At 34.2% G+C, this 72,089-nt stretch overlaps 1 protein-coding gene across 1 annotated transcript; it reads right to left on the bottom strand.

The window, feature by feature from the left end:
* Positions 1-26,647: 26,647 nt before the first annotated feature.
* LOC145293441 (MTOR-associated protein MEAK7-like) lies at positions 26,648-57,939 on the bottom strand. Its single transcript, XM_080140020.1, has 8 exons — positions 57,486-57,939; positions 42,140-42,418; positions 39,162-39,300; positions 35,060-35,196; positions 32,469-32,787; positions 32,229-32,347; positions 29,099-29,281; positions 26,648-27,824 (listed from the first exon to the last, which is right to left on the bottom strand). The coding sequence occupies exons 1-8, from the start codon at positions 57,618-57,620 to the stop codon at positions 27,714-27,716; spliced, it is 1,422 nt and encodes a 473-aa protein (XP_079996146.1). The 5' UTR covers positions 57,621-57,939; the 3' UTR covers positions 26,648-27,713.
* Between the last annotated feature and the right edge of the window lie 14,150 nt (positions 57,940-72,089).

A 72,089-nucleotide genomic window follows, 5' to 3' on the forward strand; every position in this document is an offset into this window, starting at 1 on the left:
GTCTCATTTGTTCGATGGTATGTGACCATTATTCACAGAAAGAAAGAAAGAGAGACAGAAAGAAAGAATAACTTATATTCTTAAGATGAGTCCGTACAGTCTGGAAATACTATTTCAAAATTAAGTGTGACAGACCAACAAAAATGCTATTTTAAACATAAACATGGATCGATGGACAAACCTTTTTAAATAGATGTGAAGACTGTCCTATGCAGAAAAAAAAAAATGCAGAATAAAAAACATTTTGGTACTTATGCAGAATAATGCATCAAAGAATTTCAGTACCTACAGAGATTCCCAAGTCTTGACGAATTACATACATAAATGACAGGACGCTAGTCTGTCGCTGGTATACTTTACAACAAAGCTTGTACCCATTTATACACCTAGATGGAAGGCTTGCTTACACCACCCGCTATTCACAAATGGTCACCCGTCTAAGTACTGATATATATACACACTTTCTATTTGTTTTTACATAATCAATAATGTGTTGCTACATAGTTATGAGCATGTTTCGACCAGCTAGTTTATAGTAACTAGAGACCTCTTCAGGTGATACAACTTATACGAAAGAAAAGTTTGCAATGAAAATATATCTTCCACGTCATAGGGAATTAATATCAGGAGGTTCTGTCAAATGTCAAAACTTGAAATGAGAAATAAGATTTGCTTGTATGTAAAGATTAGGGTCTGTGTTGAGATAATAGAAAGAAAAAGTAAAGGATAGGGCGTTAAAAAAAAAAAAAAAAACAAGATAGAGATAATGAAAGGCTGGAAAGAAAGGTATATGTATGCATGTGTGATAACCGCCATAAATCTTAAATATGCTAGTGTGTATAGGGTCAATTAGCAGGGGAATATGAATTTGACAACTTTTTGGAATATCTATGCGAAAAAAAGGGTTCAGATTTAATCAGAATTATTCCGTTATAAAATGCTTTTAATTTAACTTGAATTTGTCGTGGTCAGAAAGTGTACAACTTACGTTACATTCTTGCCCATCCCCGCTCCACCACTACCATCCCTACATACAGGGGCAAATGGATTAAAAGATAGGGAAGAAAAAGAAAAGACGCAAAGAGGAAAAGAAGCAAAGAAAGGGGGGAAAAAGGGGGAAGAAAGAAAAAAAGGGACGAAAGCAAGATTAACTAATTTACATATTATTTTGGACAAAAGTCATTTTATTAATTAATCATTATTTGTTATTGCTTTTTAATTCAACGATCGTTTTGATTTTATCATGAAAAAATATTTCCGTTTAGTCATATTATTTTATGTCGTGAACTAAAGTTTAGTACTCGTGTTCAGCTACTTGTTTCCCTTCTTTTACTTAAGGGAAAGGTTTTTAGTCCCCTCTCTTCACTCCAAGAACTTAGACACCAGGGTCTGAAAGTGGGATTGAGAAGGCGGCACCCTTTTAGGAGAGGCACTTTGACCTGCAAAAAGTGCCTTGGAAGCCCCATTGGATCCCCGATAAGGGCGCCTCAGGCGATTAGCAATAATAAACTAACCTCTTCTCAAGGAGAGAAGGCAAAGCCTAGGAGGGTGAACCTCCTAGAACTGCACAGAACTAACATCCTGCCGCAATCAACAGGGACCAGATCATTACAGGAATACTCTAATCTCTTGATTTGGGGGCCCAAGGATACTTTTAAAGGGGGAGAAAAAACGTGATTTTCAACAAGTTACGATATATTTCTAAATTCAAAATAAATCGGCCCTACACAATTGCCTAGGCAAATTGAGTTTTCTTCCTTCTTTCCCTTTGTATTTTTTGTGTTTGTGCATGAAAGAAAGGCTAATATTCTCATAACTAATTAGTTAGGTATCTTATTAAAAATAAATGGACGGAGACAATTAAGAGATCTTAGAGTGGCATTTCGCACTTGGCGATTATCAAAGTTTTCTTTTCTGTTATTGCAGCATTATAGGCGATCCGTCCCACGCCTGTTCCATAAACAAATTTTGTTTTTCTGTCAACCTCGATATCCATGATGTCATGCATCATGTTGACAGACGTCACTTTAAATCGCTATATATGATATTGGGGCATCAATTCTGTAGCAATTGTTAGCACCATTGGTGTGCTGAAAACACTTGATTTGTATTTTCTCCTACTCTTATTTCTCTTCCTCCTTCTACTGAAACCACCGTCAATAATCTTCCCCACTCTTTATCTGTGCCTAAATCAAAACGTAGATTCCATGAACAAAGCTTCTTTCTTAGAACTGCACGCCTGTGGAACTCTCTTCCGTTTGCCTGCTTCCCAGCTGACTACAACTTGGTTGTCTTCAAGTCCAACATAAACAAATTCTTGATGAACCGCCCCCTTTAAGTAATCCAATTTATCAAATTTCCATTAATAACGATTACTATGATATTATCACATTGATTTTTGTACACTCAATAACCCTTATCCTAGAGTGGCCTCCAGGCCTTGATAAGTAGTGAATCTTATGTAAAAAAAAAAACCCCCTGCTAAATCAACGTTCTGCCTATTTCTAATTTCTTTCTCTCTTCCTCTCTCTATCTATCTCTCCCCCACTCACTTTTAATCGCTTTACTTCATTTTTCCTTTCTCTCATCTCTCTCTCACTGTCTATCATCCTCTTTATCTTTCGATATGTATTCCCCTCTCCCTATTCATTTACGAGGTGCCTTAGATAAGTTTCCCAACTTTTTTCGTATGTGCACTTTCACTGATACACGAAACTAATCACCTTTGAAGTAATCTCCTCCGACTGCGATGCATTTGTTGTACTGTTCAAACAACTTCTGGAAGGTCTCATGGAAGTTGTCTTGTGTGAACGTGTCAATGACTCATCACAGCTTCTTTCATTTCAATTGTCTCAGCTTCTGAGGTTTTCCTTGAGTTTAGAGAATAACCAAAAGTCACAGGCAGCAAGGTTTTCACTATAGGGAGGGTGAGGAACTGTCTTGATGCCCATCTTGGTCAAATAGTGTGATCCACTCTGAGCACTCTTGGGACAAACTTTATGCAAATCTTCCGCATCTTCACAAATAATTGTGTGTACAGTTCACACACTGACATTAAACTGTGCACTTATTGTCTCTATAGGCACAATGGTCCTTATCCTTAAAATTCTTTATTTGGCCAATCAACTCTGGTGTTCTGACTTCCCTATTCCTCCCACATCTTTCATCATCCCTCTCGGGTTCTCTGCCTTTGTTGAATCTCTTATGCCACTCAAAAACTGATGCTCAATTCATGCAAGATAGTCCAAAAGCAGTCTGAAGAAATCCATACATTTCTGCGGCATTTTTCCAAGTTTAAAACAGAATTTTATTGCATATCATTCTTCTAAAATGTCCTCACGTCCAGATTGCATTTTTAAAATTCACCAGCTGTGACAATCATGCTTTAGTAGGGTGTATTCCGATTTCTGCTGTAGCTGTTCATTTGAGCCTGAAATCATAAAAATTGGTCAGTTATCTCATAAGATGTACAGCAATAACATATTGAATTTTCAAGAGTCTGTGAATATTTTTAAATGCCTGTGCACAAAAACGTCTGGAAACTTATTGAAGGTACCTCGTACATTTTATACCCGTTTTTCATCATCAATTTAACACCTGTCTTGGCATATGGTCGATGGCTTTTAGAAATTTATTTCTAAACTAGCCTATGCCTGACAAAGACTATTTCTTTTTATCTCAAATCTATCAATACCATTCCTTGCAAAATCACCATGCTATCTCAACTGTTCTACTAACCCAAACACTAATTCATTCTTTCAATGTGACCACACTAGCAAAGTCTCCTGTTCTACAGTCATACCCCTACGCTGTGCAGATTGAATCTTCCCCCTGAAGTCAACAGATCTAAGCCTTAATTGAAGACACACATTATACGTCCATTGTATCATTCTCATAACATTTCTTTCCATACAAGCCATATCCTCAACCTCCACGAGTCAGCTTTCTCTTCCATACATCACACTGCATTGCACTGTCCGTCAAGTTTGAGCCCCTGTCGCATCACTATGGTATTATATCCTTGTGCTTGTTTGATAAGTACTTCCATAGAATGTGCTCCAATTAACTTACTGCACGCATACACCCTAAACGAAAATACCCTATGATCCAACTGAATTGCAGCAAAATCGCACCTCTTTACTATAGAGATCTTTAAATGCCAGAAAATTTTCTACTGATAGCAGCTTTACTTGGACCGTTTCCTTATAGGATTCCATTCCTGCTCACCGTTTCTTCGGACATACCAACATTGATAAATTTAAATGTAATGTGACCAAGCATCTCGCTTTCCAACTCCCCCTCCAAATCTGTCCTCAATCACAATAACCAGTGGCAATATGCCTTGTTTAAGGGTGAGCATAAAAAAAAGAGAATAAAACAAAAAAGTATGGTTGATTAAACCCTTCCTTGGTCTATCAGGCATGTGATGCTGTATAGAAGTGAAACCCGACCGCTGTATTCACTGTTTTTTTCTGTTTTTCTCTTTCTAACTTTCTATCTTTTTCTTTTCCTCCCTATATATGTAACTCCTCCTTTCTTTCCCCTCTCTTTCTTTCTCATACTTTCCCTCCTTGTTTTGTGCTTTGTTTCTTTATTTCCCAGAATTCATTTTTGCACTCAAGAATGGAACGACTTCGACTTTGTCTTAAGTAAACACCGGAAAAAAAAAAAAAAAAAATCTCCCACCTCTTTTCAACTTTCACAGATGCACTCAGTTAATCTACCCCCTGCCACCACCCAACCAATTACTCATCTATCGATTTTTAAAGAAATCATCATTGACACTTCTCTGCCAACTCTTTTCTTTCCAATAACGACTTCTAACCACCACTACGGCCAATTCCATTATTTTGAGGACAGTTATTCTCACTTCCCTAATTGTGAAGCAAAATCAAATCATATACGAAGAACAAAAGAACACGCACACATTATCAACAACAACAACATCTAGCTAGATCTTTATGTCACACCCCTATCAATCTGCCCGTCTCAAGACAAACTTTCTAACATTATGAATACTATAAATCGGTGCACGAATTATAATACGCTAGCTGTCCCATCCCGGTGTTGACCTGGATTTGATTTTTTTGTAACCAGTGCATGGCAAATTTGTTTCTTTGGTATTTACATGCAATCTCTTGCATAGCAATAATTGTGGTTGCGTTAATTGAAACAGGCATATCCAAACTCGCATAGAAATACACCGGTCAATTCTAATGCTGCCTACGAGTGCACAGCTTTTCTCAGCTAATTTCTGCAGACAATTAAAATTCAGATACTTATGCAGACTTAGGAAAATATTATCGTCAATTAAAAAAAAAAAAAGTTTTAAATAAATTTGTTTGCTAATCAGTTTGTTATTAAAAAAAAATATATTTATTCATAAACCTTACTTTACAATGGGTGTTTTTGTTTTCTCTTAAAGTTTTGTGAAAATTGTCCAATTGTATTTTCTTTGTAACAATAAAAAGAATATTGTTTTCATTGAATTATCAATGCATTATCATTAATAAAATAATATACATTTTTACTAAAAAAAAAAAAAATTAGCCAACGTTTGCACACAAAAAAAAAAAAAAAAAAAATAGTAACTATATTATAAATAGGACACTAGGCAGAGGTGATATATTTTAGAGATAAAGTTATTCATATTATATTAATAATCATAATATATATATATAAAGAATAAAATTTAGAAATGAGCAAAGCAGTTCACACAAAGAGTTATATTGCACTTTTGGCCATAAGTTAGTGGATTACGATTGCAAGACCTATTTTGACATCACCTTTATTTATTCTGTTTAAAAATTATGTACACATAATTTTAACATCATATATGTAGGACGGCAATGTTTTGATATATATCATGCATTCTGTTTTGTAAGCTAATTCATAAGTAATAATAATTTTATATGCAATACCATATATATATATATATAGATTTATACATCATCAAACAAATATAATTTTAGCAAATTTCACAATAATTTTAAGAAGGTTCCAAAATTCCCGCAGAAAAGTTGATGAATGTAGATGAATATTATGCTTTCTTCAGATTAATTATGCAGCAAACAATACTATTATACATTATCTTATAGATTTTAAAAAGAAAATATCTGGTGTCCAGATTGTAGGCCCTACGGTAACGAGAATTGAGTAGGTTAATTAGAGAGATGTGCAAGTTACACAGCTAAGCTTGAGGAATTTTAGAACAAATACAGTTTTGATACAAATTGATAAATATTTACCAACAATGACAGTCAATGGCAATAACAAACAGTGGCCTCATTTAAAACTGTGAAAGATTACACAATTGTAGTTTTAGAAGAGGTCAAAGTTTAGGAACAAAGAAAGCAGCTTATTATATTGTAATACTAATCGAGGAGTTAGAGAGAGTTAGAGTTGTGAAGCAGAGACGACAGACGTTCCAATAATTTAATCAATCAACAGGAGCGTGTAGAATGGAGTTCTTAAAGACTTACCTGACTGCTTCTGACTGAATCTGACATGCATCTGAAAATAAAACTACACAACTACACATAAAACTGGAATAAAGAAATTATCTTTGTGTTAATTTGCATGCTACTTGATTTTGAAGATATTTATTCCAGCAGCCACAAGACAAGTGTGAACTAATGGTTGATAGTCGTGACAAAGAAACAGGACTGAAGATATGCCTGTATATATATATATATGAGGTGGTTTCAATAAATTTCCAGACTTTTTTTGTGTACAGGCATTTAAAATTCTCGCAGACTCTTGAAAATTCAGTATGTTATTGCTATACATCTTATAAGATGACTGACCAATCAGGCTCGAATGAACAGCTACAGCAGGAATCGGAATACACCCTACTAAAGCTTGATTGTCACAGCTGGTGAATTTAAAAATGCAATCTGGACGTGAGGACATTTTAGAAGAACGATATGCAATAAAATTCTGTTTTAAACTTGGAAAAATGCCGCAGAAATGTACGGATTTCTTCAGACTGCTTTTGGACTATCTTGCATGAATTGATCATCAGTTTTTGAGTGGCATAAGAGATTCAAGAAAGGCAGAGAGCCCGAGAGGGATGATGAAAGATGTGGGAGGAATAGGGAAGTCAGAACACCAGAGTTGATTGGCCAAATAAAGAATTTTAAGGATAAGGACCATTGTGTCTATAGAGACAATAAGTGCACAGTTTGATGTCAGTGTGTGAACTGTATTCACAATTATTCATGAAGAATTGAAAATTAAGATTTGCGCAAAGTTTGTCCCAAGGGTGTCCAGAGAAGATCAAACTATTTGACCAAGATGGACATCAAGACAGTTCCTCACCCTCCCTACAGTCCAGACCTTGTTCTGTGACTTTTGGTTATTTCCTAAACTCAAAGAAAACCTTAGCAGTTGCCATCATGAGACAACTGAGGAGATGAAAGAAGCTGATCATTGACATGCCCACACAAAAGGTCTTCCAGAAGTTGTTGGAATGGTACCAGTGCATTGCAGCCGGGGGAGATTACTTCAAAGTGGACTAGAATTTCATGTATTTATTATCAATAAAAGTTCCCACATGAAAAAGTCTGGAAACTTATTGAATTGTATATCTTTGTCAGCAAGGGACAGTTTACTGGACTCAGGTTAGTAGCTTGTTTAAAGAACTGCTATATGTTATTGAACTGTTTATGATATGTTAAACACACACACCACACATTCATACTTTGATAACCACACATTGGTGCACTATATACACTGCATGTAACATGTTATTATTTGGTGCCATCAAAACAGAACTATGTGTACATTTATACTAGTGATGGGACGATTCCAATATTTTTCCCAATTCTGATACAATTACTGATTCCGATTCTTTATAAATATCTAAATATTTAACTATAAAAGTTGTTATTTATCACATGTTAAATATGCAGGTATTTTCCTAAAACGTCAAAATACACTTGTGAAGGATGATCTATCGTTTTTTAACTTTATTTTAAAATCAAGAAATCTTTATTATTTTATTATTACCAGCAGTGGAATTTTTTTTTTTTTTTTTTTTTTTTTTAAATAAAATCAAATAAAAAAAGACAATTAAAAGAATTGTTTTGGTATCGGAAAACAGGCACCATTTTTTTTTTATTCTGATACCGATTTTGATACCCTCAAATTTGTCGATTTTTTCAATTTCGATTAATCAGCCCAAGAATAATTTATACATACATGACAACACATGCAGAGACGATTATCAATTCTGCCAATGAGCACTAATGGTGTAGTTTATACATACATCATACATTTATAACACTCACATTATTACATTTATAGGACCTAATATGCAAATTATAAAACGTGCCATCAAACGTTATTGTTTAAATAGATTAAATGGCATTTAATTGATGGAAATTGCTTATCAAAAATGGAAGGGAAGGAAGGTATTAGCAGTGAAATTAATGCTTTCCTGGCCTTTGGATTAAAATGCTGTATCTAATATGTCCTCGGTCAGGAAAAGAAATCCTTGACTGAGGAATTATTTATTTTCTTCCTATCCAGTGTGCCCCTTTAAGATTTTCTGAAAGGAGCTGGATATCCCCCACATAAAATACCGACCATGTGTTTAAATTTGTCTTTGTGAGGGGGTGGGGGGGGGCAATCAAATAAGGACTCCAATTAGATTTCTTCGGTGTCATTAATGTCTGAAAGAAGACTTGGGAGTATGGGAGAGTTAGCTCTTTTGATTCTCTTTATGATATTAGTAATCAAACAAAACTGTTGATTGGATTAAACATGATACTCAATGAAATCGATTGGAATTAATTTTTTGTTGTTTTTAAGAACACAATTTTCCCCAAATTGACTGACTGAACAGTTTTAAATATGTACTTTTGTTAACAAAGGTATTACGGTAAAAAAAAAAAAAAAAAAAAAAAAAAAAAAGAATAGGACAAAATCTCACTCTTTCTTACTTGAGGCCCCTAAAATCATACAGTACCAAATACCAAATATAAGGAAAACAAGTTATGTATATCACTGTACCTCAATCTCTCTACATGGAGCGTACAGAATGTATCTGACAACATGATCAAAATCCAATGATTATAAAAAGGTAACTATTAACACCACCTCTGCTGAAAACAGACAAACTGACTGATGTGGAGGCTCTACTCACCTTCGTACCTTCTGCACATGCCTCTTATCTCTGTGGTGTTCTAACTGAATAAAAAAACTCTTTGTTAAGAGATGAAAGAAAACCTGACCTCACTGACAACCGCAGTTGCCCGTGAAGAATCAGATGACGCTGATGATCGCAACACATTCATGGATTACAAAGAAGCAATGTAAGTGCAGTAAAACGTTGTCTTGTTTCTTTAACTTTATAAAAATTTCGTTATTACTATTATTTACATGCAATAAGAACACATTTCATTGTAACCGTTTTCACAATAATCATTACATCATAACCATCATCATTATTGAAATGAACATGACATGATGTGATAGCTTAGGTGTTACACTTCACTGTAAAACAAACTCAAAGCTAATACCTCTGAAATACATGGGTTACAAAGTACATGATATAAGTTCAAATAAGTTTTTTTTTTCTTTTTAAACTAGGTTTAGGAGGTCCATCCTTCCAGGCTTTACCTTTTTACCCTTTGAGAAGCAGTTTGTTATGTCCAGAAATTTTGAACCCGTTTTTTCTTAAAAAAAAAAAAAAAAAAAAAAAAAAAAAAAAAACTAGCACTTAGTACCGTTTCATTCTGAAGGCCTCATATATATATATATATATATATATATAAGAAGATGGTTTCAAGACCGGAGATAAACTAACAAACCCAGGACTTTTGTGACTGCATACGGTTGCTGTTTAGCATGAGGTGGGAGAGGGGAAAGGTCTATTTAGATTATCTCAATATACAAATAAGTGGATTTTACATTTAACTCAGACTTTGATCTTAAAAAATACATAAAAAATAATGCTGTGAACTTCAGGAAGTTTTTGGCACAAAAATCAGCAGAATTTACGCCATTATTAAAATGGCTTTCTCTGTCGACTCTGGTATGTTGTTGATCCTTATTTTTTTTTTTTTGCAGGGTCCAGAGATTACGAGAGAGTCACCACTTATCAAGGCCTGAAGACCACTCGGGGATAAGGATTAATGAGTGGTTGGTGAGACAACAACCTAGTGATCGGTAGTGGTGGGTGGAATTTGATTATTTAAGGGGTCAGCTCAACAGGAACTTGTTCATATTGGATTTGAAGATGACTGTTGTAGTTAGCTGGAAAGCAGGCCCATGGTACAGTTTCAAAGGCAGAGAGTTCTAGGAAAGAAGCTTTATTCATACAATTTCTGTTTAGAATTTAGGCACAGATAAAGAATGGGGAAATTGCTGGCATTGGTTGTAGCTTGAGGAGTGCTTGTTGCGAAAGTTTTGTAGGAGGGGGAGAGAACTATACATAGAAACTCAGTTGAGCACTTCCCATGAAAAAAAAAAAAATAAAATAAAATAAAATAAAAAAAAAACGATAGAGTAGAAATTGACCTGCAACGTCTCTTCTGTGATAAAGAGATTGCAAGGAGGAGAAAAGAACATCACGTACGAGGTCTAGGAGGTCCATCTTCACAGGCTTTGCCTTTTCATTCTGAGAAACAGTTTATTGTTAATCGCCTCAGGCATCCCTACCGAGGAATGCCAACTGGGATGCCTAGGCATCTTTTTGCAGGCTAAAGTGCTCTTCCTCTAGCGTGCTGGCTGTTTGATCCCACTTATTCGACCCTTGTGTGACATCATGTTTTGGGAGGGAGATAAAGAACTTTATCTAAAAAAAATAAAATAACTGTCACTATAACTTTTCTATGTAGCACATACAAATTCTTTAATCGCGTCTTATACTCATCAACCTTAGAGTTTATAAATGATTAAAATTTATTTATTTGCTCCTTCTGCTGTGTCTTTTTGAAAAAATCCTTCCAACATCACATAATCACGAGAGGGTAGTATCACCAGCTTCAGGAATCCTAATATATAAATAAAAAAAAAACGTGTTTAGAAAATAGTTTTTGATGAAAAAAGCGTAAATAGCAGCAGATATGACTGACTGGGATCAGGATGTCGATGATCAAAACTGAGTCTCATCGACTACAACCAACACAATCATGGCTACATCTATGCTGTAAAATGGGCTTGAATCGATTTTAATTTATGCAGATTTCGTATTTATTATTATAGAACCAATACTCTATTGATTATTATATTGTACCCAATATGTACTAGTGACCCCTGACCCCTACCCTGATTGTGAAATATCCTTAAATATATTTTAATTCATGAAGATTTTGTATTTACTATATTTTTTTATTTTTTTTTTTATTACATTTTCACCCCAAACAAGGCAAATTGCCACTTTGGTGTAGGGGGCTACTATCAGGGGCAACAACTACTGGGGTACTATGTAGGGATTTGGGCAGCAAGGTGTCGGTTCACGTTACATTTGAACTTCTGCACGTCAGTACTGTTGGGGAAGCAGGGACCTGGAATGGAATTCCAGAGTCTTGCGGTTCTGGGGAAGAAACTATTGGAGTAAAAAGATCTTTTACATCTAGGGACCTCTACAGTGTGGGGGTGGGATCTAGTAGCCTGTCGGGTTTGTCGAGGGTGCTCGCGTCGTGGGGGCACAAGTGATTGCAGTTCATCAGAGCATTCATCACTAAAATACTTGTAGAAAAGGCAGAGGGATGCAACATTTCGTCGATGGGACAGAGGCTGAAGCTTAGATGCCAATACAGGGCCTATCAGGTTTGCGACTCTCTTTTGAACCTTGTCAAGGAGCGAGAGACTAGTAGCAGATGCACCAGCCCAGATGTGGCAGCAATACTCCATACATGGGCGAATGGTGGCCTTATAGAGGTACAGGATACTTTCGGGTGTTAGTAGTTTTCTAGCATGGTAGAGAGAGCCTACCTTTCTTGCAGCGGCCCTGGCAATGCCTTCAATGTAATTGTTCCAACTCATGTTTCCTGTGAACGTTAGGCCAAGGAGTTTGAAAGATGGACTCTCAGATAAAGAGTCGTTGGCCATTGCTATGGGTGGTAGAGAGGGTTTCTTGTAATTATTGAATGAAACTAGTTTAGTCTTGGCAGCATTGAACGCGACCAACCACTTGTCCCCATTCCACTACAGATTGGAGGTCTTCCTCTAGTGTTTCTGCCATTTCTTTAGAAATGTGTTCATTCGTCTTCCTGTCGTGTCTGCCATAGAGTGTAGTGTCATCAGCATATATACCCATCTCAGAGGCAATGTTGTCGGGGAGGTCATTTATGAATATCAGGAACAATAGAGGTCCAAGGATAGAACCCTGGGGCACTCCCGCATTTATATCATATTGTTTAGATGTGCGACCGTCGAGGACTACCTGGATTTTTCTCTTATCTAAGAAGGATTTAATTATGTTAAGTATTCTACCAGTGATACCGTATGATCTGATTTTACTGAGGAGACCCTCATGCCATACCCTGTCAAAAGCCTTAGATATATCTAGAGCTACCGCTCTGCCTTCCCCCGCTTTGTCCAGTGAATGGTATATACGTTCAGAGATCACAGTGAGGATGTCTGCTGTGGAACGGGCTTGTCTAAATCCATATTGTTTGTCAGTCAGTAGTTTAGCATCTGTAAGATGATGGACTAGAGCATGGTTAATTATGGTCTCAAATATTTTGGCAAAAAGTGGGAGGAGCCTAATGGGGCGATAATTTGATGGGTCTGTCCTTTCGCCAGAATTCTTGAATACTGGTACAACAGAAGCAGTTTTCCAACAGCCCGGAAAGCAAGCTTCATTAAGACATTTGTTGTAGAGTTTGGAGAGAACTGGAGCTACTTCGGCTGAGCACTTTTTTAATAGCACAGCTGGGATAAGATCGGGTCCACATGCTTTTGAGGTGTCAAGGTTTTTTATGATAGCATGCACCTGAGCAGGGGTGGTTTTCAGATCGTCTAGTGTGGCGTCTGTCCGCATAGGAAAGTCAGGTAGGGGGTGGTTGGAAGGGTCCAGTGTGGAGTTTGAGGCAAACCGACTGGCAAGCATGTTAGCCTTGTCGGTTGCTGAGGAGACAACCTCGTGATTGTTGGTTAGTGGGGGAATTGTTGATTGCCCATTATTTACTACACTGTTGTAGATTTTCCAGAAGTCTTGAGTTCCTAGTTTTTGTGCTTCGATGCGCTTTTTAGTGGTTTCCGTAAATTCTCTCTTAGCTGTCGCTATTTCTTTAACGTTATTTCTAGCTTCTATATACTTCAGTCTGTTTGAACTGGACTTATGTCGGTTAAACCTACGGTATGCATGCTGCTTTTGAGTAATGGCAGTTGCACAAGTCGACGTAAACCATTGGGGAGAGTGGGGCTTACTATAAAATTTCCGCATGGGAATATAACAAATAATTATATGATATTGTACCCAATATATAGTAGTGATTTCAAAAGTTACAAAATAAATACAATTTGGGTGTCATCAGCATTCCAGCCTTAGTCATTAAGTTTAATAAGTTTGCTAGAAATGACGTCATGTTAAAATTTGAGATGGTGACATAAATTCAGACTTTTAGTATAAAAATAATATTAAGTGGACAAGAAAGAAATGCCATTATGAAGTGTCATCTTCCCTTTTACGCAACAAGAACAACCTGCTTCTCCACCGGGTTGTGACGTGCGACGAAAAGTGGGTTTTTTTTATGACAACCAGCGACGTTCAGTGGTCAGATGCCAATGAAGGTCCATGACACTTGAAGCCAGAGTTGCACAAAAAGTTTGGTGATCTGCAACTGGTCACATCTATTAGTTTTTGAATGCAAGCAAAACCATTATGGCAAAGAAACACTGTTAACAAATGGATGAAATGCATTAGAAACTTCAACAACAGCATTCAGCATTAGTCAACAGAAAAGGTCCAATTCTCAATGACAATGCCCGACCACACGTTGCTAAACCAACCCTTGCAGACGTTGAATAAATTCGGCTTTCCAGATCTCGCCTTCGACTACCGCTGTCAAGCATCTCAACTTTCTGCATGAGAAATGCTTAAAAAAAACCTAAGCAATATCAAAAACGCTTTAATTGTAAGATTTTCAAGTTACTGGTACACTTGTTTTGCACTGGCAAACGTGTTGATTCAATCAAGTTTTTGTTTAAGCCAAAAGATGTGTGCATCTGAATTTAAAAACCTCAAGAACTTTTGTGTCAACCTGATAGAGGAGGGGGGGGGGACAAACCAAAACAAAAACGCTATTACTTGGCAGACAACTATTTTTCAATCAATTAGAAAAATCAAGTTCTGACTTGTCATTTTTATTTTTTGCCATCACCAACTATTTTCAATACCTTCAAGATTTACACTTTTATGGATCAACAATTTCTTAAAAACTAATTTCTTCATTTTCCAAAATCACTTGAACATGTATATAATCAAACCAATTTAATATTGTACTTGCCCTATATTTTACTATTTTTTTTTTCTTAATCTTTACCATCCCATTGTCACTAGGTTAGTATCGCCAACTTTAGTAATCCCAATCTATCTATACTCCTATAAATTCGTTTTTCTTTTGTGTGTATTGATATTCATATTAAAAACCCTCTTTTCTATTTATTTAAAAAGAAAATAGCATTTTCTTATATATGGGTTTTGGAATTGAATTCATCTGCAAAAGATCTAGCTAATTTGCATATCCTTTTAAACATTCATTTTAATTAATTCCCTATTAGTTTTTTCGGTTTTCTTATGGGATGATCATCTGGAGTTCACTATTACGTGTAATTATATTCATGCAGATATTCTACATGATTTATACTTGTATAATATTTGCGTAAAATCTTTACAGTAAACAAAAAATTGTTTCCATATGTATTTATGTATATATTTTGTTTAATCTATTAGTCTATCTATAAAAGTGAGTGTGTCTGTATGTGTACATTTCCCTATGCAATAACTCAATTTTTAGTCTACAAACTCGAAATTTGATATACAGGGTACTGAGATTTGGGAAAATCTATATGATCAGTTCTCAGCCAAAAATTTGTTAAGGGGGTCAAAGTTCAACCATTTGACCTTTGAGAACTCTACCGAACTCCGACAATTTGGGGTCTAAACACTTGAAATTTTAGATATAGGTTCCTTGGACATGGATTTAACTTAACATTTGTTTTGGGCTCAAATCAAGTTAAGGGGGTCAAAAATGGGGTCAGTTAAAAAAAAAAAATTTACCTCTGCAGTCTTCCAAATTACTCAGACAATTTCTGGTTTAAACATTTGAAATTTCACATAGAGTATTCAGAGATAGGGCAAGCTTTTTAATCGGTTTGGGTCAAAAATTTTTAGTTACCAATATGTAAATATATGTATGTTTGCAGGTCTGCCAAAAATTTTTGACAGGTGACGGATTTTACCAAGATAAGTATTGTTTTAAAGTTCGACCTTTCATACGACAAATATCGAAAAATTGGCTAAAAACATTAATATCTTCACCTTCAACTAGGCACTTTTCTACAGGAGGGGGGGGGTCACTTTTTTTCTTTTTTTTTTTTTGCCGAAATTTTTTAAAGTTATCCTCTCCTTTAGATTGTCTAGCCTTAATTTTAAAAAATTAAGCTTCCGGTTTGGCGGTGATCGTAACAGCATAGACGTCAGGTTTTTACCCCGTTCTTTTACTCCTTCACGGTACGGGTTTGAGTCTGCCTTCCTACTACCACTTTTTTTGCTCAGCATACACATCCAAACACCTGAGCAACGCCGGGCTGAAATGTTAGTATATTATATTTATATACTAGCAAACACTCAATTTTTGATGAAAGACGCGTACTAGTGATTATGACATTGATTGAGATCACAATGTCAACGATGTACACGAGTCTCAGCGACTACAACCGACACTGTTGACTACATGCATATTGGCTAAAATAAAATGAACTAAGTTTTATTTTTAAATAAGTTTTCATTATAATACCTTTACTTTATATATCATCCTAAAAAGTTTTTCGCTCTAATCGTTTTCTGATTAACAATATACCATCACATTTTGTATTCAATATCTTTTTTGTAAACTTTTGGTGCATTTTAGGAATAGGTATCCATAGATTTGCAGTCGTGACATAAGCAGTTTCGACCACGAACCAACCAAATTCGGACATTTACTAAGTTATGCGGCTTTGCCTGATCGTAAAATATGCTGAAAGATTTGGCGATATGAAGAACAATAATAGAGTTCAATTAATATGGTTTATGGTAGACTAATCAATATTTTTATTGTATCAAAAGAACAAATAAAAAAAAAAAAAGTATCTCAAGTCTTCAAGATTTCCTTTTATGCCAGTTTTTTTTTTTAAAAAGGTTCCAATTCCTTAGGATAGAGTGCTAAAACAGTTATTTGTGAATGCTAAATTAAGTATGTATTTTTTTATAATTTTATTTTTTTATTTTAAATTGGATGAGAGATGGATAATGACTGAAGGAAAAAAAAGTAAAAAAATGAACACGAACATTAAAAATTGCAGTATTTCCCTAGAATATAAATACAAGATCAAATTTGAAAATATTGGATTTGAGGGGAAACATGTAGTTAATATCATCCAAATAGCAGTCGTAAAAGTTCTAAGTCTACAATTTTATGAAGAGAAAATTCCTTACTTTGCTGCTCATGTCCTTTTCCCCACCACATGTTGAATGTTTTTGGTAGCAGTGAAGAGCTGGCTTAGAAAAGCGAAGCAATAAAAAAAAAAAAAAAAAAAAGTTGGCTCAAATGCATGCGACTTAGTAGCCAAAATGTAATTTTTTTAAACATTTGTTTTGTCACTGGTACATCAGTTTTCTTTATTTTTGATTTTTAATATATGGGAATCCTGAACAAAAACCAAAGGTAACTCGTCTCAGTTCTCACTGGTGATACCTGTAGAAATCTCACCCGTGTTTATATTATATATATATATATATATATATATATATATATATAATATACTATATGACACGACAGATGAGGTAAGAGCAAGTACCTATTTTCCCATGCCAAAACGATTCTTTTAATTATTTTTATTTAATAATATTCCACTGCTGGTAATAAAATATTTAAACTTCCAGTGAAAATAAAATCTATAGCCCCCCCCCCCTCCAACAAATGTGTTTTTTATGTTTGAGAAAACATGCACATTTAAGATTTTTATAAAAAAAAAAAAAAGTCAATCGTGCAAAATACTCATTTCATATAGTCAAATATTTAGATTTATAAAGAATCGAAAAATATTGGAATGGTCCCATTATATATATTATAACATTAATGTAGCATAACTTGCCTGATTCCTAGTCTATTGTGTATAGAAAGGAAATTTATAGAGCAATACGATACAGGTGCAAAACACACACACACACACACACACACACGAGTGGATAAGCAATAGAAAATACGACATTAGAAAAAGTCAACACTCGATACAAAACTGTCAAATATGTGAGAGCTCAAGTCGGTCTAACAAACGATCTTCAAATCCACAGAACAATTTCATGATCACGGTTATCTTCGCAAGTGATGGTTGAACATATTTTTTATATTTTATACTAGCAGGACCTGTAGAAATTCTGCAGGGGACTCATCCATATGTAATATATTGATGTTGGCATTCTGTAGATGTTCAGTGTAAATGGAGACACCGATATTGTAGCTTTTGTTAAAACTGCAAAAGTATTTATCACAGCTAGCAGGGACACCTGGTGTAGCCAAGTCGTCAAATATGTTTAATACAATATTTTAGTTCTTGCAGCTTTCTTATTATAAAAAAAAAAAAAAAAAAAAAAAAAAAAAAAATCGCAAATATATCCATATGACTGGTGCATTAGCTTGGACTGAAACCGAAACTTATGAATTCTTGGTAAAAATTATTCATTACAAGAAATGGAAGTACATAAACGACCCAGATGTAAGCGTGACAGAAAATAACATGCTATCGTATTAATATATAGATGTGTTTTTACTTGTGTCAGTAAAGTTAGATAGAGGATCCATGTTATGTTTCGAGAAATATAACTTCATCAGGTATGCATTACACTTTTAAACATGCATATTAGTTATTACAAAATGAGTAAATTCGGCAAGAATACAATTTCGCAGATTTATTATCACAAAAAGGCTGGTTAATATACAGACTGTCATCAGACAATGAGCATTGGATAAAAAAAAAAAAAAAAAATTTTGTTGAACAAAAAAAACAATGCGAGGATAACAGTGAATATATGGAACGGCAGCAACAAAATATACATTTCATCAATTCACATAATTAGAACAAATTTTTTCTTTCCTCTTGTCAAGTTTTCCACTTCATTTTTTTTTTTTTACCTGTGAAATTAAGTTAAATAAATAGTTGATGTCAAAAAATCCCTTAAAAGCCAAGTAAAAACAAAATATCCTGAAAAATTGCAATATGTGGTCAATAAAAATATAACCCATCTTCCCAAAAAGTCAAGGAAGATTTAAGACAAATTAAAGTAGACAACCTTGGTCAAAATCAAAGTGTAGTATCTGTATTTATCTTTGAAGGAAACTTCATTCCCACCCTCCACCTATTTCTTCTCACCCTTTAAAGCTGACCTACTTGTATAAAGAATTAAAACAGGTGATCTATTCTTAGTTGTGAGAATTTAACTAATCAATCCAAGACTTCAGTTTCTTTGAGGTGATTTTTCTCATTCCATAAAAAAAAAAAAAAAAAAAAAAACCTCCAGTTAAGAGTAAGATACAGGGGGTGACTCATCTCAATCTACACTTGATAACTTTGTAATCCTCTTTATCTTAAGATTTGTGATTTATGGTAATTGCTTGAGGCACCCTCACGGGGAGGGGGGGGGCGGGAGGCAGTGGGCTCCGATAATATCTAACTTCAAACATTCAGTGCCTCTTTGTAATAGTTGCAAAACTGATATGAAGTGATCAAAGTTTGGACGGTAAAGGGAGGTAATTTATCTAATATTGTAACATAACAGATGCAATGTTATAGTGTGGTTGCATTTTTGTTCATATCTACTACATGATTTTTAACAATTAAAATAAAGATAAGGACAAAATACAATAAAAACTAATACACAAAAAAAAAAAAAAAAAAAAAAAAAAAAAAAAAAAATGAAAGATTACATTCAATTTGTTACAAATAAACCAGAATGATGTTTACAAAACTGATTAAAAAAAAAAATCATGAAACATAAGAGCAGGGAATGAAAATTTGATGCAATACATTTTTATTTTATAAATATGCATGCTGCATAACAGTTGTCATTTTTGTCCAAATATGATTCAGTGATCTAGAAGTATTTGGAAACTTAAAAAATCATTGCTGTGAATGTGCATAAAATCTAGACTCCCATAAGATAATAGGATTTTTCATTTAATGCTTTGGATCCGATTCAATTCAGCAATAAATAAAAAAAAATAAAAAAAACAATAGGCCATTAGCAAAATTATTCGATAATTATTACGTCGAAATGTCTGCTAGAGTCGATATATCAGCCATGCAGAGTGGAAAGGGTTAATCGAATGAAACCATTTCACATTTTTTAACCGATTACAAGAGAAAAGAGTATTAAGAGAAACTGCCATTCAACTGTTTTTCTTTTGTCTTAATTGCAAGACTCCTTGGACTTGTCTAGTTCACTAAAACTTAGTCATTTGGATTTTTTCCTGTAATAGACTCAAATAGAAAACAAACTCAGATTGAATACACTATCCATCAAATGTGTGAATGGATTAAAATTGAAGGTAATCTTAATTTATTGCATTAATTCAAGTTTTACAAACGCATCAACATTGAAGATGTTATTTGAATAAAAACTTGTATTATCTCCTGTGTCTGGATGGATACTATATCCCCAGATGTTACATATTTGAAGGTGAAGTATTTTAGCTTGTATAATATAATATGAATAGTTTCTGTGCAAATATTCTTTGAGCATTCAAGACCCCGTTGGAACAGAGCGTTATCTGACAAGATCAGATTGGTAATAATCAGGAAGTGAGAAAAGTCAGTATTAGGTGATAGAACAAGGAAGAGCCCGAAGATAGACTCCAATAAAATTAAAAATATATTAAAAGTCTTACCTCTTAATCGTTTTGAGATACGAAACCTAATAAACAATGTTTAGTAGATAAATTTTTTAGTAATTGTTAAGTCAGAAAAAGCTTGCCATGATTTACAATTTCTTTCTCGAATCAACCATCCATCATCATGAAGTTATGAAGACAGTATTTTTGATTAGATGCGGGGAAAAATAAAGATCAAGTTTTGTTTTTTTTATTTATTAATACTGTTGAGACATTTGTTCTACCCGTAAAATAAAATAGAAAAAAAAAAAAAAATAGAAATAAATAAACAAATGAGCATATGCAAATGCATGCAAAATGAAAATGAATTAAGATCGGAAATAAAAAATTCATTGATGTGAAATTAAAATAAACTCAATTGTTTAATAAACTTTTTAAAAACACGGTTTTGAACAGCTTTTAGAAATTGACTGCCAAGCAAAATCTTCATCCAGACCTTTATCCCTCACTGGCCAGGTTAAAACTAACTGTATTGATTATCTGGAAAGTTCTGGGAGATTTTGTAAGAATGTAAATGGAAAGCATTTATTTGGATCATTTTGACTAAATGCTCATGAACTTTCAACATCCATAGTTATACATGAACTTAATACCTGCAAATCAAGAAATTCCTCAAATGTAAACTGTAAGTCTACTCCTTCATAGAAATCCAATGAAGCAAAATAATTAAATTTTCTTTTTCTTAGTAAAATGTTATAAAATTTAGTTTTTTGGAAAAATAAAACTAATGCAATATTAAAGGATTTAGATTATGGAATAATTTTAAAGTCAAGGGGGTGAGTCAACACATTTGCGGGAATGTATTGCCCATTATTTTATTTAAAACATTAAAGAAAAAAAAAAAAAAAAAAAAAGTCATTTCTAATGTTTGAATAACAACTAATGAAAAGGCATCAGTTTTTGACTTAGCCAAATTATCAAGGTAACATTTATCTTCAAGAGTTGGATGGCAAAGTGTCATTCATCTTTTAAATAAAAACTATCACATTTTAAATTCTGGAAAGCGTTTTATGATTTAAAATATGTTGTTTCTTGAAGTTTTGGAGGTAGAAAGAGGGTATTTCTTACCCGGTTCAATAATGGCAAAATATTACTCTGCAACACAACCAGTATGATGCACTAAGAGCCACTCCATTTTTGCATGCACATTTTGTAGAAAACATGATTCTGCTAATTATCTTAAGACCAAAGTAAAAATAAATTGCCCATAAAAAATATTTTTAATCTCTTAAAGTGCCAAAATTTCAGTTCTTGGTTATCCATCTTAATAGATGAAAGTTTTGAGGTAGTAGTTTTTTTCTTTCTACTTTTGATCCTAATTCAATGTGGTACTATCTTATTTGCATAGTAGTAATGAGACTATATTCTGGTAAGGTCTCATGAAGTAATATAATCTGGCACGGATGCCATTTTCCTTTTTTTTTTGCCTGATCTTACATGCCATACAAACTCGTCCAGAAATTTTCAGGCAAGTCACTTCCACACTTATCGCCAACAAAGCATTTTATCACATTCAAACAAATTCTTGCAAAATGTTTATTGAATAAATAACTGGCAATTATTTTCAATCTTTATTATTAACACTATTGTGGTGTTAGAATTTGAGAGTGAATATAAAACTAAATATTGAAGCATTAAAAGATTTAACATAAAATGCCCAAAAAGTTTAATTTAAAATTTGAAAATAAATTTGCTTCCCCACTAGAGCAAAATGTGACACAAGGTAGTTTTTTTATGTTGGGGAAACCAGCTTCCAAAATGGGAGCTCTCGAAGTCACCCAAAATAATTGCTATAGTATAGAAGGTTTCCCTCCATTGACGAAGGACAAATTAACATTAGAACAGAATACACTGATCTTAGTCTGAAAGTCAGATACTTTTTTTCTAGATGAAGTTATTGTGAATAATGCAATTCTTCAAAAGAAATTTATTTAAAATAGAACTAAAAATATATAGTAGTATTCATGTAAAAAAAAAAAAAAAAAAGAAATTCAGTACATAATCAGGTAAATTATATCACTTTAATGAGTATTAGTATTGTAAGAAAGGATGGGGTTTTTTTTCAAGAAAAAATTATAAATGTTATACACAAGTATAAAAAAGTTGGACTAGTTTCAAAGAAAAATGTCAAAAACTGAATCATTTAAGAGTCAATAATAAAATAAAAATAAAATAACTTCATTGGGCGAAGCCATATTCTTGTAAAGTTTGGAGCTTTTCCTTACAATTCCTTAAAAAAAAAAAAAAAAAAAAAAAAAAAAAAAAAAAAAAAAAAAAAAAAAAAAAAAAAAAAAAAAATTGCCTTGCTTGCCTCAAGGTTTTTGATAATTCCAGAAATTGGTTGCCATAGTTGCAAAGCAAAAATTTCTGTAAAATGTTTGGCTTCATCAGATGCTAACGAAATCACCTCGGATCAATAATGATGCTCAGAATAAAAACTCATGAGAGTCAAGCTTCTGTTCAACAATTCTGGCATTAACACATTGGACGTAAGATTCTTTTGCATTATCAATAAACCATTTGCAGTGGCTGCATGCAATTTTAATGACAGTTTTGCTTCCAGGTATCTATTCCAATGAAGATTAGAAATGGCAATTTCTGAGTGTGACAATGGCGATACAGAAAATGATAAAAGTATACATTGTCTGGCAGAAGATACAATAAAATGGCGAGACGTAGAGATTCAAAACAGATCCCAAGGACCATGTCTAGTGCTCCACAACGGAACCAACCTTCTAATGAATGGCAATTTCTACTATTGCTAATCATTTTATTTTAGATATCAATAATTAAAAAGCATAATTTTTATACCATGTGGAAGTCTTTTTTCAGAGTAATATTCCCATAAAAAGGGTGTATATGTATTAGATAGTAATTTTTTTTTATATACATATGCACATACCTATTTAAAAAATGCCCTATTTCTAAGAATAAAAATTTTATACATGTGGATGATGCTAAGAAAAAAATTTGGAGGGAAAACGGTAAGATCCTTAAATTTGACACAATAATCAACACAGGATCAATATAATAAAAATAAAAACTAGACAGGAAACCTTTGGGTCACTTCATGTGCGATAGTATTACCATTTTACAAGTGGATCATCTTTGACATGAATGGAGGAAAGAAAAATTTAGTGGTCAATTTGGACAACTGATAAGGAGGAGGAATGACCACAAGCCAAAAAGGCTCAAGAATCGGCAAGCAGGTCAAGGTGAAAAGGAGGGTAAAAAAAAAAAAAAAAAAAAAAAAAAAAGAGGGGGGGGGAGGGTTAGTTTATAATTCAGATTCAAATTCTTTGATACAATGTGTGTGAACATTTTTTTCCAGGTTTTAAACCATAATACTTGATTTTGTATAATAAATTTTAATTGAAACCAGAAATTACTTTTTATTAGACAATTTAAAGCCTTCAAAATTACTATTTAATATCATAGTGCAACAAGTCAATACAAGTCAGCCATTTTATTTTAAAATAAATGTCGGACATTTTCTTCATTATTCGAGATAAAATGGCCGCCTTGTATTCATTTATTACTAACTTTGATATTTAATAATAATTTTGAAGCTTTTAAATTGCCTAAGAGAAAGTAATTTCTTTAAAGTTTATTTATGCAGGAGTTGATGTTTTTATTAGCATAAAACAAGGAAACCATTGTCATATGCATCCTCTTGTATCAAAGATCATACACAACCATTTATTACTAATAATTTTCTGACAGGGAGAAGTTATTAGTTTTAGGGTGGACAAATTAAGTTTTTAATATATATTTTTAATAATGGAATTATTTATGTACACGCTTAGATTTAACAGTGAATATTTCAACACTTTAGTTTGTAGACAGAGCAACAATTGTTAACGTTAGATTATTTGATAAAAAAAAAAAAAAAAATAGCTAAGTTGAAAGACTGTAGGCAAACAAACATACAAATAATTTTGTAAGATTTTTTTTGTGTTGTGATAGCCAAAATTGGGGTAGTGCTGTAGAAATATGCAGAGTAGAGAAAGGAAAGACAAAGAACTAAAACCTATGGAGGACCAAACCTGCAGCTTTCAGTAAATATGCAAGTTCAAATATGGAGTTTCATATTCCTGGGGATAACCTTCCAAAGATTGGACAAGGGAGTGGGTGGATAAATGGCAGATGTTTATACCAAACATCTTCAATTTCAACCAACACTTCAACTAATCAGATATAACCTCTGGACAAATGTTCATGTAAGGATTGCTATTGACAGGCATCAAAAATACTGATACATCATTACTGTCAATTGGAAGAAAAAGACAGGGGGGGGGGGTAAAAAAAATTCAAAATTCCAAAGAGACTAGACAGTTTCCTCTTCAAAACATTGACAGCCTTGGTATTTTCATTTAGATGTCTGTAAATTGCTTTTGATGAGGAGACGGTTCTCATGGATTTTTTAGTATCTCTGCACAAATTGAAATACAGCACTATACCATTATCAGCTTTTTTTATATTTGCGATATTTTATAATGAGCATTTTATTTTTTTGGAACAAGGCAAAGTGAATTCATAATGGAAGAACTTTTTCAGATTTCTTTTGATAAAGGAATTTTCATAAAAAGGCAGTATTTAAAAAGTGAAAATGTAAATAGATTGACTTCAGTGCAAGAAGTTAATAACTTTTACTAGAGAAAGTAAAACTTTTTACTTTTATTTTGACTAGAGATTTTAAAATTAAATTTTATTTTTTTTTATAAGTTAAATAATTAAAATTTAAATAAAAACATCCCTACAATTTTTTTTCTATTTAAAAAGCTAAATAGAGTTACCACTCTTGTGCATCTTATAAATTCTAATATTATGATATAAAAATATTTATAGGGAGTCTAGTTTTGTATAAAGTCTTGTAAACTGGATAGAATAGCATTTTGATTAAAAATTTTCTTCATTTCATTTTACTTCAGCTAAACCGACAAATACCATATAACTTGTACTGGCAAGTTAAATCACAACTTTTAATCTGACCATTTTTTTTTATACACACTAAAACCCACCTGTGACCCATTGGATTAGTATTTATTAGTACTTTGTTAGATCTATAATATTGTAGAAAGTTACTATTCATCTTTTATAATCATACATTTTCAACTAATATATTCATCTTGAAAATCATATTTTATGTGCACCCTTACCATCATTTCTCTTATCAACCTCCCTTAAATTGTCATTCATTTTATGAGGTCATCCACTCTGCAAGAATGCACAAAAACCAGCAAGATAATATAAGTATATAAATAGATATACACAATTTATATGCTCATTGTGAAGACATTTCATCTGTTCAAAATGAAAGGTAATGACTCCAGAGATAAGTGCATAGTAAATTCATATAAAATATGTAGATACAGTAAATACTATTTGTTGCATAATACTACATTAAGCTTTGGTATGTATGGAGGTTTTCAAAAACTGGATTTTTGAATTAGTGCTTAATACTTTAAAGGGAGATATAAGTGACCTTGTCTATGTGCGTGAGAAACTTTACCAAACTACTTTCAATTTTTGGTTTATAGATTTGAAACTTGAAAGACCTGTGGAACAAATTTTATTTGGCTTTTTAACCAGTAAAAATAGCTAAGGCAATCAAAATTGAAACTTGGCAGTTTGAAATTGACTTAAAGTGCTTCTCTATACATGAGCTAATATAAATTCATACATTAGACTGCATTAATTTCTCAAGTTTTGATATCCGTCTGTCCTTAGGTCATATAGTAGCGAATACTGCTGGTGAGTATAAGCAAAACATTGTTTAAATTTCACTTAAAAAAAAAAAAAAAAAAAAAAAAAAGATTATCCAGGACAGACATATGCAACTAATCAAAATTGAAGGCTGAAACGCCTAGTCTGCAATGCTGAATATTAGCTGTGCATATCTGCCAATTCATTTTACTTTTTTTTTTTTTTTTGCAAACTTGAGTGCAAAATGATAAAGTTTCATCCTATAAGTTTAATGCTTACTAAAAAATTTAAAATGCTGTTTCACTAATAAAAGCACAAGAATTTTGGTCATTTCATTTACTAGATAAATATCTGATTTGAAAACCGGATGTGTGCATAGTTTTATATAAAAAAAAAAAAAAGTTCTTGTAATGTTAACAGACAATATTGTAAAATTCATATTTCATATAAAATGACTAGATATATCAATATTTGGGTAAAAATGCCATGAAATTGTATATTAAATAAATCTATTTTTTAATTATCCAATCAAAAATTTTTTAATTATCAATCATTAAATTAGAATATCTTTATGTATGTCTTAAAATCTGTCAGTGAGTTTTATATTATCAATATTTGGGTAAAAATACCAAAAAATTGTATATTGAAATAATCTATTTTTTAATTAGATAATCAAAAAAAATTTTTAATCAACCATTAAATTAGAATATATTTCTGTATATCTGAAAATCTGTCTGCATTTTTTTTATATAGTCAAATCAAGCAGCTATGTAAAATTGAGTAAAACTACTCAAATATGCAAATCAAATTACTTGAAGACAGCATAAAACATGCAATTTTTTTTTTTTTAAGTAAAAATAAATAAGTCCCAGGAATTTCACGACAAGTACCATTTAATCCAGAAATGATTCTAGTTATCAATTGTTAAAAATATAACTTTAAAATACTTATATCACCCTGGTCTCTTATTTCAAAAGAAGGGCAGCTTAAAATTTTAAAGCGACAGAACTGATCCAAATTAGTATGGATTACTTCCTAGTTTCATTTTCAATAAAGAAAATTTAGGTTTATTTTGAGAAGGGGAGGAATTGCTGATTAATTTTTTTTTTAATATTTAAAAAGATGCTTGGATTCTTGTATAGATTAGACTTTTTGAGAAAGCTTTGAAATAAAATTAAGTTATATTCCAGAATTTTTTAACCAAAATTCTGATAAGAGAATCTTATTAAAATAAGAGCCTAAATTGTTTTACAATAACCCCGTTATAAAATTAAAATTACTCAACATCATTAATTTAGAGAATCATGATGCATTCCGATGAGCTGAAGGATTTAAAATTTTACAGGATATGGTTACAGATGTTATGCTTGTGATAGTATATAACATTTGCACTATATTTGAGATGCAAAAACATCACAAGGTTCAAAGAATCTACGTAAAAATTGTAAGCATATGTTGTATATTTAAAGCTATACTTGTATTAACTTATTTAAATGCAAAATTCTAGAGGTTTATGACTACTGAAGTATGGATATATTTTTAACATGTAAAAAAACAAAAATTGTTCAATTAAGAATAAAAAAAATCTTTAGTGATTTTTTATTTTTAAAATATACTAGGTTTAAAGCAAATTTATACACTTATCTAAGATAATCTAGTTTAGTATCAAATTGTCAAGATTTCATTTTTTTTTTTTTTTAAATGAACCTGAAATTTACCCCCTCCCATCTTCCATTGTGAATCAAATAATTACTTTGCCTTGTTCATGATCCAGTAGACTGAAGAATTTTTTTTTATAAGACATAAGATTCCATTAGCACTCCCCACTTTCCTTCGAGTTAGAAATAAAGGCTGCAGTAAATTTTTTGTTTTGTTCCTTATCTCCTGTGACTGCCTCCTGCGTCACAAAATATCAGGATCCAATTCTCGGAAGCCTTCGCTGCGTCGCTCCTTCCCAATCATTTCCAACATGGCCTTCGCTTCAACATTCTGATCAAGGACAGTCCGAGGACCCTAGAAAAGACAGAAGAGTTTAAAAGATTGCTACAGTGAAGTCAAAGTTAAATGTGCAAAAATTTTGTAGAAAGGATAGATTTAATTAACATTTTCCAACAAAACTTAACATCTTACAAAGCAAAAGAAAGCAGTTAAGATGGAAGTTAAATATTCAAGTGTTTTCACAGATAAAGTGTTATAGTATATGTCAAAAACTCAAGAAAAATTTTATTGCTATATGTATGCAGTGAGGAGTTTCACTGTCCACCAAGTTCAAATTCTTATTCCATCACTGCAGTGTTGCCCTTGTGTTTGTTTTACGTATTTTGATGACGTGCTCCAAACTAATAGCACTAATACCCCCTCCTTGGCATAAGTATTCCCAGCAAACCCAACAGACAGCAAAATCTTACTTTCACTGTAAAGGTGCCCTAATGTCAGATCCTTCTGTGAAGGTTTCTTCCCTCAGACTGGTAAACTTTCAAATTCCCTTCCTGTTTGCATGATTGTACTAACATGCAAAAGTTTAAATGTAGTGTGCATAAGTTTGAGAACCACTGGCTTAGAGTGGTCATGTAAGCATGGTTTCTAATTCACAATTTACCTTATTTGAAGTGAATAGAAGTATAAAAAGTGCTTGAAATTTTAAGGTGCTTCCATTTTGTCCAACACCCATGACACATTTCAATATAAAAGGACTTTCATCATTTTATTAAAGGATATACACTAGAAAATGTATTGGAATTTGTTCTGTTTATGAAGTATAAAAACATAAAAAATTCTTAGCAACATGAATTAAAAAAAAAATCTGCAAACTTTGATTTTTATTTATTTGCATAATTGTTCTCATTTTGAGTTATTCTTACAAGGTTTTGATCAATGTAATCTTTGATCTCTAGGTATATCTTGTTAAACTCTGGAATTTGCATAGACTTTCTTACGGAACTCTTTAATCCATGAAGGTAGCATGTTCTCATTCCATCAGCTATGATCAGGTAGAAGTCATAAGCAATTCACAGTTGTATTCTTACTATGGCCTGCACTGAGGATTGAATTAACTTCCAGAAGAAGGTCACTTAGAATTAAATTTGATTTAGTACTTTATTTGTTAAATCATAAGTCACTGACGGAACACAATAGGGCGTCAATTGTGCAGAAGTATGCGAATTAACAGGAATTTATAATCTATTAACAAGGAAAAGAATTGATATTTACAGGAATAAGAATCATGTCAGCACATCTGGCAGAATTTTAAAAGGAGAGTTTCAAAGTTTGCCCTGTGTCATACTTACCTGTTGAGTTTCAGTCTGTTGTGGTTGAAGACTCCACACTTCTATTGTATCAACTTCAAAGTCTGGCAAAGCAGAGAGTTGAGGGCTGTTATAGGTAGTTGATGTAGGTGCTGCTTTGCTGTGGCCAGTGTTGAAGCTGTCATTTATCCAGAAGCCAAAATAATTGAACTGGCCACCCATACCCTGAACAGAAGATCATGTTTTAGGAAAAAAATGAAAATTGGATCACAATCCAAACAAAGGAAAAGAGACTTAATATCCTAAAGTTTGAACTGATGACAAATCAACTACATTGGTTTGAAGAAACTCTTGTTTAAGAAAATGCAAAGGACTTTAGATGGCAGGCCAAAGAAAAATTTTATACACATCTTTTGATGGAAACATTTACAATTGAATTTTTTAGCATTTGGGGTGGGAGTTGTTAATACCGAGTATATAAAAAAAGTTTAATTCTAAATGACTGAAATATTTGTTTCACTATTGCTAATTTCGACATCACAAGTATTCCTTTCACTACCGGGGAAGGAATATAGCAGCCATGTTAGCAGAGTGATGCTGCATGGGTTTTCTTCATAGTAATAACAGAGCAATGATCAAATGGATATTAAATGTCAGGTCAGACTACATATCAGCTCTAATATCCTGTTGGCAAAGTTGAACACCAATTCTTTAAGAACTTCGGACAATTAGTTAGCTACATTGTTTGGCCACATTGAGGACTCTTTGATAAGAAACTGCAGAGATCTTGGGATGGAGGGCTACAGGGAAATTGAATGAGGAAAAAAAAAAAAAAAAAAAAACTTGGATGCAAACTATTTGCAAGAATTTTAGGAGGAATTTGAAATCAATACTCCAAGCTTGGAGACCAATATCGTAGGCTGTTAGAAAACATCAGATCCCTGACCATGGGAAAATAAGACAAAATTGATGACTATTAAAATTCACCAATCCAAAGATTTTATTTTATTTTAAATTAAAAGTTTTATTTTAATCTACAAAAAAAATTTGGGATTTCATAAAATGCAGATTTAATTATTTTGTATAATGAGGTTTATTTGGCATAAAAGACCATTTACATAAACATCTTACTGCTAGAAACTGCATGGTGAGGTGATAATAGAAGCTACAGTTGCATTAAAAGAAAGCACACCTTTATCAAGGACCAAAGCACTTGGTGCTAAGAGCAAAATTCAAAATATTGAATTTCATGTAAAACTAAAAAGGTATTTACTCAATTGTCATGTCAGAGTAATGAACATATCCAAAAATCACAAAACGATAAAAAGGTAGAATTAGTCTTTGAAGGCAGCAAAAGTTGAATTTTGCTAAAATTTTTGGGAGTTTTCAGAAAATATTTACCTCTCGTTTCATTTTTAGCAAAACTTATTTTTCACCAATGTTCTTCAAAAACTTTTTATTAAGTCTTTTTTATCTTAAATGTTTTTTGTAATTTTTGGATATGTTTATTACTGCAACAAGATGACAAGTAGATACTAAATTTCAAGTAAAACCAATGGTATTTCAATATTCAAGTTTTGCTATAATAACAAAGAAGCACCAGGACTAATAGTTACCACCACTGTTCTAGTTAATCATTTCTTCAAGTGTTCAACTGAATTTTAAGACCCAAATGAAAATTGATAAAAGAGGACAAGAAAAAAAAAGCAAACGGATCTCACTAATATCTTTCAATGTTCCAAAATACAAACCATTTTAAAATTCTCACAATTTTGCCCTAGCTGGAGATGACAGACATCCACCCAACATCTCGTATTCAAAACAGATCTTTAAGATTCTGACCATCACTTTAAGTATAATTATTTGCATCTTTTGCGCTTTGTTCACTGGGTATATTTGCAAGGTAGCTTTTGAAATTCTTTTCCACAAGTCCAGTGCTCCTATAATTACTGGAATAATAAAGATCTAAGATTCCAGTTTTTCATGTCATACATAAGACTTTGGTATTTTGTTGCCTTTTCTATCCCAGCTCTGTTTAATCCATTGGGGGACATTAACTTTCTCCTTGTGTCAAGAGACGTGAACTCAGAGATTGTACCTTTGAAACAATCTTTCACCAACTAGCTAGATGCATTAGCATGGCCATGCATGGGAATAAAAAATAAAACTCAAATTCTGGTGAAGATGTATACAAAGATGATCACATGCCACAGTTCAATATTATATTTAATATGATCATGTTGAGCATGAATAACCAGTCATACCACATCAAATTCTTTTTAATCCTTCCAATCTTTCACAGCTGATACATCAGTCCGAGCAACATAGTTAAAAATGTAATGTTACAGGTCAATACTCAGGACCCACACATATGCAGACAGTCACAAGGAGACAAAGACAAGGAAAGAATTTGGCTCGTTTTTATTTTTCAGTTGAAAGACATTTACAGGTACTTCCAGAATAATGCCTCGTCTCTTGTTCAGAAGTATTTTTGTACTCCCATGCATTTAACAAGATTGCTGTATTGAACATGTGATGCTCTGCCTTTGTCCAGCCATGTTTAGGACATGGCTTTCCTTGTCGCTCTCAGACTATGTGTATAACATAGCTATCTGTTCTTGGTCACGTTTTTTTTTTCTTCCTTGCTGTGACGTCACGTCATACTCAGCTTCATTTGCATACACTGGCTGTTGCCGCTATACTTGTGTTTACAGTCAGTTAAAAAAAAAAAAAAAAAAAAAAAAAAAAAAAAAAAAAAAAAAGCCGATACTTTGGCCTAATACGTCATGAAATAATTTTGCTAATCACCTATTGTCTTTTGGGCTAACTGGTTTAATTGGGTTAGTGTCCAAAGAGTTAAAATACAGAGTGTTCCACAAGTAATAAATACATTTGGACATTACATATATCAAAAACTATTAAAGACATAAAAAGCATGCATATATATAAGTTGAATTTGATAAATTTAGCTTTAAAATCATGTCACTTTCATTTAACATATGTAGTTCAGTAGATAGAGTTTTGAAATTTGTCCAAGACTTCTGGAACACCCTGTATTTCTAAGACATTTTTTTTTGGATTAAGAAAAAAAAAAAAAGACAAAAAAAAAAAAACTATCAATGAAAATCCACCCTTAGCAGGGAGTAAAGAGAAATAAAAATATTTAACTTACAATTCCATTGGGTAACGTTTGTTGACCATGGTTTAAATACATGAAGTGATCATTGTAACCTGATGGGGTGTAGATTGCAAGATTTGGTCGGAGTGTGAACAGACGACAACCAGTCGTACCTATAAAAATAAAATTTATAAAAGCGAGCCATTATTTATATCCAAATATGTATTTTTTTTTTTTAACTACACAGTACTATTGTAGAAAAGAAAATCCAATCAATAAATAAATAACCTTTACCATAGAATTTTGGTTTTTGTTGCCAACTACAAGCAGCGATTCCACCAAAACAATACTTGTCCTTGTCCTGGACAATTATTACACTTGGTCCCTTTTTAATAATATGGGTCATCAACTGGGTGAAACTGTTGCCATGGACACGGCTACTGAAAAGTAGCATCCATGTCTGTAGAAATTCTCTTGGTAGGTGATGGGTTAAGTAGAGAAGAGCTGGATAATCGAGGAGGGTGTTCATTTTGTCCCAGTTTACCCCAGTGGCAAGGGGGAAAGAGATCAATGGCCGATCAGGAGAAAGGCAGGCACCAGCTCGACTAGAATCCTAAGGAAAGGAGAAAAAAAAAAAAAAAGTCACAAGGAGACAAAGACAAGGAAAGAATTTAATTCACTTTTTTTTTTCAGTTGAAAGACATTTACAGGTACTTCCAGAATAATGCAAAAATATATTTAATAAACTAAAATTTCTACAATATAATTTTTTAAATATCGCTGATCGGTATTAAATGTAACGATAAATTCCTTAAGTTAAAAAAACGTAAAGAAACTGAAACATGCATGCAACTATTGTTTTTTCTAAAAAGTTCATTTCTTGTAATTAAGTAAAATAAATTCTGACTGAACCAAAACCTACAGACAGAGTTAAGTATGATAACCATTTGGCCAGCTTGACAAAATCTGAAGTGTTTTCAAACCTACTTATTTTTAACACGTCATGTGAACCATTCACGCATACATGTTCGTGGAATAGTTAGCGAACAGCTAAAAGTCCGATGACTCCCATGTATTGATCTTCAATTTTACCCCCTTAGAAATTTTCCACATGTCTGAATATGCTATATCTCAAATTTCAAGTTTTTAAATAAAAAAAAAAAAATGTTAATTATATAAGTAATATAATATATTATATAATGTGTGTGTGTGGACTTTTCAACTTATATAATTAACAATTTTTTTTTTTATTTAAAAACTTGAAATTTGAGATATAGCATATTCAGACATGTGGAAAACTTCTAAGGGGGTAAAATTGAAGATCAATACATGGGAGTCATCGAATTTTCTTGATTTCATCCAGCCTTGACAGACGTTTTTAAATATTCGAGTACTTTTCTTTTTATGATTTGGAATTCATTCCATTTGCGCTTTTTCCAAGGAACTCTGCCTTTTGGATTATTTTGGACCATTTGGAATTTACCTATTGGATTGAAATTTTAAATTCTACCGTTTTGGATTTTACCATTTTTGGATTTTTACCCTTCACCGGACTGTCTATTCATGTGAAATCTTTATTTTGCCTCCTGTTCCCCTTACCTCACCCTTTTTTTTTAACAAGTAAGATCTGTGACTTACTTGTAGTTTAATTAAATACTTTTATATGCAAAATCCGATCCTGCATTTTGCTAATTCCTGCCCTCTGATAAGAAGGAGAGTACTTCTTCGAAACTCCGCGGATTAAGGACTATCCACTTATCTTGTGTTTCCTTTTTTAAAATTAAATGTTTTTAACTCTTTCTCAAGATGTCTTAACATGTTTTATTAGTCATTTGTTCATATTATAAGCTCTACTTCCTTTTCAGTTTTATTGAGCTTTTACATCTGGCTGAGTTTATTTTACTTGTAAATATTAACTCTTTAATATTTATAATATATTTTAAGTTTACCATTTTGATTACCTTGGTAAACTTATTGTAATTTTTATTTTATATATATATATATATATATATATATATATATATATATATGTTAAGTAATGCCCATAAGCTTTTGAGATTAAGATTTCAAGGTAATTCTAAATTTTATATAAAGGGTATTCAGACATGCAAGCTTTTTAGACAAAAATTTGGCTGGCAAAAGGTTAAAATTGAAAGAGTTGATCTTTGCAGACTACCAAACCCCTTGATCAATTTTGGATCTAAACACTTAAAATTTTAGATGTAGGTTACCTGGACAATGTCAAACATTGATATATATATATATATATATATATATGTTATGAACAGTACATAGGGCCCAAGCAAAGCTAGTAATCAAAAAAAAAAAATCTAGTTATTTTATTTCCAAATGGAGTTTTTAAAACAAAGATTTGATAGTTTGTATCATTGTAAGGGAACCAACATGCAGTCTTAGTCGCAAAGTAGACTAAGAATAGGAAAGAACTAACTTTTTTGCTGTACAATATTCATTTCCTCATTGTTACAACCATGACGTCACACATGATCATTTTCTCCATCATCCATGCTTCTCACGTGATGGTTCCTTTAATGAGATCTCTACCATTCTTGTCTATAATGGAATTTTTAAAAATCTTTATTTTTCCAACTGGGGATGTCATTTTGCGTGCATTTGCATACAGCCATCCACACTGTTACATCTGAAGAGCAGCTAAATAAACTAAAAATATTTTTGCTATGGATTGCAAAACGCGCCTAAGGCTGTAAAAAAGGAGAAAATATAGGTATTTGCAGAAATAAAAAGATAAAAATTTAGACCGATTCTTTTGGTCAGTGAAATGCCACCAACCAGTGTATGGATATACATATAAGCAAATAAAAAAAAAAAAAAAAAAAAAAAAAAAAAAAAAAAAAAAAGATATGAACCTCAAAAGTTAAGTTGAAGCACTTATAGAAAACTGCATCAAATAATCGCGTGAAGAGAGAAGCTTTCAAAAGCCAAATCTCCACTTCCATTTGAGTGACTTTTCGCTTTCCTGCTAAACTATCATCAAGTTGAGATTCTGAAAAAAAAAAAAAAAAATAAATAAATAAAAATATCATTTGGAGGATGTACACAACTATGGACTAAAATAGGTTTTCATACTTACATGTTCAGGATTAGTGTTAAGACTAGACTATCAAATAAAAATAAATCCATATATTAATACTTTTAGTAGTACCTTTAACATATACGTGTCAGAATAATTTATTATCTGGAAACTATCAGGAGATCCTATTAAAAAGACGGATAGGTGATAACATTACAAACATTAAATTAGTATATAGATTTAATAATTTAATGTTTGTAGCATGATTGAACGCCCACAGAATGCATATATTACACATGAAAGATGCCGCTATTGAATTTTCACGGGTCCTATGCTACTATGGTTGTTGATTGTTTTGTCTTACAGCATATCAACTCTTCCGGATTATTTAATGCCGAATCCAAAGATTCGGAAGAAAAATTTTTAATTGAATATATTTGTTGTTTTCAAGTCGGTTTCTATTTAACCCATAGTTGGGACCCTAACAGTTACTACCACTCCGGGTCAGAGTGGACCTGGGAGCAATGGCAATTAAAGGGTGGCTTCACACTCCCCAAAACCCGCAAGCTGGGGCCTCACCACTGGATAAAGTTTAAGGTTATATCCAGGACCATCCTGCTACTATGTATAAATTTTTACTAAATTTAGGCTATCTCATACAAGAATATGCTACCTCATCCCATATCTGAATAGTCATATTTCTCAAGTATTCTGCTCTTAGCATGAATCCCAGTTTAAAGAGTTTTTTTAAAGTCAAATTCTTGATGGTCCGAGTTCCAGACCAAACATTTTCAATATCTTCAATGATTTTTTTCATAACTAAATATTTCCCACCTGCAGCAAGCCTGCCATTTGCATGCACCGTAAACATGTAGCATAGTACATGCTTACATAAATAGGCCATGAACCATGTTTTAACTTATTTACATATATTTTGCCCAAATTGGAGACTTCTACACTAACAAGTCAAATGAGCCAGGACAAAAGCAGGAAATAGATCAGAATTCTGAAGAACACATGCCATAATAGTATTTAAAGAAAAAAGACTGAGACTAGCAACATCACATCTGAGAGATTACAGGGAAGAAAGTGTGGAGCACAATCAAATTACAGATTCATTTCTGTACCTTATCAAGACCCTGCAAAGGAGATTATATATATATATATACACTTATCAAGTAATGCACTCAAGAACAAATGGTGAAGGAACAAAGGCAGATTAAACAATTTGCAGACCAACAACTCTTGCAATTTCTTTAAGGCTACAAAAAGCACCTACAGACCCTTAATGCAGGGACAAGCTCCCCTCAAAAGCAAGGACGGGTCGATATGAGTATCTCTGCCATCAATTCCAGATGGAGAGAACACTTTGAAGGGCTGCTGAACAAAACTGATCCATACAATAACGATGCCTTGAATGACATTCAAGCACCTGCCGAATCTCTTTGCAGAATCCTGAACCTCCAGGAAGTCAAGGGAGCAGAATAACAGGGCTCCCCGGACTTGATTGTATCTCAGCTGAAATCTACAAGACTGATGGAAGTCTAACCCAACTGCATCAACTCCATCAAAATCTGGGAAGTATAAAGAATTCCAATGAAATTCAGAGATACTGCCAACATCAAGACATAAGAGGAAGGGTGACTGATCAGAATGTGGGAACTATAGAGGTATTTCTCCTGGCTAATGCTAGAAAGGTCCTGGCTCACATGCTGAGCAGATGCCTCTCTCCACTCGCTGAAAGTTCTCCAAGAAACCAAAGTTGGCTTTCACCCAAACATGATATTCTCAATGCATCAACTTCAGAAGTGCAGAGAGCAAAATCAACCTCTACATGGCATTTATTGACCTGACGAAAGGCTTTGACTGTTCCAAAGCATATACTTTGGAAAACTTGTCACTTTTGGATGCTCTGAAGTTTATGGAGATCAGGTTTCTCTATGAATGCATGAACACCACCGTTCTGACAGCAACAGCATCGCCCTAATGCTCTTGTTTGTAAGAGCCATCACACACGGTCAAGAACAACCTGATGGAATTCCAGTATACTGATAAGAACTGCATCTGAAGAATACCTGCAGCAGATTTACAATGCCTTTAACTACATCTATATCCAACTCAGCCTTGCCATTAACCCAACATGACTCAGATCATGTATCAACCAAAGTCTGAGAACAGGGCCAATGCTGCAGCTCTCTTCCTCACTATGGACAACAAAACTCTGGAGGACGTAGATCATTTCCTATACCTTAGAAGCCACCTATAAGCTAATGCTGACATTCAAGCATAAGTTCAATACTGCCGAAAATGCGCTGGAGCCGCCTCTGGACCCACTTTATAAGATGGACAACCGAACAGACACCACCGATACTTCAGGGCACTGGGGAAGTTTCAAACATTGCCTATCAATATGGGCACATGGGAAACAGACTGTCAAGGCCAACCTCTAAGAGAATAGAAAGAAAAGAATATCCTCAAGCCAACCCACCAAGTGGAAATGGAATTACCTGCCCTCACTGCGAGAGGCAGTTAAGGCCAGGATCAGCCTTGGAGACACACACACCAAGAGAGAGGAGAAAAAAAAAAGCCCAATTTTGATTTTTTTTCATTATTTCTGCTTTTAAATCACAACTTTTTACCCCCCCCCCCATTAGAGTTATTTCATAAATTACGTGTATGTATAGATTGCTTGTTTGTTGATGTTTAATGACATTTCAACCATTTTAAGGTCATTTTCGAGCCAAAAATTTTTTCCCATTCAGACAGTTCTTTTGACGTGATTGTTTTGTTTGAATTTTTCATTCTGGTATGATTGGGGGGGGAGGGGTTATTTCGGTCATTCTTTAAGGCTTGGCAACAAAAATTCACATTTCTATTCAATGAGTTTTCTTGTCAGATTTTGTTAATATTGGACTTTTTTCTTTGAAAATATGATTGTACACATTTCAAGAAATTTAAAAAAAAAAAAAAAAAAAAAAAAAAAAAAAATTTATTTTTCAATTAATATTTTATATTTTGTAATATCTCAATCTTAAAAGCGGCATTCACCCTAAGTACATAGAACTGGCTTTCCCCAAAGCAACAAGCGTCTAGGGAATATCAAATTCACAAGTGGTTCTCAATCGCAGGTATTTTGTAATAATTATTGCGTATACATGATTTTTGCATTCAGTTCAGGTTTCATTGTAATGGTTACACTGAAGCTCATCTTTTCCGTCAAGCAGACGTATGTAGGTCAGTCTTGTGTGGCCAATATATATACGCATTGATACAGCGTCTTCCTTTCGATTGATTACCAGGTTTTTGTTTTCTGTTCCAACTATGGAACAATGTTCAAAGATATTCCATATCGTTTGTCATTTTAGTTTTATTTATTCTGCGACTTAAAATGTGATATTTTAATATCTAGGTACTTGTTAAGAGATTTTTTTTTTAGCAGATTTATCTGCTTTTTAGTTGTCTAATACTATGAAATGGAACTGATTAGCTTTGAAAGTCTAACAAGGGATAACCTTCAACTCTAGCTGTGGTGTGTATGCAGAAGGTTCAGAAAAATAACCACATCTAATAGTTTCACCAGAATTCGTAAAATCCAAAAATAGGACAAAAATCACAATACCATTGTTATCAAAGACCAGTGATAAGTGAAATAAAACTAAACACTGAAAAAGTTGCTAAAATGTAACAAAAAACTTTAAGTGTTGAAACCAAGGTTGCAGAATAAAAGGTTTTGTAAGGAGTCTAAATCAAACTAAATTAGACCCGAAATATGCTTTTTCTTCATCTTCAAAGAATCATGTTTGAATATTGGAAAATGTTAAAGTTGAATATTCTGGAATTCAAGGTGATAGAGTTTAACCTTCCAATTCCACAACCCTGGTTGCAATGTTAAACCATCTTTAAACGCGTTTCTTGAAGTAATATTCAAAAGGTCTTACCATCAACTGGGAGATCATCCAACAATGTGGTAGCAAGTCGACGAATGGATTCATGGTTAGCCGTCAGGTTCCAATGGTATCGTGTAGACACCAGGCGAGACATTTGCATCCATAACGATTCCACTAATTGGTCAACTAACTAAAAAATAGTATTTTGGGAAAAAATATGTAAATATCATTTGCTAAAAATGATAAATAGTTCAGTTCAATAAGTCAAATAATGTATTATGTTTAGGAATTTGGGAGATGAGGATTTGTATCCAGATAATTTGGACTACCGTTTTATTTTTGGTGTCATTCTTACATTTCAATGTAACCTCTGCATAATTTCATGCCAACTCATGCAGATCATGTCATCCGAACCTCTCAAACTTTCCCCAGTTATTGGTATCAAAAACTAGACATGCATAGTTTTTGTATACCTCCTACACAAAATCTTGCCTGTAACAAATTTTAACATTACAATTCATTTTATGTACAAAAATGTAAAATTTTCTAAATGTTACATGTCCAACATTTTACAACATATCTGAAATCTTGTTTTGAAAACACTCGGAGTTCCAAGTTCAAATTTTTAAAATGGTTTAGTTTATAACTGAAAAGTTATAAAATTTTAGGGGCATTTCATTTGAACCTGTGGTGTAAGGGATATTTTTCTATTACTTTTATGATTCTGATCATATTCTTACATTTCAATCTAAATTTTAACCTGGTTCAGGTGAATCTTTTCAAACTAGAGGCTCTACATAGAATTTCAAAGTGAAGCGTATATTTAGTCCACTAGCATAGAGTGGACATTTCAGACATGAACATGAAGTGCAAATTTATCATTTTCATGTTATTCTTAGTTATCTAGAATATAAATCTCACCTGTGCTTAAATGTATGCATGCCTCAAACCTTTGACAGAAGCAACGGATTTTAATGAGATCAGTATTGTTTTGAAGCTCAACCCTTCGGACGACAAATATTGAAAAATTGACTGAAAACATTCATTCCTTCACCCTCAAGTGAGCACTTTTCTACAGGGAGGGGGCTGCTTCTTTAACTGATATTTTCAAGTCACTCTTTTCGATTGACTAGCTTTAATTCAAACCTTCGCCACTTGCAGTTTGGCAATGGGCGCAACAGCAAAGACATCACTTTTTTTCACGTTCTTTTCTTCCTTCACGGTATGGGTCTGAGCTTGCCACCACTTTTTTTTGCTCAACACATCTCCAAAACCTGAGCAATGCTGGACACTCAGGCTAGTCACCTATGGAAAAGACTAGACTCCAGAAAAATTAGTTTTCTTTAATTGCCATGCTGTATGCCCACATTCAATTTTCAGAACTGCCTTAAGATGATATATAATCAGAGTTCATAGAACAGAAGGAATACAGTCATAGAAAAGAAGATCTACTCGGGGTTAGCAGAAGAGAATTTGGTTCAAACTCAAAATTCTTTATAAGCTAATGTAGGTACAGTAACCCACTATAACATTCTGGCCTTTAAAATATCACTTACTAGCAAGGAGACCTGACCTTGCCCAGGATTGAATCCTCAATGAATTCATCACACTCCCATTTTTTTTTGTCATCGAAATCAGTTGAATTGCTCATTTTTCAATCAATTCGATTAATTGCCTGCTCTAGTTGGGGGACCCATCAGAACGCACTGGGAGGAAGCTTCACAGATCTTACCACAATGACAATCCACAATACATCGTAGTCTACATTGCATTGTAGAGAACCTACTAATTTTATAAAATAAATTAATAAATAAAAGTTTAAAAAGCAAATTCAAATAGGTTTCAATTGTGCTCTAAACAGCAACATTGATTTAGAGCACAATTGATATTTTGATATGACCGTCATATCAAAGAACCTACTGTTGATTTTATGTCATGCTTTTCAGCTTGTATGGTAATAAAACTTCAAATTCACTTATGTTTGGCTGTATAAGAGGTTAACTGGTGAAAATCGTCTGTTCCTTCTTTCATTAGATATTTCAATTATTGATGCTTATCAAAGACATTTGATACAAAACTTTACTACCAAGTCAAAGTACCTTCATATGAAATTTCATAAGTTCAAACTTTTTCAAGATCTTGGCAAGTGGATCTAAGGGTTATCATACTTAACTTGCTGTTTTTAGGTTTGGATCTCAGCTCAAATATTCTTTTCTTACTAACAAGTGAACTGTTTAGAAAAAAAAACAAAAAAAAACATTGCACTCATCTCAGTTTTTCAATTTTTTTTTTTTTTTTTTATTTCATTTTTTTTTTTAAGGAATTTAACATTACGTTTAATACTTAGATTATTATTTCTATTCCTAAGAAATCTGTATTAATTAAATATAGATATGCATATTTTATGACTGGGAAACGCTGGGCAGCCTGCTAGTACGTAAGTCTACCTTGCTCTGAAGTCACTTTACTTGCCTTCCTAGTAAAGGCAAAGTTAGGCTCAGGTTTTTTAATGTGGAAAAAAAAAAGCTTCAAAAAGTGAGGCACTCTGGATTTCAGAACACAGGAAAATGGACCTTGGGTTTAGTGTTGGCAGCCTCTTAATTCTCGCTTCGCTTATTTTGTCCTTTAGTCCTCATATTCCATGAGCGATGTTTCTGACAAAGGAGGAAAAATTGCTGTTTTCTGGGTTGAAATTTAACACTTACCATTGACTAGTTTTTGATCCAGGAAATTTTTTTTTTTGCTCCTTTCATTAAGTGACGTCATGCCTTGTGTAAAGTGATTTTCATAAAAACAAAAAAAAAAATGCCCCAGTCAAAGATTTAAGGACAAACCAGATACAATTTGATATTTTAATCATCACATAAAGCCGATAACAAAATACTAACTACATGATTTTATGATTATTCACTTTTTCCACGTATTCAACAAATAAATGAAACCAAGTACCCTCCCCTTCCTCACTGTGCTCGATCTGGGAAATAACAAGTAATAAACATTTTTAAAGCCAGGTTTGCAAATTGACGTACCTGCTGGAGAGTTGAGAATTCTACAGACTGAGTATTTGCCGTTGTGATCGGCGTCTTCGCTGGAACTTTCATCTTACAGAGAGCAATTATAGCTTTCCCTTTCTCTTCGACGGTCCCCTTCAAGAGAGTGGCAAGGCTATCCCCAAATTTGGATTGGGAAACGGTCACTGAGCATTGAGGAGGAATCTTGTCCTTGCTTGGACATATTGTCGAAGAGCAGAGAACATGCTCATAGAAGTTCTGGGCAATATCATCATGGACTTTATTCTTGATGTATTCCTGGAGAAAAAAAAAAAAAAAAAAAAAAAAAAAAAAAAAAAAAAAAAAAAAAAAAAAAAAAAAAAAAACCCCAAGAAGTTAGTTTGAGAATTATTTGAATGTTTAAATAGAATAAAATAAGCAAAAACAATTCAGTCACTTATTACTAACATTACATAAGGGGCAAGGAAACCGAAGTCTCCAAGAATGAAATATCCCCTCCTAAGATTAGTTTATGGTCCATCCATTAGTGGAACTGCAAGTTAACTAATTAGCTGAGAGAACTTTAGTATCTTGTGAGAGTCAATTCTCTCCAGAAATAAAACCGCTAGAAACTCCAACGTCTTGTCTCCTTTGTGTGTGAAGAGAAGTTTTATTTGTTTAGCACTAGTTATGAAGGAAAAATTAGCCATTTGTTGAATGGTGGCAGCCAGAGAAGAGGAAAGATAGTAAGAAAAGGTAATTCACACAGCTATAAACGGACATTGTCTGATAATTAAAACCATACACACATCGCAAATACTAACACAACACAAAAACAAAAATAGAAAGATTGAACGAAACACAAGTCACATAAAAGAAACAGTGTTAATACTCCATATACAAAGAACACTTTTAGTCACAATTTCACAACAGCAAATAACATCTAGACAAGTTTGAAAAATAAAAAAAAAATAAAAAGTTTCACTTCTTGGTACTTATTCAGTTGACGACCCAATCTCCCACAATCTCACATTGACATCTTCCAACAAATAATATAAGCAGCTGGAAGTTGCCGAAGTGATTATCCAATCAGCTGTCAGAAGATAAAAGTGACAAATTCATTAAATTGAGAAATTTTTTTTTTAAACCGAAAATTACTAACTATATCAATGTAAAATACGCCTGTCCCCTCATGTTAAGAATGGCTTTTTAATAGAAAACTACTTACAAAGAGAACACTGTATTCATTGTCTGGCCATCTTCACTTTAGCACCTAGCTGTTTATGTAACCTGCTGAAAGATGCAGATACAAAGTCGCTGAAGATTGGGTTGTAGACCAAATAAGTATCCCATTTCATTTATTTTCAAAATTGTCCTTACATCATAATCGCTCTACTCCCATCACGCCTCCGAGACATTCCAGTCCATATCATCCAGCCCTGACACCACTCCCTCAGATTTTTTTTTCTTATGAACACCTCATAAAATTTAAGTAAAAACTAAGAAATCTGCATTTTTAACAAATGTTTGAATCAAGGAACCCATTTTTTTCAGAGGGCTGATTTTGGTCCAGAGATCAGAATTTGGTGCACCGCAACACTATTTTGGAACTCAAACGTTCCAGAAAATTTGCAATTTTGGGGTTACTTTCAGACATAATAGAAGGCTCCTATTGCTTTTGGAATTTGTACACAACTGGCCAATTAGTAGATGGTCTGTAGAAAAAAAAAAAAAAAAAAAATGGAAAACCGGTTTTTAAACAAATGGAGTGGCTTTTCTATTGCAACAATTTTATTCCACTGTAAATAAAATTTAAGTAAAGTTTTAAAATGGAAGAGCTTAAAAAAGAATGATTCTTTTTATCTTCCAAGAAATAATTTTAATTTATATTAAGGAGTTATACAACTCTAGACATGTTATTCCCCCTGATCAGAAAAATCGGATTCAGTTATACAGAGGATCCAAAAGGCCTCTTATTTTTTTTTTTAACTAAAAAACTAAGGCATTGAAGAGCTACAAAGGATTGAATAAAACAATTTAGTACCCTAATTCACAAGTGAATCAAGGTCAACTTCTAGATTAGATTAGTTGAAATATGCAGCTAAAGGAGACAGGAAAGAATCTATATCAATAGGATTGCGTTATTTTGCATCACACTTACATCTAAGTGCATCTAAGTGACCGTCGATTAATTGTTATGGACTTCCATTTCTTATAAGAAATAAGATAAGTTTTGGTTTCGATTATAGCTAAAGGAACTCAGAAATTATATCTCAGCCCCTTTAAGAAACTCATTTCTTATCGAGCACTTTCAGTTGAATTAAACTCAATTTAGCTCTCATGCACAGATCATGATTAGATCACTGACAGACGTTAAAAGCATTTAAAAAATAAATTTTTAAATTAAACAGCATTTCTCACGGTTAACGGTAGCCGAATGGATTCGGTCCTTACTAATGAAGCCAGGGACAGCTGTCACCAGGTTTGAATTTATTAACTGGTGTTAATCATGACACCCTACACTGATGATCCCCAAAAAAGGATCAAACACTAGTGTCTGTAAGTATTTAATTTAATATATATATCTCAAGTTTTGGTTCAAGTTGATGCACCCAAGTCATGGATATATTTTTTTATTTTTGAAATTACAACTATATATATATATATATATATATATATATATATATATATATATATATATATATATATATATATAAAAAGCAATAGAATATTATATGAAATCTGCAAAAATTAAAATGTGATTTAGTTTTATACTAAGCCAGTAAATAAACGTATATCACGGGAAACTGTTTGAAGGGACGAAGAGACTTTATTCGAGCATACAGAACGTAACTCAAAACAAAACTGAAAACGTAAACACAAAATGGAAGAGGTAGATGACAACTCAAAATAACACTCATGCCGAGTTATCTCCCTTGACCGATATGTGATCATAATTCAATACCATTCGTGACACCTTTTTTCTTTGAGATGAGGGTTCATAGAGCCAGTTACAAAGGGTTAGTAACTGTCTTTCAGGTAGGATGGTTTTGCCCCATGTCTGGGGAGTGGGGAGGGGGGGGGAGACGAGCAGGTCTTTATTGACAGTCAAGGAGATGGGGTGTGTTGTATCTGTTCTGTAGGAGGAGTTTACTGGAATCTTCTCAGTCACAATAGGAAGTTCCACTGGCTAATTGACTGCTTAGTAGTAATCAATTGTTGCTGGCTACACTGCTAATTGTCTCAGGGATGGCGGCCTTGGTAAGCAAGGCAGGTCGCTATCTTCTACACTGTCATCTGGATGTTCAAGATGAATCCTTAAGCTGTTACTTGGAGAAGGGACCCTTAAGCAATCATCTTTGTGGACCTTGCATGTACAAGCCCCTAACTGGGAGCCGGAAAACTTTTGAATGTACATCCACTTATCTTGCTTGATCGAAATCAAGTATCGCTCACATCCTTTATCTTTCTTATAGGTCATTGTGAAGGTACACAATGTCTGACATTCACCTCCATGTAAGGCCTATGTGAGTGGTTGGGAGCTTTAGACCACTCACTGTAAACATGGTTGGCTTTGCAGCTATGATGCGGTTCTATAGGATTCATATCATTGAAGTGGATGTGTTCATTGGTAAACTGGTCCTTGTGATACAAGATTTCTTTGGGGAACAATCAGAATGATCCAAACCTACAGTTCAACGTGCAACATGCTACAGTGAGCGAGAGTGTAGAGATCTGTGAATCAGCTTGGTTCAACTCAAGCTCTTGTTGGACATCTTGGACGACCTTTTCAGCAACAAGGTTATGATTGACATTTTTAAGGTTACCTATTTATAGAAATATGGTGAGCGGGCAGAAACTCTGCATTTTTAAGGGATTTGAGGCTGGGGCAGTTTGTACTTATGACAGGTGGATTAACGCCGGGTCTGATGGGCAAACAGGTCTTTAGAATAGCCTCCCACAATGTGTCCTTTTGCTCATTTGGAATAGAAAGGGCAATGGTATAAGAGCTGACATACTCCCGTAAGACAAAAATCAGTTGTCTATTTCTCTTGATATCAGCAACAAACCTAAGCCAGAGTGCATTCGGGGGGGGGGGGTCTTCACAGGACTGAGGAACAGCTATGAGTGAAAAGCTGCTCAATGTAGCGCACTGGTGACACTATACAATTTTGTTCACGGCTTCAGCCAGGTCCAAGGCTGAGAAATACTGGCTGACTACCTGTTGCATCTGGTGTTTGGTAGGGCGTCCCAGCTTAATATGCAGTGCCATCAGTAAGGCATGTCAGAGGATAATAATTGCATCCTGTTGTGGGAGAAGAGGATTCTTTCGACAAACTACAAGGCCATCTTGGGCTAATGTGGCCGTCTAAAGCTTTGATAGGCGAGTTCCCTGCATCAGGTGTGCCTGTGTTCATCTAAGGTCTGAGCCGTCATCTTGAATTTCTTTCCATGCAGGATGGCTGGTATACAGGAGGTTTGACAATCCCTTAATTATCTCCACAAGGGAAGTCCTAAACACGGCAACCTCCTCCTGCACCCATAAGGAGACCTAACAGTTGACAGGAACTACGTTAATTTGGGGTTGGTTGAGAACTGGCCTCGGCAGAGCTTTTCATAGGCCTGAACACAGGGTTTGCTATAGATGAGGATAGCGGGAGGAGGTCTTGACTGAATCAGATATGGGCCAAAATGTTCGATCGCTGCAGCAATAGCCAATGCCTCTACTTCACATGGTAACCAGGTGGGTTAATGGGCATGTATTCTCACAGAAAAATTACCATAGAGCAATAGTTTCCCTCCTGTCTGCGTACATCAGGGCACCAATACTGTTGTCTGACAGAACCGTCAGTCATGATGCACAACTGGTCAGCAGGACAGGGTACATGAATGGTTTTTACGAAAGTCAGGTGCTTCTGAGCAGCGAAGAATGCCTCAATTTCAGGCCAGTTTACAGCATTCTGTGACTTTTCCTGCAGCGGCTTTATATAAAGGGCTAAGAAAGTGGGAACAGTTAGGAATGACAGTTTAGGACCTTGTAGGCTCCTATGAATGATCAGAGACCCAGAGAAGTTGACAGGAGCTGAGTGTAGAAATATGGTGGGGCCCAGCTGACAAGGATCCCTCTGACCATATCTATCCAAAGATGGTTTGCTTAGCACAGTATGGTTTTGTTGGCGAATAGTCTTAAATTAGCCAGATATAGAGTTGTGAGGAAACTGATAATGGGTCTTCAATGTTGTTCTCTCCACAGTAAAGATCAAGTTTTGCCACACATCCCTTCACCAGCAAGTCGACTAGTATTCTACACAGTTCTAGAGCGGTTTCTGATCCTGGCATACCCATCGTGCATCATGCATAGACACGCATGCCTTTGAAAGGGGTCACAACACCACAATATTTCATGGATTCCTTTGCCAAGAGTTGATAGGCGTTAGTGAGGTCGGTTTTGATAATTTATCACCACTGACCTATCTTTCTTAAAGTTGAGTCAATGTTCAGCATGGCAGATGACCGAAGCTTCGCATATCGACCGATGCTAGAAAATGCAGTAATCAGGCAACGCCCTCCATTAGGCTTTTTGACAAGGAAGGATGAGCTCACATACTCCACTGCTACTCCAATATTTTCTGGATGGGAAAATACACCAAGATGTTCTAACTCATCGAACTCAAGTTACAGTTCTCAGAGTCCATTTTCATTGTAATGGGGGAAGTCAACCTCGAAGCTTGGCAGCTAAGTAGGACCCATCTTAATGGAAGCCTTGAAGTGACAAAACGAGCCATACCCAGGCAGATCCTCTCCAAAAACTTCATAAAACTCCAAATTAAGCTGTTGAAATTTCAGCTTCTCTGCCGATAACATGTCATCTGGGTTGATGACCACACAGAAAGCAATGTTGTCATGGTGTTTGCTTGAAGTTGGGTACTCAGCATGCCAGATGTTGGAATGAACGCGGATATAGCCTGGCAAATGTGATTGTTGTGGTTCACTGGTGTTGTTGACAAGACACTTTTCCTCCTACATTCCTTGTGATTATGGGTGGTGGCCAAGGTTTAACTAATACTACATGGCCAGAATCCCAACAAGGCTCAATGGCAAATTTGTTATCCTCATAAGCAGGCATGGAGAGTTCCGAATACTCGGCAGGTCACACTGGTTTGTTAGGGTGGGGCATGTAAAACATGAGCACATCTGACCAGTTTTGTGTCAGGAGAGGATGTAGTAGAACCATACCTTTAGGAATCACTTCTCAGATCATGAAAGTGAATGAGAAAAGTCCTTTCTCTTTCCTGTCCACTATACATTCAAGCATCAACTATCTTCAGCTGACAGACTTTTCAGCATCCTAAAGAACTACATTTCCTCATTCTGATACTGCCCAATAGTTTTTTTTTAAGTTATACTAAACTATGTAGGTCATTGAATAACTCCTTTTGTTATAAAAACTTTGACAGTTTTCGTTACAGATATTAGAATTTGTCTTAGTACTCACTGGTAAGACAAACTCCTCTGTAAATAAAGGAGGCGCATTTTTCCCCTCTGGACTAAACCAACATAGGTTGACAATAGATGGCATACAAAAAAAAAAAAAAAAAAAAAAAAAAAAAAAACCTTATCTTTACACCATTAGCCATTACCTTATTTAACTAGAACGCAATTACACACTAATATGTAATATTAAAACATTACATTCATTCCAATGAGCGCTATATTCATTATAGTCGTAATCTATAGAGGAAGTAGCTAGATTTTCACCCACACTCATCCAAGTCCTTTTACAACCACATTCTATTCTTTTACCTTCTTGGTTCTTCGTCCTTAACCGACTACTGATTTTCTACACAAAGGCATATTCTTACCACCTTCGAACTACAAGGATTTCTCCCTTCCATAAATCCAGCCCCTATGATTGGCTAAGAATTATATATTCTATAATTCCCTTATTCGGTTATTCAGCCATTCAACGAACAGTTCAAAACTAAATCAAGATGCCATTTCTATATGTACACAATATTCTTACATTTTATTTATCTGTTTTCATTCGAACACACTTTAGACACCTACCAATAATAAAAAATTAAAATATTGTAAAACTTGCTAATACTATTTACAAAAATAGCGCAGTACGCACAGAGACGTCTGTTTTTGTTTACATTTAAACACTATTTACTTTAGACACCTACCAATTTAATTGGAAGACAAAGATTGTAAAACTTGAGAATATTACTTTCAAAATTAGCATGGTAACCCAACTGCATAAGCACCACTTTCTTTTGTATATTTCATTTTCTAAGGACCGTTTGAATAAATTCACAATGATTGAAATTTTAAAAAATTTCATGTTAGCATAACTAAAAGTTCATTAATTTTTAGTACTTATTTTTTTAAAGAAATCATTACACAACACTTTAAATTTAAATACCATGCTATTTTTGAAAATAATATTCCTGTTTCATTTTTTCTTTATTAAATTGTTAGATGAAAGTACAGAGTAGTTACAATACACCCAGCAGTTCAGTAACATACATGCACGCATGCAAAGTCAATCAAAAATATAAAATGATTATATTAAGTTTTACAATCTTTTGTTTATAAAATTGTTAGAAAGTACAGAATAGTTACATAATACCCGCCAGCCCGGTAACATAAGTGCATAAGTACAAAAAAGTGATTTAATATTGTATTAAGATTTTAACGACACTTGATTAGATGGTTTCTTTTATTGCTGCAACTGTAATAACGTGACTAAAATTTTACCAGACGAAAAATTGGGAGGCAAGAGTCACAGGAACCAAGATCACGTTTACATTGTCAGCAAATAAGTAGTTTTTTGATTTAAAAAAAAAAAAAGAAAATAGATTACCTACATTTTTGAATTATTTGCGTTTACATAAAATGCATTATCATTGTATGTGAATCGGTAGTTTTTAGAATATTAATCAATATAACTTTCATTTTAACTATTAGAATAAAAAATCCTGTTAAATCAAGGTGATTAAGCGCAAAATTATTTTATAGAAACTACAGATGCGTTCTTATTAAAGTAAAAGAAATTTTGGCTTGCATACGTACTTGTTACCTAATTTGCGTTATAAAGAGACGCATATTTAATAGAAGTTTTCGGGCAATGTAGTCACTGACATTCATTTTCTTTTATATAATTTCTTGATAGACGCACACCCTATAACTAAAAAGGAATCTTAAGGTCAACACGGATATCTTACAAACACTCTCCGCTAACATGTTCAGAATGGCTTGTAAAATAAGATTATTTCAGCACAGTAAGAAAAATTACATAAGTACCCAACATTTACATTTTTTCCGAGCGACACAGCACACCCAAAATTACAAGGTTGGTTCTTAGTATTTGCGTGTGGGGAGCATGACAATGATTATCAAGATTAAATTTGGGGCAGATACTTTGACAACCCGCCCCCTCACAAAAATGGGGTATATTCCGACATCCATTCTTAACATGAGGAGGTTGGGTGTTAGACATTAACAACTATACTTAAGCTTACGAGGGGGAGGCATACTTCCACTGGGCAATGGGTCGGGGGGGGGGGACCACACACACACTAAAATGGTTCTATGTTCTTGTTTCTATTAACTATTCTGACTTAAAATCTAGTAAGTGCATAATCTGAAGAAAAACACATTTGAAATATAAATGATACAAGAAGCATGATTTGTACAAAATCGAGTCTTATAGAATGCTGCCATTTTTTTTTATCAAGACCATTTTATTTTAAACAGCTCCCCCCCCCTTACTATGGAATACTAAACTCAAAAACGTTCTTAATGTCGTAATCTTAAAATGTTTAGTCTGTTGTGTTCAAAGAGTTTTGTTTTGGAAACTCATCCATGTTTTTGGAGGCAGCTGCGCAATCTTGGACAGGAGGCATCGGATTCGGAACAGTATGGGCACCAAGAATCTGTACTTGGTTTCACTGCTGTTGCTGCTCTATGGCATTAATCTCTAGTGGCAGAGAGTTTAATAAATCACCAAACTAGTTTTTAATTCAGTTTAATAACAAGTTATCCCTTAACGCAGAAACTGAAAGCAAACGTTCAGTTATTACAGATATTGAGAAAAAAGTTCCACGTCTTGCAACTACAAATTGACAAGCTTTAGTTTTCTTTCCTTGGCATTTTTTCAGGACTATAAAGATGACAACCGTTTTACTATTTCTATTTCGACGCTTTATGTGTGTTATGTGAAACTCAATGATTTTTTAAATTTTATTTTTTTACTTAACTTTATGCAAGTTATTAAAATTCCTAACCCATTCCACTTTAAGTAGTTTATGTGACTAAACTAGGATTTTTTTTTTTATGTTGAATATTTTAAATGCTCAAGTTCAGTAGGCACTGCCAACCAAATGTGAAAAAAAAAAAAAAAAAAAAAAAAAAAAAAGCACGATTCCGTGACGTCAAACTTGTGTTAACTATATGACTATGGAAAAGCAGAAGTGACTTAATGATTTTTTAAAACCTTTGTTTATCTTCAAACTGCAATTAATAATTACTGTTATAATTTTATTAGGTTTTAAGATTTACAGTTTAATGATTAATAATATAAACATTTGTATATTAAATATGAAATACGGTTTTACTGAATGTTCATTTGGTTAACTACCGGCTTCCATACTTTTGTTTGATACAGAGAAACAAAATGCTTAATAGTTGTGCAATAATATTTTCAAATCGGTTTTAATCTGGCGATAAAATAGCTGACAAGAGCCACGTTTATATTGAAACTTAATATTTAAAAAAAAAAAAAATACAATAAAAATCTATGTTGTAACGGAACATTTTGAAATGGAATTTTAATCGTTTTAACCTTTTAAAAAGAAATTTTTAGGAAGTTTTTTCTTGGCAATTTAACTGATTATAGTATATATTAGAAAATATGCTATTTAAAAATATAGACATTAAATTTATATCATTTTTTTAAATTGCAACTTCAGTTTTTGTTCAATACGTGTATTTAAATTAAAATATTTTACTTATTTGAGCTCTTACGTTTCATAATAGAAATTGATAGATTTAAATATATTTTTAAAATTTCGAAAAAAATAAGGGGAGGCGCGCGCACTGAAAAAAAAATATATATTTTATAGAAACTGCATTTTATATGTAGTTTCATTCTAAAATGGATAAGTATCCAAAATTTCACGAAAATCTGACCATTAGTTGATTTTTGCTAGATTTATTAAAACAAGTATGTTTTCATGTTCGAAATGCTTACTACATGGGAACGTTATTTTAAAGCGCCAATTATGTAAACACAATTTTAGTCTCAATTTCATTATTTTCGTACAATGAACAAAAGATTTAATTTTAGTAAGATCCACTTTTAGGCACACAAAGTTTTAAATATGAGATTAACGTGTGAAGTTGTATCTTTAAATAAAGATATTTTTCGGCTTATAAAAAAAAAAAAGCCTTTATAAGGATTAAAAAAAAAAAAATACAATATATTAGGGTGTTTTTCTGTGTGCCATGGTGTCGTTCTGGCACGTGCTTCTTAAAAGTAGATCTTACTAAAACTAATACTTCACTAGGTGTATCAAATTTTGTGACAAATATTGAATAATTCCACCCCTGTCTTTCCAAGCTTATAACTACTCGAAAAATGTAATTCAAGCCCTAATTTTTTTTTCCTTCAATTAAAGGAGCAAAGACCAAGGTTTCATTAAAAAAAAAAAAAAAGTTTTTCTTTTAAAAGGTTTTAAACTTCGGACTTTACAGGTAAATTTCTAAAAAAACACTTTATTTTAGATTTGAATATATTATTTATTGATCTTTTATCTTCAATTTGTTATATAAAACTTTGGTGAGTAAATTTACTTTTTAATAAACATTTCAAAATGGGAGGCGTGAATTAATTCGACCCCCTGTCTTTCCAAGCTTATAACTACTCGAAAAATGTAATCCAAACCCTAATTTTTTTCAATTAAAAGGAGAAAGACCAAGGCTTCATTTATAAAAAAAAAAAAAATTGAGAAAAAACAACGTGGTTTAAAGAAAAAAAAAAGGTTTTAAACTTCGGACTTTACAGGTAAATTTCTAAAAAACTACTTTTGTTTTAAATTTGAATATATTGTTTGAGCTTTTATCTTCAATTTGTGATATATAAAACTTCGGTGAATAAATTTACTTTTTAATAGAAATTTGAAAATGGGGGGGGGGGCGCGTGAATTAAAGAAAAAAAAAAAAAAAAACGTTTGTCTAAATTATATTCGGTTTATTGGAAGAGCATAAAATTTCACATTGACCCTGAAAATATCGTAAAAATAGAATAGAAAAGTTGATAGATTTTTAAAGTTTAAAAATTGAAAAATACTGAACTCGTAAAATGCAATTAATTTCATTAGTTTTTTTTAAATAAAATATTGTTATTACTTTTTATACAACTTTAATAGTTTATTTTGGAAGTATAATCCATAAAGAAAATAAACAACCCACTTTAAAAAGAAATTACGAGTTTATATTTTATTCGCAGTTTCGTGTTAGGGGGTGTCAAAAATTCCTACAAAAATTCTGATCCACCTAATTCTTCAGATTAGCGCAGGAACACCGTCCAGATTTACAATATACAAACAACGTGCTAGAACGACACCATGGACCACTGGCACATAAAATATATTGTATTGTTTTTAAAAATAATCCTGATGAAGGCTTTTTATAAGCCGAAAATTTAAAATAAATGTTTATTTAAAGATTAAACTTCGCACGTTATCGTTCTTCTAATTACACATAAAAAATTTAAAATCACTGGTTTATTTTGCCCTTTTAAATGGTACAAAAGTTATAGATAAAATTTATAATAAAGTTATACCATTGTACATATGGGGAGGAGGGCAATTCTGTGGTGACTTTTGGAGGTGCCTAAAATTCAACCAAACAGACGAATGTGTGCGTGTGAATAAAACATACTTTGTACAAAATGAGGAACATAATCCGATTAATTTCCTGGTGTTCGAATAAGCCAAAACGTTTTAGCTAAATCAAATTAGGAAGTATAACATGTCACAGCTGTTAATGGGATTTTAAATCTAGTTCATTATAGCAATAAGATTGCGTGACCACTTATTTCATGCGTCATTTCAAGGCGATTGATTAAAAATTTTAAGTGCTTCTTCGTTATTCGAGTGAAATTTGAAATATTGAATTTCAAGTAAAATTCATAATTGTCTTGTCGCACTAATGAACATATCAAAAATATTACGAAAAACGATAAGGTAGAAAATTGAAGTTTTCGGTCGTCATTACTCCTTCCGTGAATCCTTAGCAGTGTCAGAAATTTCGTGAAAATAGTGAATAATTCCACCCCATCTTTCCAAGCTTATAACTCCTCGAAAAATGTAATTCAAGCCCTAATTTTTTTTTCAATTAAAGGAGTAAGGACCAAGGTTTTATTTAAAAAAAACAAAAAAAACAAAGTGTTTTTTTTTTTTTAAAAAGGTTTTAAACTTCGGACTTTACAGGTAAATTTCTAAAAAAGCGATTTTTTTTTTGTTTTAAATTTGAATATATTATTTATTGACCTTTTCTCTTCAATTTGTGATATATAAAACTATTAACCATAAATTAATTATTTACTTTTTAATAGACATTTCAAAATGAGAGGCGTAAATTATTCGACCCCCTATCTTTCTAAGCTTATAACTCCTCGAAAAATGTAATTCAAGCCCTAATTTTTTTTTTCAATTAAAGGAGCAAGGACCAAGGTTTCATTAAAAAAAAAGACAAAAAGAAACAATGTGTTCTTATAAAATAAGGTTTTAAACTTCGGACTTTACAGGTAAATTTCTAAAAAAGCGATTTTTTTTTGTTTTAAATTTGAATATATTATTTATTGACCTTTTCTCTTCAATTTGTGATATATAAAACTATTAACCATAAATTAATTATTTACTTTTTAAGAGAAAGTTGAAAATGGGTGACACTTGGTGGGGCGTGAATTAAAAAAAAAACGTTTGTCTAAAATATTATATTCGTTTATTGGAAAGAACATAAAATTTCACATTGACCCTGAAAATATCGTAAAAATAGAATCAATAGAAAAATTTTGATAGATTTTTAAAATTTAAAAATTTAAAAATATTGAGTTTAAAAATTGAAAAATATTGAGTTCGGAAAATTCATTACTGTTTTAAAAAAAAAAAAAAAATTTTTTATTACTTTTAAAACAACTGTAATAGTTTATTTTGGAAGTATAATCCATAAAGAAAATAAATAACCCACTTTTAACAGAGAAATTACGAGATTTTTATATTGTATTCGCAGTTTTGTGTTAGGGGTGTCAAAAATTCCTCCTTTATAAAAAAACAAAAACAAAAACAAAAACAAAAACAAAAAAAAAACTTCAGTTTTCAAAATTGGTTGCTATCTAGTTGATTTGTTTTACGCGGTTTCCTTTTCACACGCATGCGTGTCAAAAATATATGCGCGCTTGCGTGTACAAACATGGTCACCAGCAAAAACCAGGGATTACATTACATTGCATAAGTCTTAATATCCGGAAAACTACTTTGCACAAAATTTAATATTCGTTTTCAGCATACTCGAAAAAAATAATTTTAAAAGGGGAGTGTTTACGGTGGAAAGTAAAAATTTACCAAAAATAAAATGAAATTTTAGTATTTCCGAGCCATCTTATCGTTTTAAGTGTCTTTTACCATAGGAGGTAAAAACTGCGAGTTTGTTGGGGAATGGGCTATTTTTATTTCTAGGCCATTGGTTTTTACTACCTTGCCATTCAAACTTAAGGCTAGGTGAAAATATTTGATTAACTGCCCTAAGTCTGGAAAAGGGATCATTTTGTTTTATTTATAAACCCACACGTTTAGCTTAAATTGAGCATTTATAACGTTCAACATGAAAAAATTCACAATTCGGGAAACGGATTTCTACTCCATTTTCTTTTCTTTTTGCGGATTATCGATTGGACGCTAATCTACCAGAGTAAAAAAAAAAAAAAAAAAAGCGACCATACATTTTAGGAACGCTAGTTTCATTTTTGTGCTCGCATTTTGCTATTCGTTGAAACTCGTTACCAAATTCTGCAAGACTAATATTGGTTTCTCTTTAATTTTCTTGATCAAGCTGGGGATGGGAGCATCCTACCAGATGCCAGACATTCACTCGCCATCTTATATATTCCAACCGAGAGATCTTTTAAGATTCTCACCGTCCCTTCGAGTGTAATTGTTTGAACTGCCCTTAGTTCACTGGGTATATTTGCCAGGCAGTTTTTGAAATTTTTTCCACGAGTCTAGCTGTTTCTAGAATTACCGAACGGAACGATGGAGATCTTAAGAATCCAGTTCTCATGTCGTTGGCAGACATGGGCGCTTATTTGTACAAGAACTCAGTTTAAAGTTATCGAATCTACTGTCATATGTTCAGTATAATTCATATTGTTGCATTGTATTTTTGTAAACTTATGTGTAGGTTTTGTTATTGTTTTCGACGAATGAATGGTTCGTTAACAACCAGAAACAGCTTTAATCTTTTAAGCGGATGGTCAATTCAGATCTGTGGGACGTAAGTGTCTGCGTCAAAGGCAACAATTCATAAGATTTAGTTAAAATGCCCTCGTGACTGGAAAAAAAAAAAAAAAATTTACACGCACACAGGTGGTGGTGGTGGGGGGGGGCGTGATCAGACCCCCCCCCCTCCCGAGTTAATAGACAGTAAGAGTGCTGCTTGCGTAGATTAGTGATTATTCAAACGTATTTCAGGTGAAAACATTACTTACGCGGCATGTCGAAATTAGTGTCGATTCCAAAAAATTCAGTTATAGATGTATTTAAAAAATTAATTTAAATTCACAATCACGTTCTGTTAAAACAAATGCCGGACAGTTAATTTAAGTCAAGGGAGTTAAATCAATTTGTCATTCTGAATTCGTCGCACAACTTTTCCACCTAAAACTCCGATAAATTCAATTTTTGCTTGTAATTTTCTACGGGATCATTTTTCATAATTTATACCAATTTCGGCAGGATACGTAAAGTTTTCACCTCAAATGCGGGGTTTTAAAAGATTAACCGGCACAAGACACTGCCATAGGGGCCAATCTAGAATAAGCACTCAAAAAACAAACACATTTACGAACGAGCACCTGTCAAACTGTTTTCAGTTTTTTTGTTTTGTTTTTACGAGAGGAATCGAGGCAGTACGAATTGTCAAACAAAAATGTTAAATAGGTAACATAATCGAAGGAGAAAAAAAAAATATGTTATCAAACCACGAATATTTTATTTTTCTTTAAATGCAATAATTTTTTTTTTTTAACTTAAAATCTTCCCAGGCTTAGAAATGCAAAACGAAAAATAAAATGTATATAGATATATATTTATTTACTTACCTTGTATTGCTCTTTCGTAAATGTCTCATTGCCTTTGGTGATTTTAAAAAAGAGTTCTTCGATTTTTTCGATCTCATCCTGGTCGAAATATTTCGCACAGAGCGAATCGTTCGCTTTCGTGTTTCCAGCTCCCATAATTAATTTTGCATCAATTTTCAAGCCGCCATTTTTACGGTGTAAAGCCAGAATTATCCCCCTCAATAAATACGCCCGCACAAACGACGTGCGTCTACTGTCCAGTTGTATTTATAGCGACAATTACGCACGCATGGGGGAGGGGGATATCATACAGATTTAAATATCTTAATCTTTGTTTGTTTGTTTGTTTGTTTGTTTGTTTGTTTACTTGCCTCTCTACGAGGGCAGAGTTAGACATGAGATCGGTTTTTAATGTGGGGGAAACCAGCTCCCCAAAATGTGGCACTCTGATCAGTAGGGACTGCCAAACGATTGTGAAGAATAGACCGCATGTTTCCGTGACGTCAGATTTGTATTAACTATACGAACTATGGAAAAGCAGAAGCGACTTAATTATTTTTTAAAACCTTTGTTTATCCTCTTCAAACTGCAATTAATAATTAATCTTTGATATAATTTTGTTAGGTTTTAAGATTTACACAGCTTAATGATTAATAATATTATACACATTTGTATATTAAATATGAAATACGGTTTTACTGAATGTACATTTGGTTATCTACGGGGTTCCATATTTTGTTCGGTAAAAAGAGACATACAAAATATGAGGGAGGCCTACAAAATGCTTAATATTTGTGCAATAATATTTTCAAATTGGTTTTAATCTGGCGATAAAATAGCTGATAAGAGTCGTGTATATTTATATTAAAACTTAATATTAAAAAAAATAAAATTAAACACAATTAATTAAAAATCTATGTGGTTACGGAACATTTTGAAATAATGGAATTTTAATCGTTTAAATCTTTTAAAAATTAATTAATGTTTACGAAGTTTCTTTTTCTTGGCAATTCAACTGATTATAGTCTATATTAATTTGAAAAAACGCTATTTAAAAAAACATAATAATATTAAGTTTATATCAATTTTTTAATTGTAACTTCAAGGTAAATTTTTGTTCAATATGTGTATTTAAATTTAAAAAAAATAAATATTTTTTATTTATTTGAACTCTTATGTTTTATAATAAATAGAAATTTCGATAGATTTAAATATATTTTGTTCGAATTTCGAAAAAATAAATAGGGGGGGGTAACACGCACTAAAAATATTTCCCCTCGTATATTTTACGAAAACTGCATTTTATATGTAATTGCATTCTAAAATGGATAAGTATCGAAAATTTCACGAAAATATGACCATTAGTTGATTTTTGCTAGATTTATCAAACACGGGTATGTTTTCACGTTCGGAATGCTTACTACATGGGAACGTTATTATAAAGTGCCAATTATGTAAAAACAATTTTCGTCTCGCAATTTCATTATTTTCGTTCGATGAAAAATTTTTTTTTAATTATTACTGGTTTATTTTGCCCTTCTTCTTTTAAATGGTACAAAAGTTATACTGATAATATTAATTTGTAATAAAGTTACATCATGTTACATATAGGGTGCTGGAGGTAAACGTTTCGTCTGGGCTGACGTTATCCGCCTGATAGTCAGGGACCCGAAACTTGGATTAACCACTAAGGAGGCTGTCTTATCAGCAGGTGCAAAGTACTGGGGTTGCTGTATTGCCATTTGGTGAATGGATTCTGAACCATGCAGTATGGGGCCTCTCGATGCCATACTAGTGGGTAATTGTTACGGCTTTACTTTATCATGTGCTACAAAAAAAAAAATTCCTGTCTTTTTCTCTCTTACTTTCCCTCTCTATCCTTCTCTAACCAAGTATGCCGACCTGTTCCACAAATCCCCAAACCTCAACATGAAATATCTCCAGAACAAAAAAATCAAATAAACCTAGAACTCCATCCTGCAACGTAAACCCCTACTACCATGTCTCCTTCTCCAACATCAGGGGTCTACGTTCCAACCTTTCAGAAGTTGAAACCCAATTACAGGAGACGAAACCGGATATATTCTTTCTAAGCGAAACTGGAATAGGGCTGACCACTTCCCTAGATGAGTTCATAATTAACGGATACTCCAACTTAACATCTAAATCTGACCCCCAAGATTGCCATGGGCATGGAATATGTGCCTACATTAAAGATGGCTTCCCGTGTGGCAGGGATATTTCCAGAGAAGACCCTAATTTACCTTATATGTGCTTCTGGGTTGCACTTGCTTACATCACTGCATTTATATTTTCCCTCTATCGCCCCCACAACAGCGGAGTTACTATCTTTAAGAGTATATCTGAGAAAATAGACCACATCCTGTCTGCACATCCCTCGGCTAACATTCACATCTGTGGTGACTTTAATGTCCATAATGTGGAATGACTGACCCACTCAAATAAGACAGATAATGAGGGGAGGTTCTGTCATGATTTTGCCATCACTCAGATTGTTCGTGAGCCCACCGTTGTGCCCGATACTACGGGTCAATATGCAAGCCTTCTAGACCTTTTTCTCTCAACTTCCCCTGAGCTATGTTCATGTTCCGTTCTATCTCCTCTAGGGTCCTTCGACCACTCTGTTGTATCAGTTAAGATAAAAATGAAATATAATAAGTCCCCAGATGTACCCCCTCCACCATACTGTATACCGATACTCCATGGCTGACTGGGATAGCTTCCGTAAATTCATATCTGATCCTCTGCATTCCATGTTTAAAAAGGATGTGTCCTCTATAGTATCAGACCTAACCGAATGGTTAATTGTAGGCATAGACCGATTCATACCATCTAAAAAATTCCAGCAAAAACCTAACAGCCAGCCATGGTTCTCCTCAGAATGTGCTGCTGCTATCGCGCACAGAAATCACTTTTTCCATAGCTACCAACGTAATAGATGCACCGAGACTAAAGCTGCTTTCAGGAACGCCAGCAACCATTGTAAAAAAGTAATAAAAATTGCAAGAGAGCTATATGCTCAGTCTGTTAAATCCAAAGTAGCTGATCAGCGGCTTGGTTCCCACCAGTTTTGGCAAATAACAAATAGGATCCTGAACAGAAGTGTGCGTTCTATCCCAACCATTATCAATGGACCAGAGGTCATCTCGTCAGCATCAGACAAGGCCAAACTATTTGCCAAGAACTTTGCAGCTAATTCTACCCTATGCGACGAAGGCGAATACAGTTTGCAATTTGGAGACGGAATTGTTTTTGTTGAGATAAGTGATTTCAATCATGCTTTTTATTTTAGATTTAAAATATTAACAACTCCATTTTATTTCAGTATTTAATTTGTGTATTTCTGTTTTATTAAATGCTAGCTTTTTTCTAGTCCAATACCGGCTTCCATCTTATCTCGAAATTACTTATAACGGCACCAACTTACTTTCGGAAGAACCCCCTCCCCCATCAGCCTTTTCTTTTATATCGTAAGCTTCTTAAAACGTTACTAGCTTAAGTTCAGAATAAAATCACGATTGTCTTTTAACGGCTGATTTCAAAAAAAATGTTTTGAACGCTACTAACTGAATTTCTTTCAATACAGTTTGCAATTTGGAGACGGAATTGTTTTTGTTGAGATAAGTGATTTCAATCATGCTTTTTATTTTAGATTTAAAATATTAACAACTCCATTTTATTTCAGTATTTAAATTTGTGTATTTCTGTTTTATTAAATGCTAGCTTTTTTCTAGTCCAATACCGGCTTCCATCTTATCTCGAAATTACTTATAACGGCACCAACTTACTTTCGGAAGAACCCCCCCCCCCATCAGCCTTTTCTTTTATATCGTAAGCTTCTTAAAACGTTACTAGCTTAAGTTCAGAATAAAATCACGATTTTCTTTTAACGGCTGATTTCAAAAAAAATGTTTTGAACGCTACTAACTGAATTTCTTTCAATACAGTTTGCAATTTGGAGACGGAATTGTTTTTGTTGAGATAAGTGATTTCAATCATGCTTTTTATTTTAGATTTAAAATATTAACAACTCCATTTTATTTCAGTATTTAATTTGTGTATTTCTGTTTTATTAAATGCTAGCTTTTTTTTTTTTTTTTTTTTTTTTTCCTCGTACATATGTTTATTTATCTACCGAGTTGATAGCAAAAATTACGAATTATACTCATTTTTAGTTCGTGTGAGGGGAATCTATCACCATACTTTCCCTTAAACACGTCCGTTGGACTTTTATTAAGTACAATACTTAATAGTTTTTTTTTTTTTTTTTTTTTTTTTTTTAATGGAGAGTAGAAAACGCATTGTGGATGCGTTATCGGCAGCTCCTGTTACTCTCGCTTCTTCTTATTTGTCCCTCAGTCCTCATTTTGTTTAAATGAGTGATTTTTCGGACAAAGGGAGAAGAAAAAGCTGTTTTCTAGGTTGGCAGTATTTTTGCGAACAGTTGGCTGAGATGGCGGAAATTTTCTGTTTCTATGTCTATCCTTGTAGCCATGTCACTAGTAAGGGTGCTGGAGGTAAACGTTTTGTCTGGGCTGACGTTATCCGCCTGATAGTCAGGGACCCGAACCTTGGATTAACCACTAAGGAGGCTGTCCTATCAGCAGGTGCAAAGTACTGGGGCTGCTGTATTGCCATTTGGTGAATGGATTCTGGACCATGCAGTAGCTTCTGGTGGGGCCTCTCGATGCCATACTAGTGGGTAATTGTTACGGCTTTACCTTATCATTAGCTACAAATAAAAAAAAAAAAAATTCTTCGTTTCTTTTTCTCTCTTAATTTCCCCTCTCTGTCCTGCTCTAAGTAAATCTGTCGACCTATTCCACAAATTCCAAAATTTCATCATGACAAGTTTCAAGAAAAAATACACGATTAAACCCGGTTCTCCAACTTCCAACGTAGACCCCTACTACCATGTCTCCTTCTCCAACATCAGGGGTCTTCGTTCTAACCTTCCAGAGGTTGAAACCCAATTACAGGAGACTAAACCAGACCTTTTATTTTTAAGTGAAACTGGCATTGGACAGGGTATTTCCCTAGATGAGTTTGCAATTTCAGGATACTCTAACTTAACTTCTAAATCTGACCCCCAAGATCGCCATGGGCATGGAATATGTGCCTATATTAAAGATAGCTTTCCATGTGGGAGGGACATCTCCAGGGAAGATCCTAACTTACCCTATATGTGCTTCCGGGTTGCTTTAGCTCACACTACTGCATTTATATTTACTCTCTATCGCCCACACAACAGCGGAGTTACTATCTTTCAAAGCATATCTGAGAAAATTGACCAAGTCCTTTCTACTTATCCTTCAGCTAACATTCACGTATGTGGAGACTTCAATGTTCACAACGTCGAATGGTTGACCCACTCAAACAAGACCGATGATGAGGGGAGGTTCTGTCATGATTTCTCCATTGCCTATGACCTCACTCAGATTGTTCAGGAACCTACCCGTGTGCCCGATAATGACGGCCAGTATGCGAGCCTACTAGACCTTTTTCTCACAACTTGCCCTGAACTATGTTCAGTTTCTGTTCTGTCGCCTCTTGGATCTTCCGACCACTCTGTTGTATCAATTAAGATAAAAATGAAATGTAATAAGTCCCCAGACGCACCTCTTCATCGTACAGTATATCGATACACTAAGGCTGACTGGGATAGCTTCCGTACATTTATATCTGATCTACCTCTGCATTCCATGTTTAAAAAGGATGTGTCCTCTATAGTATTAGACCTAACTGAATGGTTAATTGTAGGTATTGACCATTTCATACCCTCTAAAAAGTTTCAGCAAAAACCTAACAGCCAGCCATGGTTCTCTCCAGAATGTGCTGCTGCCATTGCGCACAGAAATCACTTTTTCCACTGCTTCAAACGTAATAGATGTATGGAAACTAAAGCCATTTTCAGGACTGCCAGCAACCATTGTAAGAAAGTAATAAGGAACGCAAGAGTGTTGTATGCTCAATCTGTTAAGTCCAAAGTAGCTGAGCAGCGGCTTGGTTCCCACCAGTTTTGGCAAATAGCAAACAGAATCCTGAATAGAAGCGTGTGCTCCATCCCAACTATTATCAATGGACCTGAGGTAATCTCGTCAGCATCAGACAAAGCCAAACTCTTTGTCAAGAACTTTGCAGCTAATTCTACCCTTTGCGACCAAGACCGCCAACCTCCAATATTTCCTCCTGTATCAGAAAACACGCTATGTGATATACGTATATCTGTACGTGATGTTGCGAAGCTAATCAAAAACCTTGATTCGAGTAAAGCAACTGGCCCTGATGATATTCCAATTATAGTACTCAAAAAACTTCAACTTGAATTAGCGCCCATACTTACAAAACTGTTTAAACGTTGTCTTAAGGAGAATAGTTTCCCATCTCCCTGGAAAATCTCATCAGTATGCCCTGTATTTAAGAATTCAGGTGATCGCTCATCCCCCTCTCAGTACAGGCCAATAAGTCTCCTCTGCGTCATGAGTAAGTTGCTAGAATCTGTGTTAAATACAGAAGTAATCAAACATCTCAACAAAAATAACCTTCTTAGTGACACTCAATATGGTTTCCGTTCTGCTAGATCTACAGCAGATGTCCTTACAGTTATATCGCATAGGATTAGCAAATCTCTCGATGGTGGCAATCTTTCTAGGGCAATTGCTCTTGACATATCTAAAGCCTTTGATAGGGTATGGCATAAAGGTTTACTTCATAAGATCGCTAGCTATGGTATAGCTGGAAAAGTCTTCTCAATTATTAAATCATTTCTTTCTGATAGGTTCATAAGAGTAGTAGTTGAGGGGCAAAAATCAGAAGCTCACAGTATTAATGCCGGTGTCCCTCAGGGATCCATCCTGGGCCCAACTCTTTTCCTGATCTACATTAATGATCTTCCAAATCATATCCTTACATCATTTGTAGACATTTATGCTGACGACACCACCATTTATGGTACCACATCTAAGACAGTAAACGACCAAGTTCTCTCCAATTCTCTCTCCTCTGATCTTGAGCACGTAGTACAATGGGGAAAGGAGTGGCTGGTTACTTTTAATGCATCTAAAACCAAGCTTCTCTCTTTACATCATCAACATTCTAATCCACATTTGTCATCAATTGAAATGAATGGCTCTCGTCTTCAGGAGGCCTCAAGTTTTGACAAGCTTCTGGGCTTGACCATTACTCCTGATCTTAAATGGAACACGTATATCAAATCTGTTGCCAAGGCCGCTGGAAAAATGGTGGGATCTTTCTATCGATCCAGTAGATATCTCACTGCTGATGCTATTCTCTACCTATATAAGAGCCAGGTACGTCCAAGGATGGAATACTGTTGCCACATCTGGGCAGGAGCTGCTAGAAAGGACTTGTCCTGCCTTGATAGAGTTCAAAATAGACTTCGTAGCCTCGTAGGAGATGTCCTTTTCTCCTCCTTGCAACCTCTATCTCACAGAAGAGATGTTGCGAGTTTGTCTCTGATGTATCGTTATTTTCATGGAAAGTGTTCAACTGAGCTTCATTCTATGGTCCCCCCTCGCCAAACTTTCACAAGAAACACTCGTCTAGCTGTAAACACTATCAATAATTTCCCCCACTCTTTATCTGTGCCTAAACCTAAACGTAGATTCCATGAACAAAGCTTCTTTCTTAGAACTGCACGCCTGTGGAATTGTCTTCCGTTTTCCTGCTTTCCGGCTGACTACAATATGGTTGTGTTCAAGTCTAAAGTAAATAAGTTCTTGATGAGCCGTTCCATATAAGTTATTAAATTTACCAAATTTTCATTACTAATGATTACTATATTGACCAATTTCTACTGTACACTCTTTAACCCTTATCCTTGAGTGGCCTCTGGGCCTTGATAATGTGGTGATGCCTTTGTAAAAAAAAAAAAAAAAAAAAAAAAGGCCATCAACTCCCCATATTTCCTCCTATAACTCACAACACACTAGGTAACATACAAATATCTGTGCGTGAGGTCGCCAAGCTAATCAAGAACCTTGATTCCAGTAAAGCAACTGGCCCTGATGGCATCCCAATTATAGTGTTAAAAAAGCTTCAACCAGAACTTGCTCCCATACTTACAAAACTGTTTAAGCATTGCCTTAAGGAGAAGTGCTTTCGAACACCCTGGAAAACCTCATCAGTATTCCCTGTATTTAAGAATTCAGGTGATAAGTCATCTTCTTCTCAGTACAGACCAATAAGTCTCCTGTGGGTCATGAGTAAGTTGCTGGAATCCATATTAAATAGAGAAGTAGTCAACCACCTCAGTAGAAATAACCTTCTTAGTGACACGCAATATGGTTTTCGTTCTGCAAGATCTACCGCAGATGTGCTAATGGTTATATCTCATAGGATTAGTGAATCTCTTAACAAAAGCTTATTTTCTAGGGCAATTGCTCTTGAGATATCAAAGGCCTTCGACAAGGTATGGCATAAGGCCTACTTCACAAGATTTCCAGCTACAGTATAACTGGAAATGTTTTCTCAATCATTAAATCAGTTCTCTCTGATAGGCTCATAAGAGTAGTGGTTGATGGACAAAAATCAGAGGTTCACAGTATTAATGCTGGAGTCTCTCAGGGGTCCATCCTAGCCCCAACTCTCTTCCTGATCTACATCAATGATCTCCCAAAACACATACTTAAATCATTTGTTGACATCTATGCTGATGACACAACCATCTACGGCAACACATCAATTACAAAGTTCTCTCTGATTCTCTCTCCTCTGATCTCAAGTGCGTGGTACAGTGGGGAAAGAGGTGGCTGGTTACCTTTAATGCATATAAAACCAAGTTCCTATCTTTACATCATCAACGCTATGATCCCCATCTAGCATTAATTGAAATGGATGGCTCTCGTCTAGGGTAGACCCCATGTTTTGACAAGCTTCTGGGCTTGACCTTTTCCCCTGATCTGAAATGGAACACATACATCAAGTCTATTGCCAAGGTCGCTGGAAAGATGGTGGGATCCTTCTACTGCTCCAGAAGATATCTCACTTCTGATGCAATTCTCTATCTATATAAAAGCCAAGTACGTCCAAGGATGGAATATTGCTGCCACATCTGGGTAGGAGCTGCTAAAAATAGCCTATCCTGCCTTGACAGAGTACAAAATAGACTTTGTGGCTTAGTGGGGGATGCCCTTTTCTCTTCCCTGCAACTTCTCTCCCACAGAAGAGACGTTGCGAGCCTATCTTTGTTTTATCGTTATTACCATGGCAGGTGCTCGTCTGAACTCCAATCTCTGGTCCCCCCTCGCCAATATTTCATGATAAACACCTGTCTAGCTGAAACCACTGTAAAAAAATGTTCCCCACTCTTTATCTGGTCCTAAATCAAAACGTAGATTCCATGAACAAAGCTTCTTTCTTAGAACTGCCCACCTGTGGAACTCTCTACCGCTTGCCTGTTTCCCTCCTGACTTCAACATGGATGTCTTCAAGTTCTACATAAACAAATTCGTGATGAACCGCCCCCTAAGTAATGGCACTTTATTAATTCTCCAACACTAATGAATACTGCAACACTATCCCATTTATTGTTGTACACAAAATAACCCTTATCCCCGAGTGGCTTCTGCGCCTTGATAAATGGTGACCTTCATGTAAAAAAAATAAAAATAAAAAAAGGGTAGGGTAATTCTGTGGTGACTTTTGGCAGTCCCTGCTGGTCAGAAACAAAAACAAAAAATGGTACTCATGCACTTATTGATCCGTGCTGAAATAATAACGTTATTATTTAAAAAGCCATTCTTAACATGGGGAGGGGAGGGTGTTTTGTACCTATTCTGTACTTTAACCTTACAATTGAATAAAAAAAAAACATATCATAAAACTTTAATTCAACTTGGAAATACGATTTAAAACGCAGCACGGATCAGTTAGTGCATTAGCATCCAAAAAATGTGTCAGTCATGAAGGATTTCTCCTCTATTATTTTAGTGGTACGTGGAAGGGATGGGCATCCATGGAATTTCAGTGCTTACCGAGTCAGTTTCGGATATGGACAAGCCGTTTACGAATCGAAAACTGTAAAAGAAATCAAAAATCAAAAATAAATAAAATGCAAAAGAAGCAGACGATACTACGCATGCTAAGGGTTAAAGTTGGGGTAAAAAATTAAGACTTCACACACACACACACACGCACACACACACACACGCAAATATATATAAAACTTTCTAAAAAAAAAACAGCAAGAAAAAAAAGGTGTATTATTTGAATTCATTGGACTACTGTTCTCATCTTGAGTGTCATTTTCACAGCGTTTTGGCTGATGTAACCTCCAACCTTCTTCAGGAGTATCTTGGCGAACTCGGGAATGTTTCTGTTGAACTTTGTGGAATTTGGATGGAATTTTAAACATTGTGAAAATGACACTGAAGAAAAAAATTCAAATGAATCCAAATAATACGAATAAACAATCCTCATCTCAAAAATTCAGAAACATAAAAAAAAAAAATGGTAGTTTTCATAAACTATTTTGGCCATTTCCGAGACTGACTCGGGATTCTCTATCAATACTCAGAACTAAATACTGAAATCAGGACTAAATAGAGAAATATCAATACTAAATACTGAAATCAGGACTAAATAGAGAAATATCAATACTAAATACTGAAATCAGGACTAAATAGAGAAATATCAATATTAAATACTGAAATCCTCGCCATACTCATTCCTTACTATTATGTTTTTAGCTTGCATATATCTGGGTATCTGACAAATTAACACACATGAGTTAGATTGGGTCGGTTAGGTGGTTGGAGTGACATCAAGTTCATTACTGTATCGATGAGGTCTATGCCATCCTAGAAATTAAAATAGACGTGGTCAGAATTGGGAGGGTGACATATCTGGTATTATTATTTAAAACCTGCCATTTTCAACCTTAAACGTTGTTGAAGGATGGCCCGAGGAGCTGGCCTCACTAACTTGTTAGAAACATCAAGGCAATATAGAAAAAAAAAGATAATGAACCCAAAGAATTAAAGTTGTATATGAAATAGCAAGTTTAAATTGGCCAGAAATGTAGAAATTATGAAATGGTTAAGGTCAACTGACTGTGTCACTGGAAAATTGATAGCTGAAGAGTGAATGTTCCACTGAGGCCAAAGAACAGTTCGATAGATCTGGTTGATTCTCCAACAATAATTGTCGCGTGTGTACATCACATAATGATTTTAAGAGGGATTGTCCTGAAAAGACAAGTTTTGTCCTGAAAAGAGCAGATAGAAAGCAAGATTCTGTAAATGATATAAAACGCAGGGTTTGTCTCAGGAAAACCAAATAAATCGCAAGATCATTGTTTATAAATTATTCTGTGAAAGGACAGATAGATCAAAATGTCTAGTCAGAAACAAGGGACATCAGCTGGTGGATTACTACAAGGCTCTACGGACAAATTTATCTTTAGTTGACCTTTGACAACTAAATATTTTTGTTTACTAGCCAAATAGAAAAGTTACTAGCCCAAACCGTATGTGATTTTTAGAATATGATATCTTAGTTCTGTGACGAGTACATACATCATAAACATTTTTCTGCATTTTTTAAATGTGTTATTCTAAATATGCACTGAATTTTATGTTAAGACTTTAAGGTATGAACTTTCAAAATTATTCAGCTGTCATAAAAAAAGAGTATATTGTTCTATTTAACCGTTTATTGTTTCAATAATTTGACTTTGCTCGTTTTATTAAATAAAAATAAACGTTGAAAAGGCATTTTTCATTCAGTAATGAGCTTTGGAAGATTGTTGGTGAAAGAAACGCAATCGCTTAAAGATAAACGTTTTATTATTTCAAGTTGCTACTTGGGAAAAAATCACTTGCAAATGCGACTGCTTCATTCGCAATGTCAAGCCCTGCATTATATAGTACGTTTTTAATTGTGAATGATCACTGGATCAAAGAGTGTGACTCAGCACTTGACTGTAATATATTCCTTGGCCCATGACAGCTTTTGATCAAAAAGCTGAGGATGAAATTAAGAATAGAGACCTGTCTGCGGACATGCAACTTTTATCAGATCCAAAGAAGTTTGAAAAGAAAGCACTGGGAGACGATTAAGCAGCTCACAGGCAGAGGAAGCACAGCCAGAGTCCATTGGTAAAAGATAAGATGAAAGATATACATGGAACAGGTCTGTACTTTTAATGAAAAGATCCATTTGAAGCCAAAGCTATACTGATGCCTTGAGATTTTTGGTTGCATCTGTGATTAAAAAGTAGTACAAACCTGACCTCGTACAACATGCCATCCATTTCAGGGAAGGGATAAAGAAAAAAAAATGGCTGCTTTTGCTATTTATGGACTGGTGGTCACATCAGGTAATGAGAGTTGGGGGAAATATGCAAATGAGATGCAGTCGGTTTTTTAAATAAAAAGTCTGTGTGTCAGAGAGAGAGAGAGAGAGAGAGAGAGAGAGAGAGAGAGAGAGAGAGAGAGAGAGAGAGAGAGAGAGAGAGAGGGTGTGTCTCTTTGGCAGAAGTAAGTTCTGACAGACGTGCCCTGGGGTTTGATACTGAGAATTGTGAGAAGGAAAGCATTATGGTTCGGGATTCTTTCTTTGGACTTTACTTTCTAATAATACCAACATATTTAACTGCAAGCTATTTCGGCACAATGACAAAAATGGGCGAACGAGTAAGATTAAGCAGCGACATCCTGAGGCCGTTTACTCGGGAAGGTGATGTGGTCACGTGGTTTAACAAGCTGAAGTTTGTAGCAAAGCTGCAGAAGATTGAAGACATAGTCAGATTGATCCCAAGGAAGATAATGCTCTAGCGGTCTATCTAGAAATGGGAGAGACCGATTAGACCATTGCTGAGAGTATTGAAAACCGATTAAAGACCATATTTTCTGAGAGTGTGTATGGCTCATAATAAGCTCAGAAGAGTTACCTGGACTGGAGAGTTGGTGGATACATATGCGGCAGAGATAAGGTGACTAGCAAGATTGGCTGGATATGCAGGACACAGCCTTGAGAAGACTGTTAAACTGGCTTTCTAAGTGGTTTCCCTGACTGCATCTCTATGGAACTACAACAACTTACTAAAATTGAAACCATAAAGGTGAAGATTTTGAGGCATGTTAGAGTGCTGACAAAAAAGCCAAGTGAACTAGGTGCAGTTGCAGTCTCTGTGACAAACAATCAAAGCAGAGAGAAGCGAACATTAACAAAACAAAGTCGTAGATTTACCGGTAAATGTTTCAGATGTCAAGGACCTCACCTGATGAGAGACTGTAAGGAGCCGTGACCAGACATTATCTGCTTTCAGTGTGACCAGGTGGAACATATTAGCAGGAATTGCTCTTCACTTCCAGGAAACGAGTAAAGGAGTGCTATTGCGCCAGTTGTCACCTCTTTTATACTGGAGGGGCATGTAAGAGTTTGTTGCCACAGATAGTGATCACTATTAATGGGAAGAGGGCTAGAGCCCTTGTCGATACTGGATGTACAACAACGCTTGTTGCTATAAATGTCGCCAACTCTTAGAATGGAACCAGCAACATTAGAGCAGTAGATGGCAGAGAAGTGAAATGTTGTGGAGAGGCCGATGCTGAGATCATGGTGAGGAATATGCCACTACAACTAAAAGTGATTGTACTGATTATGTTTATTGCAGGAATTGACGTGGTACTGGGCCTGGATGTGATAGACCGATTGGGAGGAGCTATCATTGCTAAATGCCAGGTGAAGTTTGGCAATCAGAGTGCACCAAGAATGACAAGAAGTGCAACCAGGAGCAATACCATTCACCCGTCAAAACTCAGGCCATGTCTGATTGAGAATGAAGACTTTCGGGCCTACTTTGATGGTGATAAATGGACGGTAGAATGGTGATGGACGACAGAACCACCTGTTTTGACAAATCAGATTAGCTGCTACAAAAGCATGCTAACAGAAGATATTGGGTCGCAGTTTGAGAAGAAAGTTGAGAGGTGGATAGAGGAAGGAATATTGATACCATGGTCAGGGAAGGTTGAAAGAATTTTGCCACTCATGGCCATGGTCCAACCTATTAAGAAGAAAGTTAAACAAGTATGTAGTTTGTCACAAAAAAAAAAAAGAATCGATGTGTGTAAAAAGTCATGAAGGACTGGATGAGAAGTGAATGGTCAACTAAAATCGTGGACCTAAAAACATACTACTTCCAAATTCATGTCGACAAAAATTCATGGCAGTATCAATTGGTAGAGTATAAAGGTCAAGTTTGTTGTTTGACTAGATTAGGATTTGGACTGAATTCTGCACCGAAAATCATGACAGCAGTTCTTAAGACTGTGTTGGCCAAAGATGATGCAGTGAAGAGAGGTACCTGCTCTTACATTGATGATCTACTGGTGGACAGAACCAAGGTGATTGCGGAGACGGCGAGAAATCATGTCAAAACATATGGATTGACGGCAAAACCGTCTGAGTCATTGGAAAACGGAATGGCTTTGGGGTTAAGACTATAGTGCATTGAGACAGGAAAGTTGATGTTTGGACGAGGAAATGAGATCCCTGAAGCCAAGGATGGCCTGACCAAGAGAAAGCTTTCCTCTGTATGTAAAAAGTTAGTGTATAATTGGATGGTTGCAAATTGCG

Source organism: Euprymna scolopes, chromosome 2 (genome assembly GCF_053919585.1).
Source record: "Euprymna scolopes isolate OS-2025 chromosome 2, ASM5391958v1, whole genome shotgun sequence".
NCBI classification, from domain to species: domain Eukaryota; kingdom Metazoa; phylum Mollusca; class Cephalopoda; order Sepiida; family Sepiolidae; genus Euprymna; species Euprymna scolopes.

Excerpts from the sequence above, each read along its gene's own strand:
- LOC145293441 (XM_080140020.1), bottom strand. The coding sequence starts at position 57,620 with ATGGGAGCTGGAAACACGAAAGCGAACGATTCGCTCTGTGCGAAATAT. Across the intron at positions 39,301-42,139 it reads AATTCTCAACTCTCCAGCAG|TTAGTTGACCAATTAGTGGA; the intron begins GTACGTCAATTT and ends ACTATTTTTTAG. Across the intron at positions 35,197-39,161 it reads GGATGATCTCCCAGTTGATG|AATCTCAACTTGATGATAGT; the intron begins GTAAGACCTTTT and ends TTTTTTTTTCAG.